The sequence below is a fragment of the Amblyomma mixtum genome, unplaced genomic scaffold (assembly GCF_055824585.1).
Source record: "Amblyomma mixtum isolate Tamu unplaced genomic scaffold, ASM5582458v1 scaffold_12, whole genome shotgun sequence".
Taxonomy (NCBI): Eukaryota; Metazoa; Arthropoda; class Arachnida; order Ixodida; family Ixodidae; genus Amblyomma; species Amblyomma mixtum.
Genome location: NW_028317651.1, coordinates 12,784,489 through 12,852,555, shown reverse-complemented (window position 1 = coordinate 12,852,555; position 68,067 = coordinate 12,784,489). Strand labels below are relative to the sequence as shown.

At 40.8% G+C, this 68,067-nt stretch overlaps 1 protein-coding gene and 1 long non-coding RNA gene across 6 annotated transcripts; both read left to right on the top strand.

Moving 5' to 3' along the window:
- Positions 1-26,046: 26,046 nt before the first annotated feature.
- LOC149324925 (uncharacterized) lies at positions 26,047-28,482 on the top strand. The gene is made up of 2 exons (XR_016286636.1): positions 26,047-26,168; positions 27,535-28,482. It is a non-coding gene; the product is annotated as an uncharacterized LOC149324925 (long non-coding RNA).
- Positions 28,483-29,295: 813 nt separating this feature from the next.
- On the top strand, positions 29,296-43,039 carry LOC149324924 (uncharacterized). Of its 5 annotated transcripts, none has more exons than XM_089565190.1 (7): positions 29,296-33,361; positions 33,445-33,486; positions 35,600-35,686; positions 39,614-39,862; positions 41,972-42,131; positions 42,684-42,715; positions 42,849-43,039. In XM_089565190.1, the coding sequence occupies exons 1-6, from the start codon at positions 33,253-33,255 to the stop codon at positions 42,694-42,696; spliced, it is 660 nt and encodes a 219-aa protein (XP_089421316.1). In that variant the 5' UTR covers positions 29,296-33,252; the 3' UTR covers positions 42,697-42,715; positions 42,849-43,039. The 5 variants fall into 5 exon arrangements, with proteins under 5 accessions (XP_089421316.1, XP_089421319.1, XP_089421318.1 ...); XM_089565193.1 differs by having other exon boundaries at positions 41,972-42,086; positions 42,849-42,921; XM_089565192.1 differs by lacking the exon at positions 42,849-43,039 and having other exon boundaries at positions 41,972-42,086; positions 42,684-42,772.
- Positions 43,040-68,067: the final 25,028 nt, after the last annotated feature.

Below are 68,067 nucleotides of genomic sequence, written 5' to 3'. Positions count from 1 at the left end.
GAGTTTTGGAGTTCTGGATTTTCGGAGTTTCGGAGTTTCGGAGTTTTGGAGTTTCCGAGTTTCGGAATTTTGGAGTTTTGGATTTTTGCAGTTTTGGAGTTTCGTAATTTTGTAGTTTTGGAGTTCTGGAGTTTTGGAGTTTTGGAGTTTCAGAGTTTTCGAGTTTTGGTGTTTTGGATTTTCGGAGTTTCGGAGTTTTGGAGCTTTGGAGTTTTGGATTTTTGGAGTTTCGGAGTTTTTGAGTTTTGGAGTTTTGTATTTTTGCACTTTTGGAGTTTTGGAGTTTCGGAGTTATGGATTTTTGGAGTTTTGGAGGTATGGATTTTTGGAGATTCGGAGTGTTCCAGAATTTTGTAGTTTTGTAGTTTTGGAGTTTTAGAAGTTTGGATTTGGAGGTATGGATTTTTGGATTTTCGGAGTTTTGGAGATTTGGGGTTGTGGAGTTTTGGAGATTTTGGAGGTTCGGAGTTTTGGAGTTTCCGAGTTTCGGAATTTTGGAGTTTTGGATTTTTCCAGTTTTGGAGTTTTCGAGTTTTGGATTTTTGGAGTTTTGGATTTTTGGAGTATTGGATTTTTGGAGTTTTGGACTTTCGGAGTTTCGGATTATTGGACATTTGGAGTTTTAGAGCTTTGGAGTTTTGGAGTTCTGTTTTTTGGAGTTTCGGAGTTTTGGAGTTTCAGAGTTTTGGAGATTCGGGGTTGCGGAGTTTCGGAATTTGTGAGTTTCGGAGTTTTGGAGTTTCGGATTTGTGGAGTTTTGGAGTTTTTAAGTTTTCGATTTTTGGAGTTTTGCATTTTTGGAGTTTTGGATTTTTAAAGCATTGGAGTTTTGGTGTTTTGGATTTTTGGAGGTTTTGAGTTTTGAGGGGTTGTGGAGTTTTGGAGGTGCGGAGTTTTGGAGTTTCCGAGTTTTGGAGTTTCCGAGTTTTGGAGTTTCCGAGTTTTGGATTTTTGAGTTTTGGAGTTTTGGATTTTTGCACTTTTGGAGTTTTGGAGTTTCGGAGTTTTGGAGGTATGGATTTTTGGAGATTCGGGGTTTTGTTGTTCCAGAATTTTGTAGTTTTGTAGTTTTGGACTTTTAGAAGTTTGGATTTTGGAGGTATGGAATTTTGGAGTTTTCGGAGTTTTGGAGATTCGGGGTTGTGGAGTTTTGGAGATTTTGGAGGTTCGGAGTTTTGGAGTTTCCGAGTTTTGGAGTTTCCGAGTTTCGGAATTTTTGGAGCTTCGGATTTTTCGATTTTTGGAGTTTTTAAGTTTTCTATTTTTGGAGTTTTAGAGCTTTGGAGTTTTGGATTTTTGCACTTTTGGAGTTTTGGAGTTTCGGAGTTTTGGATTCTTGGAGTTTTGGAGGTATGGATTTTTGGAGATTTGGGGTTTTGTTTTTCCAATATTTTGTAGTTTTGTAGTTTTGGAGTTTTAGAATTTTGGATTCTGGAGGTATGGATTTTTGGAGTTTCAGAGTTTTGGAGATTCGGGGTTGTGGAGCTTTGGAGATTTTGGAGGTTCGGAGTTTTGGAGTTTCTGAGTTTTGTGGTTTCCGAGTTTCGGAATTTTGGAGTTCCGGATTTTCGGAGTTTCGGAGTTTAGGAGTTTCGGAATTTTGGAGTTTCGGAGTTCTCGAGTTTTGCAGTTTCGGAGTTTTGGAGTTTGAATTTTAAGTTTTGGATTTTTGGAGTTTTGGATGTTTGGAGTTTTGGACTTTCGGAGTTTCGGATTATTGGACGTCTGGAGTTTTAGAGCTTTGGAGTTTTGGAGTTCTGGATTTTTGCAGTTTTGGAGTTTCGTAATTTTGTAGTTTTGGAGTTTTGGAGTTTCAGAGTTTTGGAGTTTTGGTGTTTTGGATTTTCGGAGTTTCGGAGTTTTGGAGTTTTGGAGTTTTGGATTTTTGGAGTTTTGGAGTTTTTGAGTTTTGGAGTTTTGGATTTTTGCACTTTTGGAGTTTTGGAGTTTCGGAGTTTTGGAGGTATGGATTTTTGGAGATTCGGATTTTGTTGTTCCAGAATTTTGTAGTTTTGTAGTTTTGGAGTTTGAGAAGTTTGGATTTTGGAGGTATGGAATTTTGGAGTTTTCGGAGTTTTGGAGATTCGGGGTTGTGGAGTTTTGGAGATTTTGGAGGTTCGGAGTTTTGGAGTTTCCGAGTTTTGGAGTTTCCGAGTTTTGGAGTTTCCGAGTTTTGGATTTGTGAGTTTTGGAGTTTTGGATTTTTGCACTTTTGGAGTTTTGGAGTTTCGGAGTTTTGGAGGTATGGATTTTTGGAGATTCGGATTTTGTTGTTCCAGAATTTTGTAGTTTTATAGTTTTGGACTTTTAGAAGTTTGGATTTTGGAGGTATGGAATTTTGGAGTTTTCGGAGTTTTGGAGATTCGGGGTTGTGGAGTTTTAGAGATTTTGGAGGTTCGGAGTTTTGGAGTTTCCGAGTTTTGGAGTTTCCGAGTTTCGGAATTTTGGAGTTTTGGACTTTTGCAGTTTTGGAGTTTTCGAGTTTTGAATTTTTGGAGTTCTGGATTTTTGGAGTCTTGGATTTTTGGAGTTTTGGACTTTCGAGTTTCGGATTATTGGACTTTTGGAGTTTTAGAGCTTTGGAGTTTTGGATTTTTGCACTTTTGGAGTTTTGGAGTTTCGGAGTTTTGGATTCTTGGAGTTTTGGAGGTATGGATTTTTGGAGATTTGGGGTTTTGTTTTTCCAATATTTTGTAGTTTTGTAGTTTTGGAGTTTTAGAATTTTGGATTTTGGAGGTATGGATTTTTGGAGTTTCAGAGTTTTGGAGATTCGGGGTTGTGGAGCTTTGGAGATTTTGGAGGTTCGGAGTTTTGGAGTTTCCGAGTTTTGGAGTTTCCGAGTTTCGGAATTTTTGGAGCTTCGGATTTTTCGATTTTTGGAGTTTTTAAGTTTTCTATGTTTGGAGTTTTAGAGCTTTGGAGTTTTGGATTTTTGCACTTTTGGAGTTTTGGAGTTTCGGAGTTTTGGATTCTTGGAGTTTTGGAGGTATGGATTTTTGGAGATTTGGGGTTTTATTTTTCCAATATTTTGTAGTTTTGTAGTTTTGGAGTTTTAGAATTTTGGATTCTGGAGGTATGGATTTTTGGAGTTTCAGAGTTTTGGAGATTCGGGGTTGTGGAGCTTTGGAGATTTTGGAGGTTCGGAGTTTTGGAGTTTCTGAGTTTTGTGGTTTCCGAGTTTCGGAATTTTGGAGTTTTGGATTTTTGGAGTTTTGGAGTTTTGGAGTTCCGGATTTTCGGAGTTTCGGAGTTTTGGAGTTTCGGAATTTTGGAGTTTCGGAGTTTTGGAGTTTTGCAGTTTCGGAGTTTTGGAGTTTTGGAGTTTCGAATTTTAAGTTTTGGATTTTTGGAGTTTTGGATGTTTGGAGTTTTTGACTTTCGGAGTTTCGGATTATTGGACGTCTGGAGTTTTAGAGCTTTGGAGTTTTGGAGTTCTGGATTTTCGGAGTTTCGGAGTTTCGGAGTTTTGGAGTTTCCGAGTTTCGGAATTTTGGAGTTTTGGATTTTTGCAGTTTTGGAGTTTCGTAATTTTGTAGTTTTGGAGTTTTGGAGTTTTGGAGTTTTGGAGTTTCAGAGTTTTCGAGTTTTGGTGTTTTGGATTTTCGGAGTTTCGGAGTTTTGGAGCTTTGGAGTTTTGGATTTTTGGAGTTTCGGAGTTTTTGAGTTTTGGAGTTTTGTATTTTTGCACTTTTGGAGTTTTGGAGTTTCGGAGTTATGGATTTTTGGAGTTTTGGAGGTATGGATTTTTTGAGATTCGGAGTGTTCCAGAATTTTGTAGTTTGTAGTTTTGGAGTTTTAGAAGTTTGGATTTGGAGGTATGGATTTTTGGATTTTCGGAGTTTTGGAGATTCGGGGTTGTGGAGTTTTGGAGATTTTGGAGGTTCGGAGTTTTGGAGTTTCCGAGTTTCGGAATTTTGGAGTTTTGGATTTTTGCAGTTTTGGAGTTTTCGAGTTTTGGATTTTTGGAGTTTTGGATTTTTGGAGTATTGGATTTTTGGAGTTTTGGACTTTCGGAGTTTCGGATTATTGGACATTTGGAGTTTTAGAGCTTTGGAGTTTTGGAGTTCTGTTTTTTGGAGTTTCGGAGTTTTGGAGTTTCAGAGTTTTGGAGATTCGGGGTTGCGGAGTTTCGGAATTTGTGAGTTTCGGAGTTTTGGAGTTTCGGATTTGTGGAGTTTTGGAGTTTTTAAGTTTTCGATTTTTGGAGTTTTGCATTTTTGGAGTTTTGGATTTTTAAAGCATTGGAGTTTTGGTGTTTTGGATTTTTGGAGGTTTTGAGTTTTGAGGGGTTGTGGAGTTTTGGAGGTGCGGAGTTTTGGAGTTTCCGAGTTTTGGAGTTTCCGAGTTTCGGAATTTTGGAGTTTTGGATTTTTGGAGATTTGGAGTTTTGGAGTTTTAGAGCTTTGGAGTTTTGGAGTTCCGGATTTTCGGAGTTTCGGAGTTTAGGAGTTTCGGAATTTTGGAGTTTCGGAGTTCTCGAGTTTTGCAGTTTCGGAGTTTTGGAGTTTCGAATTTTAAGTTTTGGATTTTTGGAGTTTTGGATGTTTGGAGTTTTGGACTTTCGGAGTTTCGGATTATTGGACGTCTGGAGTTTTAGAGCTTTGGAGTTTTGGAGTTCTGGATTTTTGCAGTTTTGGAGTTTCGTAATTTTGTAGTTTTGGAGTTTTGGAGTTTCAGAGTTTTGGAGTTTTGGTGTTTTGGATTTTCGGAGTTTCGGAGTTTTGGAGTTTTGGAGTTTTGGATTTTTGGAGTTTTGGAGTTTTTGAGTTTTGGAGTTTTGGATTTTTGCACTTTTGGAGTTTTGGAGTTTCGGAGTTTTGGAGGTATGGATTTTTGGTGATTCGGATTTTGTTGTTCCAGAATTTTGTAGTTTTGTAGTTTTGGAGTTCGAGAAGTTTGGATTTTGGAGGTGTGGAATTTTGGAGTTTTCAGAGTTTTGGAGATTCGGGGTTGTGGAGTTTTGGAGATTTTGGAGGTTCGGAGTTTTGGAGTTTCCGAGTTTTGGAGTTTCCGAGTTTTGGAGTTTCCGAGTTTTGGATTTTTGAGTTTTGGAGTTTTGGATTTTTGCACTTTTGGAGTTTTGGAGTTTCGGAGTTTTGGAGGTATGGATTTTTGGAGATTCGGGGTTTTGTTGTTCCAGAATTTTGTAGTTTTGTAGTTTTGGACTTTTAGAAGTTTGGATTTTGGAGGTATGGAATTTTGGAGTTTTCGGAGTTTTGGAGATTCGGGGTTGTGGAGTTTTGGAGATTTTGGAGGTTCGGAGTTTTGGAGTTTCCGAGTTTTGGAGTTTCCGAGTTTCGGAATTTTTGGAGCTTCGGATTTTTCGATTTTTGGAGTTTTTAAGTTTTCTATTTTTGGAGTTTTAGAGCTTTGGAGTTTTGGATTTTTGCACTTTTGGAGTTTTGGAGTTTCGGAGTTTTGGATTCTTGGAGTTTTGGAGGTATGGATTTTTGGAGATTTGGGGTTTTGTTTTTCCAATATTTTGTAGTTTTGTAGTTTTGGAGTTTTAGAATTTTGGATTCTGGAGGTATGGATTTTTGGAGTTTCAGAGTTTTGGAGATTCGGGGTTGTGGAGCTTTGGAGATTTTGGAGGTTCGGAGTTTTGGAGTTTCTGAGTTTTGTGGTTTCCGAGTTTCGGAATTTTGGAGTTCCGGATTTTCGGAGTTTCGGAGTTTAGGAGTTTCGGAATTTTGGAGTTTCGGAGTTCTCGAGTTTTGCAGTTTCGGAGTTTTGGAGTTTCGAATTTTAAGTTTTGGATTTTTGGAGTTTTGGATGTTTGGAGTTTTGGACTTTCGGAGTTTCGGATTATTGGACGTCTGGAGTTTTAGAGCTTTGGAGTTTTGGAGTTCTGGATTTTTGCAGTTTTGGAGTTTCGTAATTTTGTAGTTTTGGAGTTTTGGAGTTTCAGAGTTTTGGAGTTTTGGTGTTTTGGATTTTCGGAGTTTCGGAGTTTTGGAGTTTTGGAGTTTTGGATTTTTGGAGTTTTGGAGTTTTTGAGTTTTGGAGTTTTGGATTTTTGCACTTTTGGAGTTTTGGAGTTTCGGAGTTTTGGAGGTATGGATTTTTGGAGATTCGGATTTTGTTGTTCCAGAATTTTGTAGTTTTGTAGTTTTGGAGTTTGAGAAGTTTGGATTTTGGAGGTATGGAATTTTGGAGTTTTCGGAGTTTTGGAGATTCGGGGTTGTGGAGTTTTGGAGATTTTGGAGGTTCGGAGTTTTGGAGTTTCCGAGTTTTGGAGTTTCCGAGTTTTGGAGTTTCCGAGTTTTGGATTTGTGAGTTTTGGAGTTTTGGATTTTTGCACTTTTGGAGTTTTGGAGTTTCGGAGTTTTGGAGGTATGGATTTTTGGAGATTCGGGGTTTTGTTGTTCCAGAATTTTGTAGTTTTGTAGTTTTGGACTTTTAGAAGTTTGGATTTTGGAGGTATGGAATTTTGGAGTTTTCGGAGTTTTGGAGATTCGGGGTTGTGGAGTTTTAGAGATTTTGGAGGTTCGGAGTTTTGGAGTTTCCGAGTTTTGGAGTTTCCGAGTTTCGGAATTTTGGAGTTTTGGATTTTTGCAGTTTTGGAGTTTTCGAGTTTTGAATTTTTGGAGTTCTGGATTTTTGGAGTCTTGGATTTTTGGAGTTTTGGACTTTCGAGTTTCGGATTATTGGACTTTTGGAGTTTTAGAGCTTTGGAGTTTTGGATTTTTGCACTTTTGGAGTTTTGGAGTTTCGGAGTTTTGGATTCTTGGAGTTTTGGAGGTATGGATTTTTGGAGATTTGGGGTTTTGTTTTTCCAATATTTTGTAGTTTTGTAGTTTTGGAGTTTTAGAATTTTGGATTTTGGAGGTATGGATTTTTGGAGTTTCAGAGTTTTGGAGATTCGGGGTTGTGGAGCTTTGGAGATTTTGGAGGTTCGGAGTTTTGGAGTTTCCGAGTTTTGGAGTTTCCGAGTTTCGGAATTTTTGGAGCTTCGGATTTTTCGATTTTTGGAGTTTTTAAGTTTTTTATTTTTGGAGATTTAGAGCTTTGGAGTTTTGGATTTTTGCACTTTTGGAGTTTTGGAGTTTCGGAGTTTTGGATTCTTGGAGTTTTGGAGGTATGGATTTTTGGAGATTTGGGGTTTTGTTTTTCCAATATTTTGTAGTTTTGTAGTTTTGGAGTTTTAGAATTTTGGATTCTGGAGGTATGGATTTTTGGAGTTTCAGAGTTTTGGAGATTCGGGGTTGTGGAGCTTTGGAGATTTTGGAGGTTCGGAGTTTTGGAGTTTCTGAGTTTTGTGGTTTCCGAGTTTCGGAATTTTGGAGTTTCGGAGTTTTGGAGTTTCGGAATTTTGGAGTTTCGGAGTTTTGGAGTTTTGCAGTTTCGGAGTTTTGGAGTTTTGGAGTTTCGAATTTTAAGTTTTGGATTTTTGGAGTTTTGGATGTTTGGAGTTTTGGACTTTCGGAGTTTCGGATTATTGGACGTCTGGAGTTTTAGAGCTTTGGAGTTTTGGAGTTCTGGATTTTCGGAGTTTCGGAGTTTCGGAGTTTTGGAGTTTCCGAGTTTCGGAATTTTGGAGTTTTGGATTTTTGCAGTTTTGGAGTTTCGTAATTTTGTAGTTTTGGAGTTCTGGAGTTTTGGAGTTTTGGAGTTTCAGAGTTTTCGAGTTTTGGTGTTTTGGATTTTCGGAGTTTCGGAGTTTTGGAGCTTTGGAGTTTTGGATTTTTGGAGTTTCGGAGTTTTTGAGTTTTGGAGTTTTGTATTTTTGCACTTTTGGAGTTTTGGAGTTTCGGAGTTATGGATTTTTGGAGTTTTGGAGGTATGGATTTTTGGAGATTCGGAGTGTTCCAGAATTTTGTAGTTTTGTAGTTTTGGAGTTTTAGAAGTTTGGATTTGGAGGTATGGATTTTTGGATTTTCGGAGTTTTGGAGATTTGGGGTTGTGGAGTTTTGGAGATTTTGGAGGTTCGGAGTTTTGGAGTTTCCGAGTTTCGGAATTTTGGAGTTTTGGATTTTTCCAGTTTTGGAGTTTTCGAGTTTTGGATTTTTGGAGTTTTGGATTTTTGGAGTATTGGATTTTTGGAGTTTTGGACTTTCGGAGTTTCGGATTATTGGACATTTGGAGTTTTAGAGCTTTGGAGTTTTGGAGTTCTGTTTTTTGGAGTTTCGGAGTTTTGGAGTTTCAGAGTTTTGGAGATTCGGGGTTGCGGAGTTTCGGAATTTGTGAGTTTCGGAGTTTTGGAGTTTCGGATTTGTGGAGTTTTGGAGTTTTTAAGTTTTCGATTTTTGGAGTTTTGCATTTTTGGAGTTTTGGATTTTTAAAGCATTGGAGTTTTGGTGTTTTGGATTTTTGGAGGTTTTGAGTTTTGAGGGGTTGTGGAGTTTTGGAGGTGCGGAGTTTTGGAGTTTCCGAGTTTTGGAGTTTCCGAGTTTCGGAATTTTGGAGTTTTGGATTTTTGGAGATTTGGAGTTTTGGAGTTTTAGAGCTTTGGAGTTTTGGAGTTTTGGAGTTCCGGATTTTCGGAGTTTCGGAGTTTAGGAGTTTCGGAATTTTGGAGTTTCGGAGTTCTCGAGTTTTGCAGTTTCGGAGTTTTGGAGTTTCGAATTTTAAGTTTTGGATTTTTGGAGTTTTGGATGTTTGGAGTTTTGGACTTTCGGAGTTTCGGATTATTGGACGTCTGGAGTTTTAGAGCTTTGGAGTTTTGGAGTTCTGGATTTTTGCAGTTTTGGAGTTTCGTAATTTTGTAGTTTTGGAGTTTTGGAGTTTCAGAGTTTTGGAGTTTTGGTGTTTTGGATTTTCGGAGTTTCGGAGTTTTGGAGTTTTGGAGTTTTGGATTTTTGGAGTTTTGGAGTTTTTGAGTTTTGGAGTTTTGGATTTTTGCACTTTTGGAGTTTTGGAGTTTCGGAGTTTTGGAGGTATGGATTTTTGGAGATTCGGGGTTTTGTTGTTCCAGAATTTTGTAGTTTTGTAGTTTTGGACTTTTAGAAGTTTGGATTTTGGAGGTATGGAATTTTGGAGTTTTCGGAGTTTTGGAGATTCGGGGTTGTGGAGTTTTGGAGATTTTGGAGGTTCGGAGTTTTGGAGTTTCCGAGTTTTGGAGTTTCCGAGTTTCGGAATTTTTGGAGCTTCGGATTTTTCTATTTTTGAAGTTTTAGAGCTTTGGAGTTTTGGATTTTTGCACTTTTGGAGTTTTGGAGTTTCGGAGTTTTGGATTCTTGGAGTTTTGGAGGTATGGATTTTTGGAGATTTGGGGTTTTGTTTTTCCAATATTTTGTAGTTTTGTAGTTTTGGAGTTTTAGAATTTTGGATTCTGGAGGTATGGATTTTTGGAGTTTCAGAGTTTTGGAGATTCGGGGTTGTGGAGCTTTGGAGATTTTGGAGGTTCGGAGTTTTGGACATGTTTACGCAAAAGGCGTACTGGCGCTAAAAAACGAAGACAACATACACAACAGGACAGGACTGGCGCCAACTTCCAACTAGTTTATTCACAGAAAAAAAACCACTTAAGAACCACACTGCATGCAAAAAAATACAGACAAACCAGAAACAAGGGGTGACTTAACAAAGATGCACGTGCCAAACGGACCAAAGGAATGATTATAACGCTGCAAGAGACCCACTCAGAAACCTAATCTCTTCTTCTGACAATGACACAGATGGCTTGCTTATGCAGATATCGCCCCTCTGTTTGATGTAATAGGCTTCTATTATTTCACGCTCTAATCTGTCTTTTGATCTTGCAATGAATTTGGTGTTCTCAAAACCAGGACGGCATTTGCAGCTTTTGCAGTGAGTGGCCATGTGGCTGCCATAGCCATTTTTTACAGCAATCTTGTGCTGCCTCACTCTTTCATTGTAGCACTGACCTGTCTGGCCGATATATTCCTTGCCGCAGCTTAGAGGAACAACATACACAACATCAGCCGTGCATTCAGTGGCGCGAATTTGGTGTTTCTTTTTGCACTGCTTAACCTTTCTTACTCTGTTGAAAGTGCAAACGCGCGACAGCTTGCAGGGAGCAGAAAGCACCACGTTGATCTTATATCTGCTGGCCACTTTCTTCAGGTTGTGCGAAAGCTGGTGAATATAGGGAATCACCACCGTCGGTTGTTTTTCTTTATCCTTGTTTTTTTGACCCTGTTCTCCCATCAACATCCGCTTGCGCTTCTTAACCAGGTCCTCACTAATGCTAGTTATGAGGTGTTCTGGGTACCCGGCTTGATGAAAGCGTTCAATTTGCGCATCGAAGCTCTGTGCCATCTCATGCTCACACGATTTATCCAAGGCTGCATTCAAGCATGTCGCAACGATTCCGCGCTTAATTAGCTTGGAATGTGCACTACTAAAAGGCAGTAGCTCTTTGCACGATCTCGGGTTGTAGGACCAACAAACATGGCGGTCCTGCTTAAATTGAAGTTTCAAATCAAGAAACTGCAGGCTATTGTTGTGGGGAACTTCATGCGTGAAACGGAGCCCTTTTGATTCACTGGTGAAAATGGTGACTATGTCTTCAAGGATGGCGCTTGGTTTTGAACCTACATGATCGGTTAGCACAATTAGGTAGTCATCCACGTATCTAAATACCCTAACAACGTTAGAGGTCAATAAAAGCCGGTCACTAACACGTTTGTCAACACACGATAAATAAATGTCACTTAAAATAGGGGCAAGGGACGACCCAATACAAACACCATCACGCTGAATGTAAAACTGATCGCTGAAAAAAACTGCAGTAGATGAAAGGTAAAATTCTAAAAGTGTTAAGAAATCATCACAGCTAATACCTGTTTCGTCCTGAAATGACAGTTCGCCTATGCATGCAATCTTCTCTTTGATACAAATCAACATTTCGGTATGCGGTATGGAATAGTACAGGTCGGTAACATCAATTGAAAAAGCAGACAGTGCTCCAGGCAACCCATTGCTTAGTTCTTGAACAACCTCATTGGAGCTGCGGATAAGAAAGGGGTCGTCTAGCGGAAGGGACTTTAAGTGTCGCTGAAGAAAACGGCCAACGCACACCTGCCAGGATCCTTTCTCTGAAACAATCGTGCGTAGGGGGCACCCTGGCTTATGAGATTTGCCCGTAAAGAAAACCTCCAGGAACTCTCTGTCAGCATCCTTAACCAGTTTCTTCAGCGAATCCAAATTCATGTCAGTTAACAGCTTTACTGCGGTGTTCTTAGCCTTGGCGGGATTGAACTTCACTGCGACGAAGTGCTTCTGCAGAGCTTCAGCTGCTTTCTCTTTCAAAAGCTTCTCGGGAAGAACAATAAAGCCCCCTTCCTTGTCGCTTTGAAGTATCTCAAGGTTGTTTTTCCCCAGGTAGTCCTTGATCTTCTTAAAGGGAGGATAAGAAGTCCGACTGCGACTCACATGGTGCATCAGGCAATCCAAGGCATCCGAAGTCGCTCGGTCTTCATCCTTGTCCCCAGCTCTTTTGGCGACATTCCTGGTCATGGCAAGGAGCTCAGGTTTCTTCATCCGTGGCTCAAAGCTGAACTTGGGGCCCTTCACCTTGCCATGACCAGGAATGTCGCCAAAAGAGCTGGGGACAAGGATGAAGACCGAGCGACTTCGGATGCCTTGGATTGCCTGATGCACCATGTGAGTCGCAGTCGGACTTCTTATCCTCCCTTTAAGAAGATCAAGGACTACCTGGGGAAAAACAACCTTGAGATACTTCAAAGCGACAAGGAAGGGGGCTTTATTGTTCTTCCCGAGAAGCTTTTGAAAGAGAAAGCAGCTGAAGCTCTGCAGAAGCACTTCGTCGCAGTGAAGTTCAATCCCGCCAAGGCTAAGAACACCGCAGTAAAGCTGTTAACTGACATGAATTTGGATTCGCTGAAGAAACTGGTTAAGGATGCTGACAGAGAGTTCCTGGAGGTTTTCTTTACGGGCAAATCTCATAAGCCAGGGTGCCCCCTACGCACGATTGTTTCAGAGAAAGGATCCTGGCAGGTGTGCGTTGGCCGTTTTCTTCAGCGACACTTAAAGTCCCTTCCGCTAGACGACCCCTTTCTTATCCGCAGCTCCAATGAGGTTGTTCAAGAACTAAGCAATGGGTTGCCTGGAGCACTGTCTGCTTTTTCAATTGATGTTACCGACCTGTACTATTCCATACCGCATACCGAAATGTTGATTTGTATCAAAGAGAAGATTGCATGCATAGGCGAACTGTCATTTCAGGACGAAACAGGTATTAGCTGTGATGATTTCTTAACACTTTTAGAATTTTACCTTTCATCTACTGCAGTTTTTTTCAGCGATCAGTTTTACATTCAGCGTGATGGTGTTTGTATTGGGTCGTCCCTTGCCCCTATTTTAAGTGACATTTATTTATCGTGTGTTGACAAACGTGTTAGTGACCGGCTTTTATTGACCTCTAACGTTGTTAGGGTATTTAGATACGTGGATGACTACCTAATTGTGCTAACCGATCATGTAGGTTCAAAACCAAGCGCCATCCTTGAAGACATAGTCACCATTTTCACCAGTGAATCAAAAGGGCTCCGTTTCACGCATGAAGTTCCCCACAACAATAGCCTGCAGTTTCTTGATTTGAAACTTCAATTTAAGCAGGACCGCCATGTTTGTTGGTCCTACAACCCGAGATCGTGCAAAGAGCTACTGCCTTTTAGTAGTGCACATTCCAAGCTAATTAAGCGCGGAATCGTTGCGACATGCTTGAATGCAGCCTTGGATAAATCGTGTGAGCATGAGATGGCACAGAGCTTCGATGCGCAAATTGAACGCTTTCATCAAGCCGGGTACCCAGAACACCTCATAACTAGCATTAGTGAGGACCTGGTTAAGAAGCGCAAGCGGATGTTGATGGGAGAACAGGGTCAAAAAAACAAGGATAAAGAAAAACAACCGACGGTGGTGATTCCCTATATTCACCAGCTTTCGCACAACCTGAAGAAAGTGGCCAGCAGATATAAGATCAACGTGGTGCTTTCTGCTCCCTGCAAGCTGTCGCGCGTTTGCACTTTCAACAGAGTAAGAAAGGTTAAGCAGTGCAAAAAGAAACACCAAATTCGCGCCACTGAATGCACGGCTGATGTTGTGTATGTTGTTCCTCTAAGCTGCGGCAAGGAATATATCGGCCAGACAGGTCAGTGCTACAATGAAAGAGTGAGGCAGCACAAGATTGCTGTAAAAAATGGCTATGGCAGCCACATGGCCACTCACTGCAAAAGCTGCAAATGCCGTCCTGGTTTTGAGAACACCAAATTCATTGCAAGATCAAAAGACAGATTAGAGCGTGAAATAATAGAAGCCTATTACATCAAACAGAGGGGCGATATCTGCATAAGCAAGCCATCTGTGTCATTGTCAGAAGAAGAGATTAGGTTTCTGAGTGGGTCTCTTGCAGCGTTATAATCATTCCTTTGGTCCGTTTGGCACGTGCATCTTTGTTAAGTCACCCCTTGTTTCTGGTTTGTCTGTATTTTTTTGCATGCAGTGTGGTTCTTAAGTGGTTTTTTTCTGTGAATAAACTAGTTGGAAGTTGGCGCCAGTCCTGTCCTGTTGTGTATGTTGTCTTCGTTTTTTAGCGCCAGTACGCCTTTTGCGTAAACATGTCAAGCTACAACCAACTAGCTCAAATCAAAGTATTGCTGGGAGTTTTGGAGTTTCTGAGTTTTGTGGTTTCCGAGTTTCGGAATTTTGGAGTTTTGGATTTTTGGAGTTTTGGAGTTTTGGAGTTCCGGATTTTCGGAGTTTCGGAGTTTTGGAGTTTCGGAATTTTGGAGTTTCGGAGTTTTGGAGTTTTGCAGTTTCGGAGTTTTGGAGTTTTGGAGTTTCGAATTTTAAGTTTTGGATTTTTGGAGTTTTGGATGTTTGGAGTTTTGGACTTTCGGAGTTTCGGATTATTGGACGTCTGGAGTTTTAGAGCTTTGGAGTTTTGGAGTTCTGGATTTTCGGAGTTTCGGAGTTTCGGAATTTTGGAGTTTTGGATTTTTGCAGTTTTGGAGTTTCGTAATTTTGTAGTTTTGGAGTTTTGGAGTTTTGGAGTTTTGGAGTTTCAGAGTTTTGGAGTTTTGGTGTTTTGGATTTTCGGAGTTTCGGAGTTTTGGAGCTTTGGAGTTTGGGAGTTTTTGAGTTTTGGAGTTTTGTATTTTTGCACTTTTGGAGTTTTGGAGTTTCGGAGTTTTGGAGTTTTGGATTTTTAAAGCATTGGAGTTTTGGTGTTTTGGATTTTTGGAGGTTTTGTGTTTGGAGGGGTTGTGGAGTTTTGGAGTTTTGGAGGTTCGGAGTTTTGGAGTTTCCGAGTTTTGGAGTTTCCGAGTTTCGGAATTTTGGAGTTTTGGATTTTTGGAGTTTTGGATTTTTGGAGTTTTGGATTGTTTGAGTTTTGGACTTTCGGATTATTGGACATTTGGAGTTTTACAGCTTTGGAATTTTGGAGTTCTGGATTTTTGGAGTTTCGGAGTTTTGGAGTTTCAGAGTTTTGGAGATTCGGGGTTGCGGAGTTTCGGAGTTTGTGAGTTTCGGAGTTTTGGAGTTTCAGAGTTTCGGAGTTTCGGATTTGTGGAGTTTTCAATTTTTGGAGTTTTGGATTTTTGGAGTTTTGGATTTTTAAAGCATTGGAGTTTTGGTGTTTTGGATTTTTGGAGGTTTTGAGTTTTGAGGGGTTGTGGAGTTTTGGAGTTTTGGAGGTTCGGAGTTTTGGAGTTTCCGAGTTTTGGAGTTTCCGAGTTTCGGAATTTTGGAGTTTTGGATTTTTGGAGTTTTGGAGTTTTGGAGTTTTAGAGCTTTGGAGTTTCGGAGTTTTGGAGTTTCGGAATTTTGGAGTTTCGGAGTTTTGGAGTTCTGCAGTTTCGGAGTTTTGGAGTTTTGGAGTTTCGAATTTTAAGTTTTGGATTTTTGGAGTTTTGGATGTTTGGAGTTTTGGACTTTCGGAGTTTCGGATTATTGGACGTCTGGAGTTTTAGAGCTTTGGAGTTTTGGAGTTCTCGATTTTTGCAGTTTTGGAGTTTCGTAATTTTGTAGTTTTGGAGTTTTGGAGTTTTGGAGTTTCAGAGTTTTGGAGTTTTGGTGTTTTGGATTTTCGGAGTTTCGGAGTTTTGGAGTTTTGGAGTTTTGGATTTTTGGAGTTTTGGAGTTTTTGAGTTTTGGAGTTTTGGATTTTTGCACTTTTGGAGTTTTTTAGTTTCGGAGTTTTGGAGGTATGGATTTTTGGAGATTCGGGATTTTGTTGTTCCAGAATTTTGTAGTTTTGTAGTTTTGGAGTTTTAGAAGTTTGGATTTCGGAGGTATGGAATTTTGGAGTTTTCGGAGTTTTGGAGATTCGGTGTTGTGGAGTTTTGGAGATTTTGGAGGTTCGGAGTTTTGGAGTTTCCGAGTTTTGGAGTTTCTGAGTTTCGGAATTTTGGAGTTTTGGATTTTTGCAGTTTTGGAGTTTTCGAGTCTTGGATTTTTGGAGTTTTGGATTTTTGGAGTCTTGGATTTTTGGAGTTTTGGACTTTCAGAGTTTCGGATTATTGGACTTTTGGAGTTTTAGAGCTTTGGAGTTTTGGAGTTCTGGATTTTTGCAGTTTTGGAGTTTCGTAATTTTGTAGTTTGGGAGTTTTGGAGTTTTGGAGTTTTGGAGAGTTTTGGATTTTTGGAGTTTTGGATGTTTGGAGTTTTGGACTTTCGGAGTTTCGGATTATTGGACGTCTGGAGCTTTAGAGCTTTGGAGTTTTGGAGTTCTGGATTTTTGCAGTTTTGGAGTTTCGTAATTTTGTAGTTTTGGAGTTTTGGAGTTTTGGAGTTTTTGAGAGTTTTGGAGTTTTGGTGTTTTGGATTTTCGGAGTTTCGGAGTTTTGGAGTTTCGGAGTTTTGGAGGTATGGATTTTTGGAGATTCGGATTTTGTTGTTCCAGAATTTTGTAGTTTTATAGTTTTGGAGTTTTAGAAGTTTGGATTTTTGAGGTATGGAATTTTGGAGTTTTCGGAGTTTTGGAGATTCGGGGTTGTGGAGTTTTGGAGATTTTGGAGGTTCGGAGTTTTTGAGTTTCCGAGTTTTGGAGTTTCCGAGTTTTGGATTTTTGAGTTTTGGAGTTTTGGATTTTTGCACTTTTGGAGTTTTGGAGTTTCGGAGTTTTGGAGGTATGGATTTTTGGAGATTCGGGGTTTTGTTGTTCCAGAATTTTGTAGTTTTGTAGTTTTGGACTTTTAGAAGTTTGGATTTTGGAGGTATGGAATTTTGGAGTTTTCGGAGTTTTGGAGATTCGGGGTTGTGGAGTTTTGGAGATTTTGGAGGTTCGGAGTTTTGGAGTTTCCGAGTTTTGGAGTTTCCGAGTTTCGGAATTTTTGGAGCTTCGGATTTTTCGATTTTTGGAGTTTTTAAGTTTTCTATTTTTGGAGTTTTAGAGCTTTGGAGTTTTGGATTTTTGCACTTTTGGAGTTTTGGAGTTTCGGAGTTTTGGATTCTTGGAGTTTTGGAGGTATGGATTTTTGGAGATTTGGGGTTTTGTTTTTCCAATATTTTGTAGTTTTGTAGTTTTGGAGTTTTAGAATTTTGGATTCTGGAGGTATGGATTTTTGGAGTTTCAGAGTTTTGGAGATTCGGGGTTGGGGAGCTTTGGAGATTTTGGAGGTTCGGAGTTTTGGAGTTTCTGAGTTTTGTGGTTTCCGAGTTTCGGAATTTTGGAGTTCCGGATTTTCGGAGTTTCGGAGTTTAGGAGTTTCGGAATTTTGGAGTTTCGGAGTTCTCGAGTTTTGCAGTTTCGGAGTTTTGGAGTTTCGAATTTTAAGTTTTGGATTTTTGGAGTTTTGGATGTTTGGAGTTTTGGACTTTCGGAGTTTCGGATTATTGGACGTCTGGAGTTTTAGAGCTTTGGAGTTTTGGAGTTCTGGATTTTTGCAGTTTTGGAGTTTCGTAATTTTGTAGTTTTGGAGTTTTGGAGTTTTGGAGTTTTTGAGAGTTTTGGAGTTTTGGTGTTTTGGATTTTCGGAGTTTCGGAGTTTTGGAGTTTCGGAGTTTTGGATTTTTGCACTTTTGGAGTTTTGGAGTTTCGGAGTTTTGGAGGTATGGATTTTTGGAGATTCGGATTTTGTTGTTCCAGAATTTTGTAGTTTTATAGTTTTGGAGTTTTAGAAGTTTGGATTTTTGAGGTATGGAATTTTGGAGTTTTCGGAGTTTTGGAGATTCGGGGTTGTGGAGTTTTGGAGATTTTGGAGGTTCGGAGTTTTTGAGTTTCCGAGTTTTGGAGTTTCCGAGTTTTGGATTTTTGAGTTTTGGAGTTTTGGATTTTTGCACTTTTGGAGTTTTGGAGTTTCGGAGTTTTGGAGGTATGGATTTTTGGAGATTCGGGGTTTTGTTGTTCCAGAATTTTGTAGTTTTGTAGTTTTGGACTTTTAGAAGTTTGGATTTTGGAGGTATGGAATTTTGGAGTTTTCGGAGTTTTGGAGATTCGGGGTTGTGGAGTTTTGGAGATTTTGGAGGTTCGGAGTTTTGGAGTTTCCGAGTTTTGGAGTTTCCGAGTTTCGGAATTTTTGGAGCTTCGGATTTTTCGATTTTTGGAGTTTTAGAGCTTTGGAGTTTTGGATTTTTGCACTTTTGGAGTTTTGGAGTTTCGGAGTTTTGGATTCTTGGAGTTTTGGAGGTATGGATTTTTGGAGATTTGGGGTTTTGTTTTTCCAATATTTTGTAGTTTTGTAGTTTTGGAGTTTTAGAATTTTGGATTCTGGAGGTATGGATTTTTGGAGTTTCAGAGTTTTGGAGATTCGGGGTTGTGGAGCTTTGGAGATTTTGGAGGTTCGGAGTTTTGGAGTTTCTGAGTTTTGTGGTTTCCGAGTTTCGGAATTTTGGAGTTCCGGATTTTCGGAGTTTCGGAGTTTAGGAGTTTCGGAATTTTGGAGTTTCGGAGTTCTCGAGTTTTGCAGTTTCGGAGTTTTGGAGTTTCGAATTTTAAGTTTTGGATTTTTGGAGTTTTGGATGTTTGGAGTTTTGGACTTTCGGAGTTTCGGATTATTGGACATCTGGAGTTTTAGAGCTTTGGAGTTTTGGAGTTCTGGATTTTTGCAGTTTTGGAGTTTCGTAATTTTGTAGTTTTGGAGTTTTGGAGTTTCAGAGTTTTGGAGTTTTGGTGTTTTGGATTTTCGGAGTTTCGGAGTTTTGGAGTTTTGGAGTTTTGGATTTTTGGAGTTTGGGAGTTTTTGAGTTTTGGAGTTTTGGATTTTTGCACTTTTGGAGTTTTGGAGTTTCGGAGTTTTGGAGATTCGGGGTTGTGGAGTTTTGGAGATTTTGGAGGTTCGGAGTTTTGGAGTTTCCGAGTTTTGGAGTTTCCGAGTTTTGGAGTTTCCGAGTTTTGGATTTGTGAGTTTTGGAGTTTTGGATTTTTGCACTTTTGGAGTTTTGGAGTTTCGGAGTTTTGGAGGTATGGATTTTTGGAGATTCGGGGTTTTGTTGTTCCAGAATTTTGTAGTTTTGTAGTTTTGGACTTTTAGAAATTTGGATTTTGGAGGTATGGAATTTTGGAGTTTTCGGAGTTTTGGAGATTCGGGGTTGTGGAGTTTTAGAGATTTTGGAGGTTCGGAGTTTTGGAGTTTCCGAGTTTTGGAGTTTTCGAGTTTCGGAATTTTGGAGTTTTGGATGTTTGCAGTTTTGGAGTTTTCGAGTTTTGAATTTTTGGAGTTCTGGATTTTTGGAGTCTTGGATTTTTGGAGTTTTGGACTTTCGAGTTTCGGATTATTGGACTTTTGGAGTTTTAGAGCTTTGTAGTTATGGATTTTTGCACTTTTGGAGTTTTGGAGTTTCGGAGTTTTGGATTCTTGGAGTTTTGGAGGTATGGATTTTTGGAGATTTGGGGTTTGTTTTTCCAATATTTTGTAGTTTTGTAGTTTTGGAGTTTTAGAATTTTGGATTTTGGAGGTATGGATTTTTGGAGTTTCAGAGTTTTGGAGATTCGGGGTTGTGGAGCTTTGGAGATTTTGGAGGTTCGGAGTTTTGGAGTTTCCGAGTTCTGTGGTTTCCGAGTTTCGGAATTTTGGAGTTTTGGATTTTTGGAGTTTTGGAGTTTTGGAGTTCCGGATTTTCGGAGTTTCGGAGTTTTGGAGTTTCGGAATTTTGGAGTTTCGGAGTTTTGGAGTTTTGCAGTTTCGGAGTTTTGGAGTTTTGGAGTTTCGAATTTTAAGTTTTGGATTTTTGGAGTTTTGGATGTTTGGAGTTTTGGACTTTCGGAGTTTCGGATTATTGGACATCTGGAGTTTTAGAGCTTTGGAGTTTTGGAGTTCTGGATTTTCGGAGTTTCGGAGTTTCGGAGTTTTGGAGATTCCGAGTTTCGGAATTTTGGAGTTTTGGATTTTTGCAGTTTTGGAGTTTCGTAATTTTGTAGTTTTGGAGTTTTGGAGTATTGGAGTTTTGGAGTTTCAGAGTTTTGGAGTTTTGGTGTTTTGGATTTTCGGAGTTTCGGAGTTTTGGAGCTTTGGAGTTTTGGATTTTTGGAGTTTCGGAGTTTTTGAGTTTTGGAGTTTTGTATTTTTGCACTTTTGGAGTTTCGGAGTTATGGATTTTTGGAGTTTTGGAGGTATGGATTTTTGGAGATTCGGGGTGTTGTTGTTCCAGAATTTTGTAGTTTTGTAGTTTTGGAGTTTTAGAAGTTTGGATTTGGAGGTATGGATTTTTGGATTTTCGGAGTTTTGGAGATTCGGGGTTGTGGAGTTTTGGAGATTTTGGAGGTTCGGAGTTTTGGAGTTTCCGAGTTCCGGAATTTTGGAGTTTTGGATTTTTGCAGTTTTGGAGTTTTCGAGTTTTGGATTTTTGGAGTTTTGGATTTTTGTAGTATTGGATTTTTGGAGTTTTGGACTTTCGGAGTTTCGGATTATTGGACATTTGGAGTTTTAGAGCTTTGGAGTTTTGGAGTTCTGTTTTTTGGAGTTTCGGAGTTTTGGAGTTTCAGAGTTTTGGAGATTCGGGGTTGCGGAGTTTCGGAATTTGTGAGTTTCGGAGTTTTGGAGTTTCGGATTTGTGGAGCTTTGGAGTTTTTAAGTTTTCGATTTTTGGAGTTTTGCATTTTTGGAGTTTTGGATTTTTAAAGCATTGGAGTTTTGGTGTTTTGGATTTTTGGAGGTTTTGAGTTTTGAGGGGTTGTGGAGTTTTGGAGGTTCGGAGTTTTGGAGTTTCCGAGTTTTGGAGTTTCCGAGTTTCGGAATTTTGGAGTTTTGGATTTTTGGAGATTTGGAGTTTTGGAGTTTTAGAGCTTTGGAGTTTTGGAGTTTTGGAGTTCCGGATTTTCGGAGTTTCGGAGTTTAGGAGTTTCGGAATTTTGGAGTTTCGGAGTTCTCGAGCTTTGCAGTTTCGGAGTTTTGGAGTTTCGAATTTTAAGTTTTGGATTTTTGGAGTTTTGGATGTTTGGAGTTTTGGACTTTCGGAGTTTCGGATTATTGGACATCTGGAGTTTTAGAGCTTTGGAGTTTTGGAGTTCTGGATTTTTGCAGTTTTGGAGTTTCGTAATTTTGTAGTTTTGGAGTTTTGGAGTTTCAGAGTTCTGGAGTTTTGGTGTTTTGGATTTTCGGAGTTTCGGAGTTTTGGAGTTTTGGAGTTTTGGATTTTTGGAGTTTTGGAGTTTTTGAGTTTTGGAGTTTTGGATTTTTGCACTTTTGGAGTTTTGGAGTTTCGGAGTTTTGGAGGTATGGATTTTTGGAGATTCGGATTTTGTTGTTCCAGAATTTTGTAGTTTTGTTGTTTTGGAGTTTGAGAAGTTTGGATTTTGGAGGTATGGAATTTTGGAGTTTTCGGAGTTTTGGAGATTCGGGGTTGTGGAGTTTTGGAGATTTTGGAGGTTCGGAGTTTTGGACTTTCCCAGTTTTGGAGTTTCCGAGTTTTGGATTTGTGAGTTTTGGAGTTTTGGATTTTTGCACTTTTGGAGTTTTGGAGTTTCGGAGTTTTAGAGGTATGGATTTTTGGAGATTCGGGGTTTTGTTGTTCCAGAATTTTGTAGTTTTGTAGTTTTGGACTTTTAGAAGTTTGGATTTTGGAGGTATGGAATTTTGGAGTTTTCGGAGTTTTGGAGATTCGGGGTTGTGGAGTTTTGGAGATTTTGGAGGTTCGGAGTTTTGGAGTTTCCGAGTTTTGGAGTTTCCGAGTTTCGGAATTTTGGAGTTTTGGATTTTTGCAGTTTTGGAGTTTTCGAGTTTTGAATTTTTGGAGTTCTGGATTTTTGGAGTCTTGGATTTTTGGAGTTTTGGACTTTCGAGTTTCGGATTATTGGACTTTTGGAGTTTTAGAGCTTTGGAGTTTTGGATTTTTGCACTTTTGGAGTTTTGGAGTTTCGGAGTTTTGGATTCTTGGAGTTTTGGAGGTATGGATTTTTGGAGATTTGGGGTTTTGTTTTTCCAATATTTTGTAGTTTTGTAGTTTTGGAGTTTTAGAATTTTGGATTTTGGAGGTATGGATTTTTGGAGTTTCAGAGTTTTGGAGATTCGGGGTTGTGGAGCTTTGGAGATTTTGGAGGTTCGGAGTTTTGGAGTTTCCGAGTTTTGTGGTGTCCGAGTTTCGGAATTTTGGAGTTTTGGATTTTTGGAGTTTTGGAGTTTTGGAGTTCCGGATTTTCGGAGTTTCGGAGTTTTGGAGTTTCGGAGTTTTGGAGTTTTGCAGTTTCGGAGTTTTGGAGTTTTGGAGTTTCGAATTTTAAGTTTTGGATTTTTGGAGTTTTGGATGTTTGGAGTTTTGGACTTTCGGAGTTTCGGATTATTGGACGTCTGGAGTTTTAGAGCTTTGGAGTTTTGGAGTTCTGGATTTTCGGAGTTTCGGAGTTTCGGAGTTTTGGAGTTTCCGAGTTTCGGAATTTTGGAGTTCTGGATTTTTGCAGTTTTGGAGTTTCGTAATTTTGTAGTTTTGGAGTTTTGGAGTTTCAGAGTTTTGGAGTTTTGGTGTTTTGGATTTTCGGAGTTTCGGAGTTTTGGAGCTTTGGAGTTTTGGATTTTTGGAGTTTCGGAGTTTTTGAGTTTTGGAGTTTTGTATTTTTGCACTTTTGGAGTTTTGGAGTTTCGGAGTTATGGATTTTTGGAGTTTTGGAGGTATGGATTTTTGGAGATTCGGAGTGTTGTTGTTCCAGAATTTTGTAGTTTTGTAGTTTTGGAGTTTTAGAAGTTTGGATTTGGAGGTATGGATTTTTGGATTTTCGGAGTTTTGGAGATTCGGGGTTGTGGAGTTTTGGAGATTTTGGAGGTTCGGAGTTTTGGAGTTTCCGAGTTTCGGAATTTTGGAGTTTTGGATTTTTGCAGTTTTGGAGTTTTCGAGTTTTGGATTTTTGGAGTTTTGGATTTTTGGAGTATTGGATTTTTGGAGTTTTGGACTTTCGGAGTTTCGGATTATTGGACATTTGGAGTTTTAGAGCTTTGGAGTTTTGGAGTTCTGTTATTTGGAGTTTCGGAGTTTTGGAGTTTCAGAGTTTTGGAGATTCGGGGTTGCGGAGTTTCGGAATTTGTGAGTTTCGGAGTTTTGGAGTTTCGGATTTGTGGAGTTTTGGAGTTTTTAAGTTTTCGATTTTTGGAGTTTTGCATTTTTGGAGTTTTGGATTTTTAAAGCATTGGAGTTTTGGTGTTTTGGATTTTTGGAGGTTTTGAGTTTTGAGGGGTTGTGGAGTTTTGGAGTTTTGGAGGTTCGGAGTTTTGGAGTTTCCGAGTTTTGGAGTTTCCGAGTTTCGGAATTTTGGAGTTTTGGATTTTTGGAGATTTGGAGTTTTGGAGTTTTAGAGCTTTGGAGTTTTGGAGTTTTGGAGTTCCGGATTTTCGGAGTTTCGGAGTTTCGGAGTTTCGGAATTTTGGAGTTTCGGAGTTCTCGAGTTTTGCAGTTTCAGAGTTTTGGAGTTCCGAATTTTAAGTTTTGGATTTTTGGAGTTTTGGATGTTTGGAGTTTTGGACTTTCGGAGTTTCGGATTATTGGACGTCTGGAGTTTTAGAGCTTTGGAGTTTTGGAGTTCTGGATTTTTGCAGTTTTGGAGTCCCAAGCAGCACATGACATCGGTCCAATGTAGGATCTGAGTTGGCAAACGACAGCCCTGTGAAGGCCCCGCGTTGCCTCTGTTCTCCCAGCCTTGGCTCAGCCATTTTTAGAAGTTGGCAGTATTGGACCAATTTCTCAGACGTTCTCCCAGCCTTGGCTCAGCCATTTTTAGAAGTTGGCAGTATTGGACCAATTTCTCGGACGTTTTCCCCGCCTTGGCTCAGCCATTTTTAGAAGTTGGTAGTATTGGACCAATTTCTCGGACGTTTTCCCCGCCTTGGCTCAGCCATTTTTAGAAGTTGGTAGTATTGGACCAATTTCTCGGACGTTTCACCCGCCTTGGCTCAGCCATTTTTAGAAGTTGGCAGTATTGGACCACTTTGTCGAATGTTTCCCCTGCATTGACTTTGCCATACTTAGAAGCTGGCCAATTCCTGCAATAGGCAACGCAACTTGCCGACTGCTATGGAGCATCATGCAGTTGCTATTGTGACTTCTTAGTTTTCTCAATTGCGGCGATAGGCGCGATATATATATATATATATATAGCTCACACATTGTTAATTATTTATAAGCATATATAGTTCGGGGCGTAGATAATGATATCTTCGTAAAAACCCGCATAACCTCCTGTGAGATTTTTTAAATCTCAGTTTTTTAAACTAAAATATGCAAAGTTGCATGCATGCATGCGATTATTTCCCCCTTTAAGGTCTTCGTTCTGTGTAAATGTAAAAAGTCCAGTCGTGCAATGAAAGAATGCGAGTCGGAGAAACATATATGCAGCACCGATTTTCAGGCCTGAATTTCAAAAACTATAAATAGCATTTTATAAAAATAACTTCTCGATTCTAACGTTAAATCCGCTGTACCTTGATGTGCTTGGGCGTCGCAGTTAATGCGGTATACCTGCAGAACAGCACCAAAACTATATGCATGGCGCAACGTGTCGAGCACTCCATTAAAGCAGGAATGGGTAAACAGTAACGTGCGTTTGCTCCATGGTAGGACAGCGCTGACCATGCGCTTATATAAGAGATACATATAGCTTAAGAAAAAAACGTTACATCGTCTGCGGGAACTCGAATTGGAAGAATGCGAAGGCACTGCGCCTCCACGGTACTCGTTCTCTCCCTTTGCCTCGTATGCAGCCCATATGAGTTATATGTGTCAGTATATGTGCCTCATGTGAACACATATAGGCTTCATACGAGTTCATATGTGCCTCGTTTGACTCATATGGGCACCATATGAGCCATATGTGTCGACAAATGCGCCTCGTATCAGCACATATACTTCATACGAGTTCATGTGTGTCACAAATTAATGTGTCTCGTATGAACGCGTATAGGCTGCGTACGAGCTCATACGCGTCACAAATGTCACAGATGAACACATCTGCTGCATATATAGTAGTTCACGCGCTACGGAAAGGTGACTTGTATGGACTTATTACATATGTGGCATACTTTAACTGACACGCGACACTCGTGCGTACACAAGAGCTCCGATATGCACCGTATCAGCTTACATCAATCTCGTGCGAAACACATAGCCGCTGATGAGTGCCTCTTATAGAGTGGGCCTTGCTGTTTGAAACACGCGGAAAAGGGATGAACAAGCGATTAACAAGTGCCCAACCAACGCATAAAAAAAACTCTTGGCCTGTTTCAAATATTTTTCTCCTTGATTCTCTGCTTGTGACGTTAGGCGTTTCCAATGTGCTTGGACAAACGTTCAGCCAGAAGGCAAATGTTGCCTTCTGGGCTTAGTTGAGCTAATAACGCCAGGTATTTTCATGCAAGAGCTCCGACTGTAGTTAACAATATGTGCGCAATGAGAGTACTACGATCAATGGTGCAGGCGCTGTGAAAATTAAAATACATACAAATATCAGATCTTTCAATGCTTATCACAGAGCACATCAAGATCCACAATATCAGTGGAAGTACAATCGGCTGTAGTTCAGCTCCTTATACCTTAAAAATAAACATTTGTCCTCGCACCTAACCGTCGAATTCTATAGTATTGGGAAGCATAGCATAAGTCTTGTCATCGAAATGTAAACCATTTTTTTGCCATGCCAGCAGTGGTGTAGTGGGTAGTGTAGTGAGCTCTAAATCTCTAGGTCAGTGGTTCGAATCCGGAACGACGCGTAGTTTTTTTTTTCGCGTCCGATTTTTTTTTTTTACTTTCTTTAGTTTACTAACTTCAATGGAAGCTATTTTATTGTTAATTGCCTTAAAATTCCACCCCAGCCCTTCCCTTTCCTTTCCCAATAATTGTAAACCAGACACATATGTGTCATATGACACATACGAGATATTCCATAATCATACGAGATATTCCATATCTCGTATGAACCAGACACATATGACACATATATACGAGATTTTTCGATAGGGACGTATTAATCGCTATCGGTTAATCGTCTTCATATTGATTACGGTTATAGATTTCAATCACGCGTCTTCAGCGCGCACTTCGCTTCTGCGTCGCGTGGTTGCTTCGGACGGTAGCAAGAGTTGGGGGGTGCGATCGTTTCCTGCCGCCTTGATCCAAGCTTGAAGACGTAGATGCGACCGGCCGTTGTGAAATACCGAGATCTTGCAAGATCTCACGGTATTCTTTTTCAACGATACGGTACTTGCGTTGCTTTGCATTCATGGCGAAATGCAGAAGCTTTGCGGTGAAAGACGGGAACCGCAACAGCCGCACAAAGGGACAGCAGACAGGCAGTACGACCAACACCTCCACACCACAAAAGAAAAACAAGCGCGAGCACTCGCGGTACAGTGCCACTGTACTACAGTGCACTGTAACTGTACTCGCGGCATGACTCGCGGGCAGGGTTGCCGTTGGGAACATTTTAAAAGGAGCCAAAACTTGAGCTGAAAGTAGTCAAAAGTAGCCATGCCATTCCATCTTAGCTTTATACGCTGTCGCGTAAAATAAGATGTTTTGCTCATTAATAAATTGAAGTGTAAAAAAATTGATAAAAATTATTCTTGGCGGTGTTGTCAACACTAAGCTTCAAAGAAATTTTCCGAAACTAAACGTGTATTTATCCACCGCTTTACGCATAAACGTAGGCATCCGCTCTCGCTCCCACGTGCGTTCCAAGCCAATCCCAATCCATAGCTTGTGGTCATTTCGTTTGGACGTTTGGCAGCGAAGCGCGCGCTTGTGAATTTTTATTTCTTCAAGCTTTTTCAAGTTTGGTGGCGGCACGCGCGAGTCACCGAGGGGAACCAGAAGGCACTGCTTGCGTAAGTATACATTCTGTCCTTTTTTCCCTTTCATGTTAGTTGTCAGCTAATATTTACTTGTGAACTTGTCAAGAGTGAGGACAAGGAGCACGCCTCGTGTGTCGCCCCTTTATCTAACTTGTCAGCAGTTGTCTTTTGATTAACTCAGCGGCGCATTGCAAGGTGTAACTGCGTGTAAGGGTTGGGATAATATGAAGTAACACACGTACACGAAGGGAAGCGCTTCTAAATGTCGTGTGTGTTTGTGTGTTCCTTCATCAGGGTGAACGCACTATCCCGGCAAATCTTGTTGGCGCATTGCTTCTGAGAGGGTTTGTTTCTCACGGCACATCGTACATTTATGTACGTGTATAGATATTATGATCATGATCGCAATGACAGTCGTCACGTGGTTACGGCGCTCGGCTGCTGACTCGAAATACGCGGGTTCGATCCCGGCTGCGGCGGTCGAATTTCGATGGAGGCGAAATTCTGGAGACCCGTGTACTGTGCGCGATATCGGTGCACTCTAAAGAACCCCAGGTGGTCGAAATTTCCGGAGCCGTTCTCTGCGGCGCCCCCCATGACCAACCAGTTGCCACGTGCGATGCAGTTGAGTGTTTTTCATCGCCAATTTTTGCTTTTGTGAGGCTAATCGCTTGGTTCAGGCATGCATGTCGGACGTCACAGAGTCGCAGCCTGCATGCCTTGTGCTTGATTGACAAATGCTTCCTTGGCAGTGTTGACATTGTTGCGTTGCGAGTCTCCGTGCGATGAGAGAAATGTGACAGGATGAATGAACACAATTCTTCTGTACTGCCAGAAGTAATGCTGCTCCTGCCAGTGATCGGTTACAGAAAAAAAATTGAGTACTTTTTATTTATGTGTGACCCTTCCCGCTACTCAGAGCCTTGTATTACAAAGTCTAGATCAGTGTGACTCTACATATAGCGAGTGCTAGTTTCGAGCTCGCTAATTGAACGCGCTTGTTTTCTCTCTTCCTCATTTGGTCAATCTTGCGTTTTACTGGTTTCTTTTTCATCGCTGTGCTCCTGGTAGACTGCACTCAGTTTGATGTTCAATGCAGTGAAGTTGCACGCCACTATTGCTGGCTGTTATTTGGTTCACATGACAGCAGGCACAGAAATATTGTTTAAATAAGTCCCAAATTGCAGGCGCTCGTGACACTTGTAACTCTCAACTCATGAAAGTTCAGAAGTGCGTTGCAAAGTAGAACGAGATGGTTGTAAGAGTACCTGTCAGTTGTCATGGTAGTGTGAAGTTTTCGGCACCCAAACAGGCAAGTGCCAGTAGAGTATGGCACAGACAGTGTCTGGTAAAAATCCTTGTTTCCCCATTAATCTTTTGTCGTGTTTCCTCTGTGCAGCATGTCAAAACCATTCGCTGTGGTGAAGTTTCCTCTCGAGGACGACTGCCTTGCAGTCATTCCTGTCGGATGGCTCACAGAGACAAAAGAAGAGTGCTACTGGCCTGTGGCCAGGAGCTCGGAGGTGACGCCGCTCGCAAAAGCTGAGGCCGAGCCAGCTCTCGGAGGGGAGTGGATGCGTTGCCCAGCGGTCGTCGTTACCACTTGCCATAAGTAGTCTTATTGCAGACATATTGATGGTAGCTTCATCAGCGATTGTAAAGGCCTCTTTGCTAGCTTCTGTGAGTCTTCACCTCTGCATGGCTAAATTACGAGTAAGAAGTCATGTTGATAGCCACCGCTTAGCCAGCTGTCAAAAAGAGGAGCAGAATGAACTGTTAGCTATTGCACTTGTAAGCTGATGAACTACTTCTGAAACTCATTAGTGCCTTGTTTTTGAAGACCTGTAGTTCCCAGAATTAGTGCTGCACTCAGTATGCTTAATAATATTTAGTACAGAAAGGTTTAGTGTGGTAATTTTTTTTTTTTTGCATTATGAAACATTTTTTGGCACACAAAAAGCACAGACAAGGAAAGAGCACACAATACAAATGCCAGACATCAATTGATGCTTTGCGTTGTGTGCTCTTTCCTCATCCATGTTTGTTGTGCACTGAGACAGTGTTTCATAATGCAAATTCAGAACCAACTCATTCAGCTGTTTACATTTAGTTCAGTTTGAATTGTAAGCCTGTCGCAGTGGCTGAGTGGTCCATACTGCTGAGCCGAGGGCCCAGGTTACATCCTGTCTGTGGTGAAATGGAGCAGTGCAGAATGCGTTTGTGCTCTGTAATATCAGTGCATGTTAAACAACCCCATGTGGTCTAAATTAATCTGGAGTCTTCCGCTACGTCATTCTTCATAGCTTAAAGCTGTTAAATCCTAGAAATCAGAATCACACTTTTAATTGTAAATAATACCCCTGTCACACGGGCACTTTCGATCCTCATTGAGTCAATGCTCATCGAACTCAATGCAGATCGACGGTTGTCACACGGCCACTTTCAAGCGCAATCGAGCTCGATCCTGCTTGACTCGATGCCGGTCCCTCAAGCGTGCTTGAGGTTCCAAGCACAATCGAAAGCACTCTCGCACTCACGAAGCTATAAAAATAAACATTAGTTGACAAAACAAAACTACAACTGTTGTTGTTGTAATTGAATATAATGCAAGACAGAACATTTTCAGGCACTATGCCTGCTTATATGCAAACATATTTATAAATAATCTCGACACCCCGCTCCTAGCTTCGCCGTCATGTAAACAACAAAGATGGCGTCCTCCGTTCGTCGACGCTATAGTGAACTATAGTCGACGCGCAAACTATGGAGCGAGCGCGAGACAGCCGCTCTCATCGACTGCTGGCTAGACCGCCTAGATAATTTGCGGCGCCAGAAGAGAAACGCCGTAGGCTACGCAGAAATCGCGGAGGCCTTGCGGACCCTCGGCATCGCACAACAGCAGAGGTACAGAGGAGCGTCGCACGTCTGGCTACGGATTTGGCTGCCGCTGGCCCCGACTGCACAATGTTGCCGGACATCACCTTGTTATGGCTGTTAGAGGAACATTTGGCGCCACCTAACACACATGAGGGAAACTTCTCAAGGAGCATTGAAAATGCCCGTGTAGCACCGGATGCTTCAAGCGTGCTCGAAAATCTCGATGCCGATCGAGTTCAATGAGCATCGAAAGTGCCCGTGTGACAGGGGTATAAAACAATGCCTCTGCCACATGAGTGTTTCACAGGCTTTCAAACTGATGGTCTGTTGGCCTGAGTGTTGCTATACAGGCAGCTGAACGGGCATCAAGTCAGCAAAGCAGCCCAGAACAGTGTTTACATGCAGTAGTGCTGTGCACTCTCAAATGGCAGTGTTGTGGTTAGGTGCTGAGGAATGAAGCCACAGCAGTATTATTAGTGAAATTGGAAAAAAAATCCCGGTGCACTTGAAGGGGCTATGACAGGGTCATTCGACATATTGGTAAATTGGTTTTTGAGGAAAGGCAGTTTTGCGCTTCTGGGAATAATATGAAAGTCTGATTCCACTCCTGGAAGTATTAGTACGTGGGGCGCTTTATTTTTAAAAAAAAATGCGATAGAAATCGTGATCGGGAAGCTGTTCCCACTGAGAGTGGCCACCATATTGAACTGCTCATGTGATGTCACAATAGATGGCAGAGTGTCATCTGCAATGCAGGCTACACTGTCAAAGGACATGTCTCCTTCCTTTTGTGCATAAATGAAGTAGTGGTCCTCCCTCATGCGGGAGTGTCATGAACGTGTTACTCTGCTAAAATGATAAACTTAATCTATGTTTCTATTGGCATAGTTAAGGCATGGTTGCACTCGGTGGGCTGGGCGGTATAGGCCTTAGCTGATTGATGCACCAATCTTTCACATTATACCGGTGACGATACCAGCGCAACCAGTGATCGCCTAAAGCCTGCGACCGATGAAACCAACCGGCGGATGGTCACTCGATCTGTCTTCGGCAGACCAGAGGCTGAGTCGGCGCTGCTTGTGGGCAACAAATTTGGAGCCTTTATTTAATGCAAATGGTCACCAAGCATGCTTCTGGATTAAACAATTTAAAATTAAGTACTAGTCATATCGAATAAAGCATGCACATGTAATTAGCGGGAAGTGGAGATCCTCTAATATCCCAATGTTGGAAGTCACATCCTTGACGCTTCTTGCAGCACTGTTACAGTGTGTGAACAAATAAAGCTACAACTGGTGAGAAACAGAAGAGAACATTTTTGGTAATGTGAACTTACCTTGCGTCTCATCCTGTACAAATGAGCAATATACAGCCACTTGTACGCTAGCTTTGTAAACAAACACGCTGGGGTGTACATACTTGCAATTTACGAATCGGTGCATTCCTGCAGGAATCTTGAAGCACTCATTAATTGTATACACGAGTGATTTGCTTAACAAGCACTGAGAAAAGCGAGTGGAACTTCGGGATCCTGTCACTGCCGCACAATCGGCTGTGGGTGAAGTGAAATGGAGACAGCAGTGGCTGTTGGTCAGTGTGGGCAGTGAAGCTTTTGGATCACTTCGGGATCTACCGTGGCAGGACTGGGGTGGCAGCGCCGCGTGCTTTCGTGTGCCGGCCATCATTTCCCATGCTCTGGTAATGGTCACACTGACCATGGTTTTACAAAAGGGCTTTACCAGCCGAAAAAAATTAGTGTGTTTGACTAACATGTGCGCACACACATGCAGCTTCTCGAGCATCGGCACAGAAACAGCCTTATTTGGGATCGTAGGAGGTTTTGAGTTATTATTGCAGGTCAGTTGCCTTGTCTTGAAAGGCACTGCCGTTTTAGGTGATTTGCTGTCGCAGTTTGTAGTGCTCTGGGAATACTAATACCGCTGGTGTTTCAGTCTTCTGCTATGCCGAGTATGAAAGTAATGCACTTTAAACCAGACTGACACAATCTTTAAATCTTTGTAGAAGCTAAAGTTTGGTACTTGCATTAAAATTTGGGAGGGTAATCTTTGTTCACGTTTTTCTACTGTGAACATATCATGCATGAGAGCATGCTTTGGTGCCGCTCGAAACAATGCTAACAACCTTGTACAATGCTCGAGGGCCCTTGAAATCTCGCTAAAGAGTTGCACACTGCTTTGACTCGATAGACTATATACTCAATGGCCATTAAAACTGCCTTTGTAGCAGCACTCAGCGTGAGGTGATAGACTATCAGTTTGAGAGCCTTCGAAATGCCCGTCTGACAGGGATGTAAGATGCCTGTGTCATTGCCACACTGTACCTTGGCCTTATATATGCTGTTTGCTACCTGGAAATTACAAATGCCAGAAAGCAAGCATATTTAAACTACGTGCATAATGGCGTGACTTGCAGTGTGAACTGGTTGTCCTGAAATGTGCCAAATAATTGGTTGGAATATAAAACACAGTAAACTGCGATATAAAATGAGCTGGAGCATTTCCTTGTCTATTCTAACAATCAGGCTGCTCTAAGATGTTCATCCTGAAATACCAGCATGATACACTCACATTATTTTTTTGTGTGTGTGTAGTGTGGTGTCAATGGATCCCAGCAATGTGAGAAATGTTGCTTTATTTCATATGAAGTAGAATTTTCATGTAGATTGCTCAAGAGTTTGGTTTTTGATTTGTAATTTTTCATTTTCATTTATTGGTTTTGTTTGGCCAGTACAGAGACTGCAAACAAGGGAGAGCAAGCTAAAGGCGCCTAGTAGCGCCTGACAGAGGCCTGCCCTCCCCATGTAAAAAACAAAAAAACATAGTGGCACTTGGCAATGGTACAAAGTTTCCATAAGTAACAGAAACTAGAAAAGCAGCGGATATATTGACAACGAAACAGAGATCAGGCATGCATAGAGCTAAGCACAACAAAACTAAGATCAAAACATAACAGACAAAAACTGATTAGGTAAAAACACACCACAACTAGCTATAACAAAAATATTCATGAACAGTTTTCCTAAATCTGACCTCGGACATATTTTGTAGTGACAATTCTGTTAAATATGGATAGGTGTTTAATGTATGAGGAATTATGTGAGTTAGTTTTTGGAACCCATATGAGGAATTATGTGAGTTAGTTTTTGGAACCCATAGTTTGTACGGGATTTTGATGCATGGTATTGAGGGTGCCTAAGACTGTATGATGTTTGGGCAATTAAATATGTGCTCTCGAAAGTCTGCCAGTTTCCTTTCATAAGGTTTCTGATATAAACAGCAAGCTTCTTGTGGTAAGCGGCCGTGATGGTTAGCAGTCTATGGTTGAGGAAGGAAGGACCTGTGCTCTCACTGTAATGTAAGTTATCAATCGCTCGTACAGCTCTTTTTTGTAAAGTAAGTACTTTCACAAGATTGGTTGAGGTAGTTGTTCCCCAGATCAACAAACAATATTGTACATGCGAAAAGACTAGAGAGAAATAAATTTGTAGTTTGAATTTTCGAGGCAGTATTGTGCGAAATTTATTTAGGATACCAACAGAGCGAGCCATTTTAGTGCTAACGTAGTTTACATGATCTGTCCAGAGTAAATGTTCTTCAAAAATGACTCCAAGGAACATTGTAGAGCTGACACGAGTTATAGGAGCTTGCTCGAAGTGAATTTGGAAGTTGTTCGGAACTTCATTATTTTTGGCTCTAAACAGTATGTACTTTGTTTTCCTGACATTAAGTTCTAACCTATTTGATTTTAACCAAACAGACAATTGGGATAACCAACTATTGGAGGCTGCTTGCAAAATATTACTATCTTGCCCTGAAAAAAATACGTTAGTATCGTCTGCATAGATTATAATGTTGTCTGCTGGACGAAGGTTGACGATATCATTAATATATAATAAGAACAATGTTGGTTCTAGAACGGAGCCCTGTGGCACACCAGACACAATCTGACCGATCCCAGATGAAATACCGTTAATGATAGTTGTTTAAGATCGGTTGTCAAGGTAGCTAGCAAATAAGGTTAAAGGAACGCCGCGTATTCCATAACACTGCATTTTTTCAAGCAATATCTTATGGTTAACCGAGTCAAACGCTTTCCTCATATCAAGGAATATGCCAACTGTTAGCAGTTTATTTTCTATGTTTTCAATTAGCTTTTCTTTGATTAAGGCGGCCTCAGTTGTTTTGTTTTTTTGAAATCCGTACTGTTGCTTGGAGATGACATGGTTTTTGTCGAGATATTGAGAATGTTTGCAGGATCCTACAAGAGCGCCGAAAAAAAGGTGCGGCGCTACGAGTTCACTTCAGCCCTAGAAAGCTCGGCAGTTTCTGGTAATTGAAATTCTCATATTTCTTTATTGATGAGAAATTATTTTGCATACTCAACAAGACGTTCATGTGCAATTATTTTTTAGGAAATGAGGGCCACAACGATGTTGTACAGCTGCCGTCACCACGTACGACATGAATTCTCATTTGTTAAGCCGCCGCGGTGGCTCAGTGGTTACGGCGCTCGGCTGCTGACCCGAAAGACGCGGGTTCGATCCCGGCCAAGGCGGTCGAATTTTGATGGAGGCGAAATTCTAGAGGCCCGTGTACTGTGCGATGTCAGTGCACGTTGAAGAACCCCAGGTGGCCGAAATTTCCGGAGCCCTTCACTACGGCGTCCCTCATAGCCTGAGTCGTCTTTGGATGTTAACCGCCTTAAAACTAAAACACCATTTCTCATTTCTATTTAATGTAAGGTCGACATTGTGTTAGTTTTGATTGGGAATTTATGGTAGTATGCTTGCAAAATCTGGGAAAAAAAACTCCACCGTAGCTAATTGCACTTGCAGAGAAATAGAACGTGCTCAGACTTGGCATCAGCTTTTTACATTTGCCATGCTCTCAGATCAGCAGTGAATCTGCCAGTAACCATTTCGTGGCAAACTCTCTTACCCACGTTAACAGTACTGTGAACAGGTTTCTATTCACATGACATATATTCCGCTCTCTGTTTTTGGTTTCGCCATGACAGTTTCTTTTGTGTCCTTAAATGTACCGTATTTTCCGGTGTATAACACGCACCCGCCATATATGCAGGCTGTAATTGAAAAAGTTGCTATATAAGACGCACCCTTATATAAGACGCACCCCAGTTTACCCAGTTGGGCTAGTGAGGATCAATTAAACACGCTTACGCGACCATCACGAAATTCACCGTACTTGTGAGAAATTCTTAAGCAACGCTAAGTGGTCGAAAAAGGCAACACTCACGCCATTCCTGCCCACGTTTTAGAAAAAAGAAAGAAAAACGAAAAAACTCTCCCATATGTCCATAAGAACATTTTATTTCTACTTAAAACCTTGGAAGTCTTCACCTTCGGATGCGCTATCAAAAAGTTCGCCCATTTCTGGTGGCAACACGACTGAAATATTCTCTTCGCATACGTACATGGAGCAAACAAAGTGGGAAAGGGTGGCTAAAATAAGAACGCCGGCTTGTCCTGGCTTGTCTTGACAATGGTGAGAAGCGTGATTGTTGTCATCTTTTGGCATTTCACATTACTTTTGCTTGGGGCCTCCGAAACGGTGTGTTTGTGATCCCGGAAGTCGTCATCCCCGTTGTTTCATGATAAAGTTCACCTAAAAAAAGTTGCGCACGGTGGTCCCCGTATTGAAGTATTAACCGTGTTACAACCGCATCATTGCTAGTGATATTTTTTCGGTAAAAAAAGCTTGAAAATGAACCTGAGTAATTTCTGAACTCTCTAAAAAAAAACGAAAAATTCGCATATAAGACGCACCCTTGTATAGGACGCACCAGCAAGATTTTTGAAAAAAAGCCGCGTCTTATACACCGGAAAATACGGTACCAATGCACCATGCTGGTGCATGAGAAATGTAATTATTGAAGTACTATAGACACATATTTAAAAAATTGAAAACTGATTTTTCAGGAAACAAAGTGGTGCAGTAATTCTCTCGCATTTCGGTGGACATTCATAAGGGAAGGGATAAAGGAGGGAGTGTGAGAAGAAAGGAAGAAAGAGGTGCCGCAGCGCCCTGGGGTAATTTCAGCCGACTGGGGATCTTTAACATGTACTGACATCGCACAGCACACGGGCGCCTTTTTTCGCCTCCATCGAAACGCGCCGCCGCAGTCGGATCACAACGTTCTTTTATGTGTCATAGGTATCTGCATGATGTGACATTGTTTGTCACGTCAACTACTTGTCATGGAGGTGTCGGTTTTGGTGGGTTTTGAATTATGAAGTCTTTGTACAGCCTGTGATTGAAACCAAATTAAAATATCTTTTCGGCCAAAGGAAGTGTTACTATTGCCTGGGGGGCATCTCTATATAACCAGGAATTTGTTTCTGAACTTTGTAATTTTGTGTCTATTGTGTTTTAAGATCACCTGTATGCAAAACAGCCTGGCCATGCAACTGTTCTGTCCCTTCTCCAAAAATATCCTGAAGTAGCATTTCTGCATTCAATTAGGATAGAAATGTGACATTGTGGTTGTACACAGTAGTGTGTTCTGTACTTCCTGGATTGCCATCAATGACACATGTTCATCTTCAGCCCCACTGAATCACGCTGGGGAGAGCGTGAGCGAAAACAGTGCGCCACCCAGCGAGCTGGAGGAGTCGACAGCTGGGACTGTTGATGGTGAGATTTTCACTTTGTTTACTTTTGTGCAAAAAGAGAAATGCAAGTCAAACATGGGGACACAGTGAGAGGAGAGGACAAATGCTGCTTGTCCCGTCTTTTCACTGTGTTCCTTTCTTTTAATTACACTCCTATTTTGTCTAGTATCAAGTGACACGACAAGATGTAGAAGCTAGATCTGCTTTGCCTTATAGAAAAACAGAGCAAATTTTAAATTTCTCATTGTACCTGCTGCTGCCGAGCAGCAGTCAACAGGCCCAGAAAGATCTAGAGAATATACTTATTCAGGAAGATATTTGCATGGAGTTCTCGTCAGTGGCTCTTGCAATGGTGCTAGGAGCACATTTCTAGTTTCAAACTATGTGCTTTGAAAGGGGTCACTCTGAAAATCATCACATGTATTTCTCAAAAACGATTGTATTGAACTGAAGTGGTACTGGAATTTACAACCTAGTACTTCCATTGCTTTCTCCTCTTGTGATTCATAGTGGACTGGTTGTTGTGTGCCCTTCCCAAGAGCTGTATGTTGTGCTTTTGTTGGGTTCTTTTGGATCCTGGCATTTCTGTTGCCTCTCTCTGCCTACATCACCACCAGGAAGCCACTCCTACAAATTGCACTCTACACAGTAGTCCCATGTTCTGTGCATTTGTTTCCTTACCAGCATAATTTGGTCGCTTCCAGAGGCACACAGGTCAGCAAGGCCCATATTGTAATTTTTCATTGTTTTCAAACTATTTTAAAAGTTTATTGGTTGGAAGTGAGTGCAGTGCCTTGGATGCAGCGAAATGTGCTGAAAAAAATTAATTGCAATATCACAAAGCTCCCATAAAGGGTGCTGAAGGAGATAAGCAGCCAATAATAGTGGCATGCTCTGAAGGAGGACCTCTTGCTTAGGAAAGAACTGAACAGCCTAACTGCCTTGTGGAGCACATCAGCTGGCTCCTAGTCTTGTCTTGGCTGCAGCAAAATGGATGCGTGGTAAGAGATAAATGTGACCTTGTTTTATTTCTCAACGGTTTGGCACCTCCTGTGCCTAGCAAGAAACGTTTGGTCCACCTCTTTGTTGCATTTCGCTTGTCAGCTAAGGGCTATGATTCCATAAGGGCTATCTTTGTTGCAGTTTTAATGCATTGATCCCTGCCGGCACTTGCAGTTAGAACAGATGTCTACCTCCAGCATTTTGGCCAATGTGGGTGTTGCCGTAAGCAATACTTTCCAAATGGTGCAATGCTATATTAAAGGGCCACGGACCACCCCAGCTCAGCAGACACTCTCTACCTCTCTTTCAGCGAGCCTCCTCTCCTTCCATTCCCTCCTCGAAATTCTTCTCTCCCGCTCCTCGTCGAGTAGGCTCGGCAAGGCAAAATCACCCCTTCCTTCTCCGACGTAAGCCGGAGGCGTGGTGTCTGTGGAGTGCGTCACGGGGTTACGTCATGGCCCCGCCTTCAATAGAATTCTTTTCTTGGTTTTTGCTGCTGGGGCGCTGTTCGAGGGGAGAGGGGGCGCTGCGGGCTTCCTAACACCCTCTCTGTTTTGCTCTTTGGGTCTCCTCGCGGTGTTTCGCCGCGTTCTCCGCACACTGAACGATCGAGAGGCGCGATCGGCTCGACCACCTAGACTTGTTAGCGAGCGCACCCTTTCATACATCTGTTTGTCATTCCCAGTTAGCGAGCCACCTTTTCATTTTTTTTTTTAGGCCTCCCCACCGTTTCACGAGCGGATGGGCGGAAGTCGTTTCTGTTCGAAACACACGGCGAAGTGCGGACCCGGCAACCGCCCGTTTGCTTTTCTTCATGTGTGTTTGTGTTCTGTGTGTTTGTGTCTTTTCTCCGCTCCGAAGCCCATGTCGTTCATTGGAGTCAGGGAGTACGCAAGATGCATGGAGGATAAGCGGTGTCTGTGCGGAGCGCTCAAGTGGACGAGCGAGGGAAAGGCTCTGCTGCACTACTAATTAAAACCTTGTTTTGGGGGGCTCGCATAGAAGAAAAGAAACTGAGAAGGGAGCGCGCACGCAGAGCGTCTCGTGACGTGATCACGGCGGGGGGGGAGGGGGGGGCGAACCAACTCCCTCAGTTTTACTATTTTTTACTTTTTATGGCAAGGGTTCAAGGCTGTCGCCGCACGCTCCCTCCGCAGTTTTTTTTTTTTTTTCCTTCATGCGGGTTTGGAGGCATGAGCCAGAACAGAAGGCGCTGCGGAAAGCCTTGTGCAGACGACGCGACGCCAAGGCTACGCCCAACCTTCTCCCGTCAGTCAGAACGATGCACCAATGGAGTGCCTTTAGCGAAAGTAGCCACCCTTGACGTCAGCGGGGTGCAGAGTAGTGGGCGGGGCCCGTTTTTGAAGGAAGGAAAGAACGAACGGGCTTTGATTTGAATTTTCGCAGCTTTTCGGGGCGCGCATGGCTCTAGTATTTTGCAGAGGTTATCTTCGATGCCTCATCTATGCAGTGGGCTTGTTTTTCAAAAATGTCCGGACCCTGGTCAGTGGCCCTTTAAGGGCACAGGCCTGCTCTCCTTTCTGGCTTCTATTAGCACATGCTTCTCATGACACTGGAAGAATCCATTTGCGACTAACTGCTGCCATCTCTGCCATGGTGCAATAGCAGTGGAAATGCCCATGAAGCAATGTAAAAATTGGCGAAGCTCATACGAGGGGGTACCCAAAAGAAACCGGACTAAATTTTTTGGTCGGCAAAGCTTCTGTGGTACCGCGTTTTGCCACTAGGAGCGCATAGAACGAACATTCCAGAGTCAGTAAGCCGAGTGCCGTCGTTGAAGGAGGTTAGACTAGTTTAGGCAGAGTTTTAGAGTGACGACTGTTTTGCCTGAACGTCGTTATTGCAATGGCTGATTTTCGTGAACAGCGTGCGCCGGTGAAATTCTGATTTTTGCTTGGAAAAAGTTGAATGGAAACTTGAAATATTAAGAAAGACGTACAAGGACGATGCTATGGGGACAACTCAAGTGTTCCTGAATCGAATCCTGAATCAAAGCAACAATCATGCCAATGGAAAACTTCAAATTCACCTCGCCTCAAGAAAGCTCGTCAGGTGAAACCAAACCTCAAAACAATGCTGATTTGTTTTTTCGACGTGAGAGGAGTCGTCCATTGAGAATTTGTTCCGCAGGGTCAGACAGTTAGCCAGGCTTTCTACTTGGATGTTTTGAAAAGATTGGGCAAGAGTGTGCGGTGGAAGCGGCCAGATTTGTGGCGGTCGGGTGACTGCTTTTTCCATCATGGCAATGCCCCTGCTCACATAGCCCTGTCTCTACGACAATTTTGGACCAAAAATGGCATGACCCCTATTCCTCAACCCTCATACTCTCCCGACCTTGCCCCGTGCTACTTTCTTTGTTTCCTGGAATGAAAAAATAGGTGAATGGAAAGCGTTTCGCTGATGTTGCTGAGGTGGAGAAAAAAACGACGGAGGCGCTGTCAAGCATCACAAAAGATGAATTTAAAAAATGTTTTGAAAAATGGAATGAAAGATTCGACAAGCGTATCATTGCAAGTGGGGAATACTTTGAAGGAGATTTGAAGGTCTTTGCTTAAAATGTGAACAAATAAGTTCAAACAAAAATAAGTCCGGTTTCTTTTGGGTACCCCCTCGTAGACTGAGAAGTCCTTTACACAACAAGGCTGCAGGTTCTGTGCTAGCTATCACACATAGAGCAGCTCCATTTTACCTAGGTGTTTGTCAGTGCATGGTGACATTTATGGCATTTAAATTAGGCTAGCAAGGAATAGAACATGAATTAGAAGTGTCCTGGAGGATAAAAACTGGTGGAAGTTTAGGAGCATAGTACAGAGTGTGTTGCTGCCTACTGTTAGCCTCATACTGTTCTTTATTGTACCTCAGTGTGCAAATGACATTATTGCGCCCAGGTTAACCCTGCTCTCACTGAAATTGTTGATTGCTTCAGTTTCAGCTACCCTGCTGAAGCTGATGCGCCTGGTGCTGGAGGTCCGACAACAGCAGCGCGACTTAATGCAGCGGTTACAAAGGCTGGAGGATCACGTGCTGCTGCGGTCGGACCGGCAGCTGGAGCAGATGACTCGGCCAGTGTCCCCCCTCGCCACCGCCTCCCACCCTTGCACTGCCCGCATTCTCCCCCGAGGAGTTGGACACTGTGGAAGCTGCCGTCCAGGACGACAGCGTGGCTGCTGGACTGGTGATTTAATGTTTCTGATAATTCGTGTCTGGAAAAAATGAATGCCTACTAACGAATTGCATGCATAATGTAATTCCGAGGTTTGTGAAGAAATCTTGAGCTCCAAGAGTATTTGCATGCCGTGCTGTGTGAATAACATGCTCTTCATAGATATAATTCCTACTGTTGTGCTGGAGTGTGCTGTCACAGTGTGTTTTGTTAATGTAAATGTCTTGTTCATGAAAGTTGCTTGCTGATATACACACTGGCTGTTTCAGTGAACATTTTCAGGAATTCCTAAGAATAGGGAGTTCAAAATAGAAGAAATATTTGCAGGTACACACGCACAGTTATGCAGTAAATTATGTCCACCACTGCTGAGAGATCGTTCCTCCAAAAAAAAAAATGTTTTCCCATATCGAACTTGCGCTTCTTTAGGAATTTTTGAGAGTGTTCACTGGAACGCCTGTCGATTCCTTGTGTGGTGAGATTTACTGTTGGAAGCAAAAGTGGTACGCAATGCCCAGCCGGTAGCAGAGCTTGCAAAAACTGCATCACGTGTCGGGACAGCTGTTAGGGGACTCTCTTTATCTGCTCTTTGGCTCCTATCAATTTGTTGGGCTCAGTAGCAGTGCTGAACATGTGGTGCTCGCAATATTGCTTACGGCAAGTGCCAGTTGTCACATCATGTTTCAGCCACGCAATGCAAAGAAAATGCCACCTGCGAGACTGCTGTCGCATCAGAGCGTTTTGGCGAGAAGGAGCGCTAAACAGCAAACCAAGCTACTGATGCTGGTTCTGTGTGAAGCATTGCACCTGTCACATCTTGTAGTAGCTTGGTATTTGGCGGTGCAGTCACAGGCTTTTTTGGGGCAGTTGCTCTCAGATGGTGTCACTCAATGTCATTCGATGTAGTTTTCCAGAGCTCTGCCGGTGGCCGGTCGTTGCATAACAGACTTGGTTCCAACAAATTTTTTTCTCAGTCACATATTTCTGTGATTACATTATTGTTTTACATAGATCAACAGCAAAAAAAAATCCCCTATGCTTTTGTTGCCTGTGGCTGCCTTTCTTCGTATGTGTCTCATAACGAGCCCCTCATTTTCCTTACATTTGTCATTTATTGTTGTGCTGTTTTAATTTAGTTCAGCAGTGGACTTTGTAGCTAACATTAAGGATGTTGTAAGGTCTGTTTTACAGGAAGCTGAGCTTTCGGTTAATATACTGTTGCATGAACTGCTGTGAACACAGCTGGAAGTTGGTCCTCTCTCAGCGCGTCTTTAATTTCGGCTAGGTTTCCCAAATAATGGGGCAGCTTTAACCCACCTCTTCCCTGTCTTTTGCTCACATTATGCACATTTCATTACTTAATCTGCTGCCAAAAACAAGCAACATCGTTTAATTAAATGTGGTTGCTAAGCACGCAGCTTTACTCAGGTGCTTGGGGATTTAAATAAGCGCCCTTTGTATAGCATTAATTAGACTGCTCAATTTCAGGGTAGTGAGCCCCGCCATGGTGGCTCAGTGGTTAGGGCACTCGACTGCTGAACCCAAAGACTCAGGTTCAAACCCAGCCGTGATGGCCAGTTTTCCATGGAGGCGAAAAGCAAGGCGCCCGTGTGCAGTGTGATGTCAGTGGCGCATGTTAAAGACCCCACGTGGTCGAAACTTCCGGAGCCATCCACTATGGTGTCCCTCATCATAGCCTGAGTCACTTTGGAACTTTAAGTTCTACAAACCAAATCAATTTTAGCGTAACGGCTGTGCAGAGAAAACACATCCAGCACATAGATATCTGCAAAAAGCATTATAGTTATAATATAATAATGTCCAAGATGCAAAGCATAATGGGTAGGAGTTGGCCACCTTTGCTTAATCGCTAAAGTTTCCCTGCTCTTAGTAAACTGGGAAAAAAAAGAATGTCCATATTGGTGGCGGTGCTTTCTGCTGGTAGCAACTAGTCAAGCTATTGTATCATACAGAAATTATGCATTATGATTGTAGGTACTCGCATGGGCTGTTGACAGGTAGTCACACAATTGTCTTAGCTATTTGATTCTGCTAAACTAAATGAAATTATAATTGATGTTTGTGCCTAATAGCTTGTGCACCTGTGGTGTTTCTTTTCAGCGAAAGCAGCTGGTCTGCCTGGGGGGCAAGGGCCTGAGGGAGGTGGGCTCCAACATAATGACCGCCATCATGGGGGTGGCTGTACAGAGGATGTACAGCCTCCATGGCCGCAAGGGCAAGTGGTCATTTATTGCCCTGAAGTTATGCAAGGTGGCAACAGGTATGTTGTTGCAGTAGCTTTTAACTGAATTTTAAAAGATGAGTGGAAGAACATGCACCAGGTTCTGCTGCGCTTTGTTTTCTTTTCTTCTTTTCAGTTGATACTTTACCAGTTTTCTTTTTCATTACAGGTGAATATTTTGTTACTGTTTTTATGGGGGTAGTCATTTGCAGTTTTCTTCCATGTGCATCTGAAGATATATGAGTCAGCAGATGCCTTTCAAAGAAAGCCCTCCCATCAGTCACATCCATCTCTTGTCATGGATCGTAGTCGTGCCTTGTATCTGCCAGCCATTTGTGCTCCCATATGTTAGTAGTGCAAAGTGGTCGACCGTGATGTCGCAGCAGCTTTATACAGTTGGTTAGAAGAGCTTTCAGGTGGATTTTCTCCTCAAGTTGTATTTGGATACTGTAGTCCTTTCATTCTGGCACGCACTTTGAGTTTACATGTACTTGTGGCCTTTTCTGTTTTCTCTGTTGCTGAAATAATCTTGATTTCTGTTAACGAGCAAACTTTTTCTGCTGGCCTAAAATGAACGCTTATCTTATGCAGATGCCATCTGTGAGAAGACGGGGGCGGATGTGGTGGAAGCGCAGGGGTTTATTAGGAAGTGGTTGCCAGGTTCGGTGGACCGTGGCGGCGGACGCAAAAGGCGTTTTGCCGAAGCGTTTCTGCCAAGTACCGCTGCCGGCCTGGCAACCACTGCGAGCCCCTGTGCTTCAGCCCCCAGCACAGTGCCCTCCCTTCCCCAAGCGGCCCCCACCTCCCAGAAATCCTCCTCCTGCGCGGCCCTGGCTCCTTCCCAAGGTCCCGCCTCCTGCGCGGCCCTCGCTGCCTCGCAGGACTCGCGCAACCGCGCGTCCCCAGCCACGGTGCCTAATTATTTAATAAATTGTTTCTCAGTTGGATTCTTTCGTTGCCTCATTTTGTTGTGCATGTGTATAGAAGAGATGATTGCAGCTTTGCAATGCCAAAACCCATGGCTTTCCCAATGCGAACATTAACTGGAATGTGAATATTCGCTGAACTGGAAATGCAATGGCATAAACTTCGGGCAAGCGTTAGCAGAAAGGCTGAACAGTGGCCTAATTGTGGTATGTCAAGCTGGTGTTGGTAGAGCGGCTGAACAGTGGTCTGATAGTGGCATGAATGTCGGTTCAGTGTTGGTAGAGCGGCTGAAAGTGGGTACAATAGCGGCGTGAATGTCGGTTCAGTGTTGGTAGAGCGGCTGAACAGTGGTCTGAGAGTGGCATGAATGTCGGTTCAGTGTTGGTAGAGCGGCTGAACAGTGGTCTGAGAGTGGCATGAATGTCGGTTCAGTGTTGGTAGAGCGGCTGAACAGTGGTCTGAGAGTGGCATGAATGTCGGTTCAGTGTTGGCAGAGCGGCTGAACAGTGGTCTGATAGTGGCATGAATGTCGGTTCAGTGTTGGTCCGAACATCAGGCCAAGGTTGGAAAAAGTAACTTTTTGCCCCAATGCCGACGTCGGTACGACTTTCGAGCCGGTTTTGACCAGCATTATGCCAGCGTCGGTCCATTGTTGGTGTGCTGCTTGGGGTTTCGTAATTTTGTAGTTTTGGAGTTTTGGAGTTTTGGAGTTTCAGAGTTTTGGAGTTTTGGTGTTTTGGATTTTCGGAGTTTCGGAGATTTGGATTTTTGGATTTTTGGAGTTTTGGAGTTTTTGAGTTTTGGAGTTTTGGATTTTTGCACTTTTGGAGTTTTGGAGTTTCGGAGTTTTGGAGGTATCGATTTTTGGAGATTCGGGGTTTTGTTGTTCCAGAATTTTGTAGTTTTGTAGTTTTGGAGTTTTAGAAGTTTGGATTTTGGAGGTATGGAATTTTGGAGTTTTCGGAGTTTTGGAGATTCGGTGTTGTGGAGTTTTGGAGATTTTGGAGGTTCGGAGTTTTGGAGTTTCCGAGTTTCAGAATTTTGGAGTTTTGGATTTTTGCAGTTTTGGAGTTTTCGAGTTTTGGATTTTTGGAGTTTTGGATTTTTGGAGTTTTGGATTTTTGGATTTTTGGAGTTTTGGACTTTCGGAGTTTCGGATTATTGGACATTTGGAGTTTTAGAGCTTTGGAGTTTTGGAGTTCTGTTTTTTGGAGTTTCGGAGTTTTGGAGTTTCAGAGTTTTGGAGATTCGGGGTTGCGGAGTTTCGGAATTTGTGAGTTTCGGAGTTTTGGAGTTTCAGAGTTTTGGAGTTTCGGATTTGTGGAGTTTTGGAGTTTTTAAGTTTTCGATTTTTGGAGTTTTGCATTTTTGGAGTTTTGGATTTTTAAAGCATTGGAGTTTTGGTGTTTTGGATTTTTGGAGGTTTTGAGTTTTGAGGGGTTGTGGAGTTTTGGAGGTTCGGAGTTTTGGAGTTTCCGAGTTTTGGAGTTTCCGAGTTTCGGAATTTTGGAGTTTTGGATTTTTGGAGATTTGGAGTTTTGGAGTTTTAGAGCTTTGGAGTTTTGGAGTTTTGGAGTTCCAGATTTTCGGAGTTTCGGAGTTTAGGAGTTTCGGAATTTTGGAGTTTCGGAGTTCTCGAGTTTTGCAGTTTCGGAGTTTTGGAGTTTCGAATTTTAAGTTTTGGATTTTTGGAGTTTTGGATGTTTGGAGTTTTGGACTTTCGGAGTTTCGGATTATTGGACGTCTGGAGTTTTAGAGCTTTGGAGTTTTGGAGTTCTGGATTTTTGCAGTTTTGGAGTTTCGTAATTTTGTAGTTTTGGAGTTTTGGAGTTTTGGAGTTTCAGAGTTTTGGAGTTTTGTTGTTCTGGATTTTCGGAGTTTCGGAGTTTTGGAGTTTTGGAGTTTTGGATTTTTGGAGTTTTGGAGTTTTTGAGTTTTGGAGTTTTGGATTTTTGCACTTTTGGAGTTTTGGAGTTTCGGAGTTTTGGAGGTATGGATTTTTGGAGATTCGGGGTTTTGTTGTTCCAGAATTTTGTAGTTTTGTAGTTTTGGAGGTTTAGTAGTTTGGATTTTGGAGGTATGGAATTTTGGAGTTTTTGGAGTTTTGGAGATTCGGTGTTGTGGAGTTTTGGAGATTTTGGAGGTTCGGAGTTTTGGAGTTTCCGAGTTTTGGAGTTTCCGAGTTTCGGAATTTTGGAGTTTTGGATTTTTGCAGTTTTGGAGTTTTCGAGTTTTGGATTTTTGGAGTTTTGGATTTTTGGAGTCTTGGATTTTTGGAGTTTTGGACTTTCGGAGTTTCGTATTATTGGACTTTTGGAGTTTTAGAGCTTTGGAGTTTTGGATTTTTGCACTTTTGGAGTTTTGGAGTTCCGGATTTTCGGAGTTTCGGAGTTTAGGAGTTTCGGAATTTCGGAGTTTCGGAGTTCTCGAGTTTTGCAGTTTCGGAGTTTTGGAGATTCGGGGTTGTGGAGTTTTGGAGATTTTGGAGGTTCGGAGTTTTGGAGTTTCCGAGTTTTGGAGTTTCCGAGTTTCGGAATTTTTGGAGCTTCGGATTTTTCGATTTTTGGAGTTTTTAAGTTTTCGATTTTTGGAGTTTTGGATATTTGGAGTTTTGGATTTTTGGAGCATTGGAGTTTTTGTGTTTTGCATTTTTGGAGCTTTGGATTTTCAGAGTTGCAGATTATTGGAGTTTTGGAGTTTCGGAGTTTTGGAGTTTTTGATTTTTGGACTTTCGGGGTTTCGGAGTTTTGGAGTTTTCGAGTTTCGCAGTTTTGGAGTTTCGGAGTTTTGGAGTTTTGGAGCTTTGGAGTTTTGGAGTTTCAGAGTTTTGGAGTTTTGGTGTTCTGGATTTTCGGAGTTTCGGAGTTTTGGAGTTTTGGAGTTTTGGATTTTTGGAGTTTTGGAGTTTTTGAGTTTTGGAGTTTTGGATTTTTGCACTTTTGGAGTTTTGGAGTTTCGGAGTTTTGGAGGTATGGATTTTTGGAGATTCGGGGTTTTGTTGTTCCAGAATTTTGTAGTTTTGTAGTTTTGGAGGTTTAGTAGTTTGGATTTTGGAGGTATGGAATTTTGGAGTTTTTGGAGTTTTGGAGATTCAATGTTGTGGAGTTTTGGAGATTTTGGAGGTTCGGAGTTTTGGAGTTTCCGAGTTTTGGAGTTTCCGAGTTTCGGAATTTTGGAGTTTTGGATTTTTGCAGTTTTGGAGTTTTCGAGTTTTGGATTTTTGGAGTTTTGGATTTTTGGAGTCTTGGATTTTTGGAGTTTTGGACTTTCGGAGTTTCGTATTATTGGACTTTTGGAGTTTTAGAGCTTTGGAGTTTTGGATTATTGCACTTTTGGAGTTTTGGAGTTCCGGATTTTCGGAGTTTCGGAGTTTAGGAGTTTCGGAATTTCGGAGTTTCGGAGTTCTCGAGTTTTGCAGTTTCGGAGTTTTGGAGATTCGGGGTTGTGGAGTTTTGGAGATTTTGGAGGTTCGGAGTTTTGGAGTTTCCGAGTTTTGGAGTTTCCGAGTTTCGGAATTTTTGGAGCTTCGGATTTTTCGATTTTTGGAGTTTTTAAGTTTTCGATTTTTGGAGTTTTGGATATTTCGAGTTTTGGATTTTTGGAGCATTGGAGTTTTTGTGTTTTGCATTTTTGGAGCTTTGGATTTTCAGAGTTGCAGATTATTGGAGTTTTGGAGTTTCGGAGTTTTGGAGTTTTTGATTTTTGGACTTTCGGGGTTTCGGAGTTTTGGAGTTTTCGAGTTTCGCAGTTTTGGAGTTTCGGAGTTTTGGAGTTTTGGAGCTTTGGAGTTTTGGAGTTTCGGAGTTTTGGAGGTTCAGGTTTGTGGATTTTCGGAATTTTTGAGTTTTGGAGTTCCGGAGTTTTGGAGTTTTGGAGGTATGGATTTTTGGAGATTCAGAATTTTGGAGTTCCAGAATTTTGTAGTTTTGGAGTTTTGGAGTTTCCGAGTTTCGGTGTTTTGGAGTTTCGGAGTTTTTTAGTTTGGGAGTTGCGCCGTATGGAGAATCGGGGTTGTGGAGTTCCGGATTTTTGGATTTTCGGATTATTGAATTTTCAGAGTTTCGGATTTTTGGAGTTTTAGAGTTTCGGACTATTGCAGTTTCGGAGTTTTGGAAATTCGGGGTTTTGGAGTTTCCGAATTCTGTAGTTTTGGAATTTTGGAGGTATTGATTGTTGGAGTTTCGGAGTTTTGGAGTTTCGGAGTTTCGGAATTTCGGAGTTCTGGAGTTTCGGAGTTTCGGAGTTTTGGAGTTTTGCAGTTTCGGAGTTTTGGAGTTTTGGAGTTTCGGAATGTCGAAGTTTTGGAGTTTCGGAGTTTTTGAGGTTCAGGGTTGTGGAGTTTCGGAATTTGAGTTTTGGAGTTTCGGATTTTTAAATTTTTGGAGATTCAGGGTTTTGTTGTTCCAGAATTTTGCAGTTTTGGAGTTTTGGAGTTTCGGAGTTTTGGAGTTTCGGAGTTTCAAGTTTTGTAGTTTTGGAGGTTCAGAGTTTTGGAGTTTCAGAGTTTTGGAGTTTCGGAGTTTTGGAGCTTTGGAGTTTCGGATTTGTGGAGTTTTGGAGTTTTTAAGTTTTCGATTTTTGGAGTTTTGGATTTTTAAAGCATTGGAGTTTTGGTGTTTTGGATTTTTGGAGGTTTTGAGTTTGGAGGGGTTGTGGAGTTTTGGAGGTTCGGAGTTTTGGAGTTTCCGAGTTTTGGAGTTTCCGAGTTTCGGAATTTTGGAGTTTTGGATTTTTGGAGTTTTGGATTTTTGGAGTTTTGGATTGTTTGAGTTTTGGACTTTCGGAGTTTCGGATTATTGGACATTTGGAGTTTTACAGCTTTGGAGTTTTGGAGTTCTGGATTTTTGGAGTTTCGGAGTTTTGGAGTTTCAGAGTTTTGGAGATTCGGAGTTGCGGAGTTTCGGAGTTTGTGAGTTTCGGAGTTTTGGAGTTGCAGAGTTTTGGAGTTTCGGAGTTTTGGAGTTTCGGATTTGTGGAGTTTTCGATTTTTGGAGTTTTGGATTTTTGGAGTTTTGGATTTTTAAAGCATTGGAGTTTTGGTGTTTTGGATTTTTGGAGGTTTTGAGTTTTGAGGGGTTGTGGAGTTTTGGAGGTTCGGAGTTTTGGAGTTTCCGAGTTTCGGAGTTTCCGAGTTTCGGAATTTTGGAGTTTTGGATTTTTGGAGTGTTGGAGTTTTGGAGTTTTAGAGCTTTGGAGATTTTGGAGGTTCGGAGTTTTGGAGCTTCCGAGTTTCGGAATTTTGGAGTTTTGGATTTTTGCAGTTTTGGAGTTTTGGAGTTTTCGATTTTTGGAGTTTTGGATTTTTGGAGTTTTGGACTTTCGGAGTTTCGGATTATTGGACTTTTGGAGTTTTATAGCTTTGGAGTTATGGAGTTCCAGATTTTCGGAGTTTCGGAGTTTTGGAGTTTCGGAATTTTGGAGTTTTGGAGTTTCGAATTTTAAGTTTTGGATTTTTGGAGTTTTGGATGTTTGGAGTTTTGGACTTTCGGAGTTTCGGATTATTGGACGTCTGGAGTTTTAGAGCTTTGGAGTTTTGGAGTTCTGGATTTTTGCAGTTTTGGAGTTTCGTAATTTTGTAGTTTTGGAGTTTTGGAGTTTTGGAGTTTCAGAGTTTTGGAGTTTTGGTGTTTTGGATTTTCGGAGTTTCGGAGATTTGGAGTTTTGGATTTTTGGAGTTTTGGAGTTTTTGAGTTTTGGAGTTTTGGATTTTTGCACTTTTGGAGTTTTGGAGTTTCGGAGTTTTGGAGGTATCGATTTTTGGAGATTCGGGGTTTTGTTGTTCCAGAATTTTGTAGTTTTGTAGTTTTGGAGTTTTAGAAGTTTGGATTTTGGAGGTATGGAATTTTGGAGTTTTCGGAGTTTTGGAGATTCGGTGTTGTGGAGTTTTGGAGATTTTGGAGGTTCGGAGTTTTGGAGTTTCCGAGTTTCAGAATTTTGGAGTTTTGGATTTTTGCAGTTTTGGAGTTTTCGAGTTTTGGATTTTTGGAGTTTTGGATTTTTGGAGTTTTGGATTTTTGGATTTTTGGAGTTTTGGACTTTCGGAGTTTCGGATTATTGGACATTTGGAGTTTTAGAGCTTTGGAGTTTTGGAGTTCTGTTTTTTGGAGTTTCGGAGTTTTGGAGTTTCAGAGTTTTGGAGATTCGGGGTTGCGGAGTTTCGGAATTTGTGAGTTTCGGAGTTTTGGAGTTTCAGAGTTTTGGAGTTTCGGATTTGTGGAGTTTTGGAGTTTTTAAGTTTTCGATTTTTGGAGTTTTGCATTTTTGGAGTTTTGGATTTTTAAAGCATTGGAGTTTTGGTGTTTTGGATTTTTGGAGGTTTTGAGTTTTGAGGGGTTGTGGAGTTTTGGAGGTTCGGAGTTTTGGAGTTTCCGAGTTTTGGAGTTTCCGAGTTTCGGAATTTTGGAGTTTTGGATTTTTGGAGATTTGGAGTTTTGGAGTTTTAGAGCTTTGGAGTTTTGGAGTTTTGGAGTTCCAGATTTTCGGAGTTTCGGAGTTTAGGAGTTTCGGAATTTTGGAGTTTCGGAGTTCTCGAGTTTTGCAGTTTCGGAGTTTTGGAGTTTCGAATTTTAAGTTTTGGATTTTTGGAGTTTTGGATGTTTGGAGTTTTGGACTTTCGGAGTTTCGGATTATTGGACGTCTGGAGTTTTAGAGCTTTGGAGTTTTGGAGTTCTGGATTTTTGCAGTTTTGGAGTTTCGTAATTTTGTAGTTTTGGAGTTTTGGAGTTTTGGAGTTTCAGAGTTTTGGAGTTTTGGTGTTCTGGATTTTCGGAGTTTCGGAGTTTTGGAGTTTTGGAGTTTTGGATTTTTGGAGTTTTGGAGTTTTTGAGTTTTGGAGTTTTGGATTTTTGCACTTTTGGAGTTTTGGAGTTTCGGAGTTTTGGAGGTATGGATTTTTGGAGATTCGGGGTTTTGTTGTTCCAGAATTTTGTAGTTTTGTAGTTTTGGAGGTTTAGTAGTTTGGATTTTGGAGGTATGGAATTTTGGAGTTTTTGGAGTTTTGGAGATTCGGTGTTGTGGAGTTTTGGAGATTTTGGAGGTTCGGAGTTTTGGAGTTTCCGAGTTTTGGAGTTTCCGAGTTTCGGAATTTTGGAGTTTTGGATTTTTGCAGTTTTGGAGTTTTCGAGTTTTGGATTTTTGGAGTTTTGGATTTTTGGAGTCTTGGATTTTTGGAGTTTTGGACTTTCGGAGTTTCGTATTATTGGACTTTTGGAGTTTTAGAGCTTTGGAGTTTTGGATTTTTGCACTTTTGGAGTTTTGGAGTTCCGGATTTTCGGAGTTTCGGAGTTTAGGAGTTTCGGAATTTCGGAGTTTCGGAGTTCTCGAGTTTGGCAGTTTCGGAGTTTTGGAGATTCGGGGTTGTGGAGTTTTGGAGATTTTGGAGGTTCGGAGTTTTGGAGTTTCCGAGTTTTGGAGTTTCCGAGTTTCGGAATTTTTGGAGCTTCGGATTTTTCGATTTTTGGAGTTTTTAAGTTTTCGATTTTTGGAGTTTTGGATATTTGGAGTTTTGGATTTTTGGAGCATTGGAGTTTTTGTGTTTTGCATTTTTGGAGCTTTGGATTTTCAGAGTTGCAGATTATTGGAGTTTTGGAGTTTCGGAGTTTTGGAGTTTTTGATTTTTGGACTTTCGGGGTTTCGGAGTTTTGGAGTTTTCGAGTTTCGCAGTTTTGGAGTTTCGGAGTTTTGGAGTTTTGGAGCTTTGGAGTTTTGGAGTTTCAGAGTTTTGGAGTTTTGGTGTTCTGGATTTTCGGAGTTTCGGAGTTTTGGAGTTTTGGAGTTTTGGATTTTTGGAGTTTTGGAGTTTTTGAGTTTTGGAGTTTTGGATTTTTGCACTTTTGGAGTTTTGGAGTTTCGGAGTTTTGGAGGTATGGATTTTTGGAGATTCGGGGTTTTGTTGTTCCAGAATTTTGTAGTTTTGTAGTTTTGGAGGTTTAGTAGTTTGGATTTTGGAGGTATGGAATTTTGGAGTTTTTGGAGTTTTGGAGATTCAATGTTGTGGAGTTTTGGAGATTTTGGAGGTTCGGAGTTTTGGAGTTTCCGAGTTTTGGAGTTTCCGAGTTTCGGAATTTTGGAGTTTTGGATTTTTGCAGTTTTGGAGTTTTCGAGTTTTGGATTTTTGGAGTTTTGGATTTTTGGAGTCTTGGATTTTTGGAGTTTTGGACTTTCGGAGTTTCGTATTATTGGACTTTTGGAGTTTTAGAGCTTTGGAGTTTTGGATTTTTGCACTTTTGGAGTTTTGGAGTTCCGGATTTTCGGAGTTTCGGAGTTTAGGAGTTTCGGAATTTCGGAGTTTCGGAGTTCTCGAGTTTTGCAGTTTCGGAGTTTTGGAGATTCGGGGTTGTGGAGTTTTGGAGATTTTGGAGGTTCGGAGTTTTGGAGTTTCCGAGTTTTGGAGTTTCCGAGTTTCGGAATTTTTGGAGCTTCGGATTTTTCGATTTTTGGAGTTTTTAAGTTTTCGATTTTTGGAGTTTTGGATATTTCGAGTTTTGGATTTTTGGAGCATTGGAGTTTTTGTGTTTTGCATTTTTGGAGCTTTGGATTTTCAGAGTTGCAGATTATTGGAGTTTTGGAGTTTCGGAGTTTTGGAGTTTTTGATTTTTGGACTTTCGGGGTTTCGGAGTTTTGGAGTTTTCGAGTTTCGCAGTTTTGGAGTTTCGGAGTTTTGGAGTTTTGGAGCTTTGGAGTTTTGGAGTTTCGGAGTTTTGGAGGTTCAGGTTTGTGGATTTTCGGAATTTTTGAGTTTTGGAGTTCCGGAGTTTTGGAGTTTTGGAGGTATGGATTTTTGGAGATTCAGAATTTTGGAGTTCCAGAATTTTGTAGTTTTGGAGTTTTGGAGTTTCCGAGTTTCGGTGTTTTGGAGTTTCGGAGTTTTTTAGTTTGGGAGTTGCGCCGTATGGAGAATCGGGGTTGTGGAGTTCCGGATTTTTGGATTTTCGGATTATTGAATTTTCAGAGTTTCGGATTTTTGGAGTTTTAGAGTTTCGGACTATTGCAGTTTCGGAGTTTTGGAAATTCGGGGTTTTGGAGTTTCCGAATTCTGTAGTTTTGGAATTTTGGAGGTATTGATTGTTGGAGTTTCGGAGTTTTGGAGTTTCGGAGTTTCGGAATTTCGGAGTTCTGGAGTTTCGGAGTTTCGGAGTTTTGGAGTTTTGCAGTTTCGGAGTTTTGGAGTTTTGGAGTTTCGGAATGTCGAAGTTTTGGAGTTTCGGAGTTTTTGAGGTTCAGGGTTGTGGAGTTTCGGAATTTGAGTTTTGGAGTTTCGGATTTTTAAATTTTTGGAGATTCAGGGTTTTGTTGTTCCAGAATTTTGCAGTTTTGGAGTTTTGGAGTTTCGGAGTTTTGGAGTTTCGGAGTTTCAAGTTTTGTAGTTTTGGAGGTTCAGAGTTTTGGAGTTTCAGAGTTTTGGAGTTTCGGAGTTTTGGAGCTTTGGAGTTTCGGATTTGTGGAGTTTTGGAGTTTTTAAGTTTTCGATTTTTGGAGTTTTGGATTTTTAAAGCATTGGAGTTTTGGTGTTTTGGATTTTTGGAGGTTTTGAGTTTGGAGGGGTTGTGGAGTTTTGGAGGTTCGGAGTTTTGGAGTTTCCGAGTTTTGGAGTTTCCGAGTTTCGGAATTTTGGAGTTTTGGATTTTTGGAGTTTTGGATTTTTGGAGTTTTGGATTGTTTGAGTTTTGGACTTTCGGAGTTTCGGATTATTGGACATTTTGAGTTTTACAGCTTTGGAGTTTTGGAGTTCTGGATTTTTGGAGTTTCGGAGTTTTGGAGTTTCAGAGTTTTGGAGATTCGGGGTTGCGGAGTTTCGGAGTTTGTGAGTTTCGGAGTTTTGGAGTTGCAGAGTTTTGGAGTTTCGGAGTTTTGGAGTTTCGGATTTGTGGAGTTTTCGATTTTTGGAGTTTTGGATTTTTGGAGTTTTGGATTTTTAAAGCATTGGAGTTTTGGTGTTTTGGATTTTTGGAGGTTTTGAGTTTTGAGGGGTTGTGGAGTTTTGGAGGTTCGGAGTTTTGGAGTTTCCGAGTTTCGGAGTTTCCGAGTTTCGGAATTTTGGAGTTTTGGATTTTTGGAGTGTTGGAGTTTTGGAGTTTTAGAGCTTTGGAGATTTTGGAGGTTCGGAGTTTTGGAGCTTCCGAGTTTCGGAATTTTGGAGTTTTGGATTTTTGCAGTTTTGGAGTTTTGGAGTTTTCGATTTTTGGAGTTTTGGATTTTTGGAGTTTTGGACTTTCGGAGTTTCGGATTATTGGACTTTTGGAGTTTTATAGCTTTGGAGTTATGGAGTTCCAGATTTTCGGAGTTTCGGAGTTTTGGAGTTTCGGAATTTTGGAGTTTTGGAGTTTCGAATTTTAAGTTTTGGATTTTTGGAGTTTTGGATGTTTGGAGTTTTGGACTTTCGGAGTTTCGGATTATTGGACGTCTGGAGTTTTAGAGCTTTGGAGTTTTGGAGTTCTGGATTTTTGCAGTTTTGGAGTTTCGTAATTTTGTAGTTTTGGAGTTTTGGAGTTTTGGAGTTTCAGAGTTTTGGAGTTTTGGTGTTTTGGATTTTCGGAGTTTCGGAGATTTGGAGTTTTGGATTTTTGGAGTTTTGGAGTTTTTGAGTTTTGGAGTTTTGGATTTTTGCACTTTTGGAGTTTTGGAGTTTCGGAGTTTTGGAGGTATCGATTTTTGGAGATTCGGGGTTTTGTTGTTCCAGAATTTTGTAGTTTTGTAGTTTTGGAGTTTTAGAAGTTTGGATTTTGGAGGTATGGAATTTTGGAGTTTTCGGAGTTTTGGAGATTCGGTGTTGTGGAGTTTTGGAGATTTTGGAGGTTCGGAGTTTTGGAGTTTCCGAGTTTCAGAATTTTGGAGTTTTGGATTTTTGCAGTTTTGGAGTTTTCGAGTTTTGGATTTTTGGAGTTTTGGATTTTTGGAGTTTTGGATTTTTGGATTTTTGGAGTTTTGGACTTTCGGAGTTTCGGATTATTGGACATTTGGAGTTTTAGAGCTTTGGAGTTTTGGAGTTCTGTTTTTTGGAGTTTCGGAGTTTTGGAGTTTCAGAGTTTTGGAGATTCGGGGTTGCGGAGTTTCGGAATTTGTGAGTTTCGGAGTTTTGGAGTTTCAGAGTTTTGGAGTTTCGGATTTGTGGAGTTTTGGAGTTTTTAAGTTTTCGATTTTTGGAGTTTTGCATTTTTGGAGTTTTGGATTTTTAAAGCATTGGAGTTTTGGTGTTTTGGATTTTTGGAGGTTTTGAGTTTTGAGGGGTTGTGGAGTTTTGGAGGTTCGGAGTTTTGGAGTTTCCGAGTTTTGGAGTTTCCGAGTTTCGGAATTTTGGAGTTTTGGATTTTTGGAGATTTGGAGTTTTGGAGTTTTAGAGCTTTGGAGTTTTGGAGTTTTGGAGTTCCAGATTTTCGGAGTTTCGGAGTTTAGGAGTTTCGGAATTTTGGAGTTTCGGAGTTCTCGAGTTTTGCAGTTTCGGAGTTTTGGAGTTTCGAATTTTAAGTTTTGGATTTTTGGAGTTTTGGATGTTTGGAGTTTTGGACTTTCGGAGTTTCGGATTATTGGACGTCTGGAGTTTTAGAGCTTTGGAGTTTTGGAGTTCTGGATTTTTGCAGTTTTGGAGTTTCGTAATTTTGTAGTTTTGGAGTTTTGGAGTTTTGGAGTTTCAGAGTTTTGGAGTTTTGGTGTTCTGGATTTTCGGAGTTTCGGAGTTTTGGAGTTTTGGAGTTTTGGATTTTTGGAGTTTTGGAGTTTTTGAGTTTTGGAGTTTTGGATTTTTGCACTTTTGGAGTTTTGGAGTTTCGGAGTTTTGGAGGTATGGATTTTTGGAGATTCGGGGTTTTGTTGTTCCAGAATTTTGTAGTTTTGTAGTTTTGGAGGTTTAGTAGTTTGGATTTTGGAGGTATGGAATTTTGGAGTTTTTGGAGTTTTGGAGATTCGGTGTTGTGGAGTTTTGGAGATTTTGGAGGTTCGGAGTTTTGGAGTTTCCGAGTTTTGGAGTTTCCGAGTTTCGGAATTTTGGAGTTTTGGATTTTTGCAGTTTTGGAGTTTTCGAGTTTTGGATTTTTGGAGTTTTGGATTTTTGGAGTCTTGGATTTTTGGAGTTTTGGACTTTCGGAGTTTCGTATTATTGGACTTTTGGAGTTTTAGAGCTTTGGAGTTTTGGATTTTTGCACTTTTGGAGTTTTGGAGTTCCGGATTTTCGGAGTTTCGGAGTTTAGGAGTTTCGGAATTTCGGAGTTTCGGAGTTCTCGAGTTTGGCAGTTTCGGAGTTTTGGAGATTCGGGGTTGTGGAGTTTTGGAGATTTTGGAGGTTCGGAGTTTTGGAGTTTCCGAGTTTTGGAGTTTCCGAGTTTCGGAATTTTTGGAGCTTCGGATTTTTCGATTTTTGGAGTTTTTAAGTTTTCGATTTTTGGAGTTTTGGATATTTGGAGTTTTGGATTTTTGGAGCATTGGAGTTTTTGTGTTTTGCATTTTTGGAGCTTTGGATTTTCAGAGTTGCAGATTATTGGAGTTTTGGAGTTTCGGAGTTTTGGAGTTTTTGATTTTTGGACTTTCGGGGTTTCGGAGTTTTGGAGTTTTCGAGTTTCGCAGTTTTGGAGTTTCGGAGTTTTGGAGTTTTGGAGCTTTGGAGTTTTGGAGTTTCGGAGTTTTGGAGGTTCAGGGTTGTGGATTTTCGGAATTTTTGAGTTTTGGAGTTCCGGAGTTTTGGAGTTTTGGAGGTATGGATTTTTGGAGATTCAGAATTTTGGAGTTCCAGAATTTTGTAGTTTTGGAGTTTTGGAGTTTCCGAGTTTCGGTGTTTTGGAGTTTCGGAGTTTTTTAGTTTGGGAGTTGCGCCGTATGGAGAATCGGGGTTGTGGAGTTCCGGATTTTTGGAGTTTCGGATTATTGAATTTTCAGAGTTTCGGATTTTTGGAGTTTTAGAGTTTCGGACTATTGCAGTTTCGGAGTTTTGGAAATTCGGGGTTTTGGAGTTTCCGAATTCTGTAGTTTTGGAATTTTGGAGGTATTGATTGTTGGAGTTTCGGAGTTTTGGAGTTTCGGAGTTTCGGAATTTCGGAGTTCTGGAGTTTCGGAGTTTTTGAGGTTCAGGGTTGTGGAGTTTCGGAATTTGAGTTTTGGAGTTTCGGATTTTTAAATTTTTGGAGATTCAGGGTTTTGTTGTTCCAGAATTTTGCAGTTTTGGAGTTTTGGAGTTTCGGAGTTTTGGAGTTTCGGAGTTTCAAGTTTTGTAGTTTTGGAGGTTCAGAGTTTTGGAGTTTCAGAGTTTTGGAGTTTCGGAGTTTTGGAGCTTTGGAGTTTCGGATTTGTGGAGTTTTGGAGTTTTTAAGTTTTCGATTTTTGGAGTTTTGGATTTTTAAAGCATTGGAGTTTTGGTGTTTTGGATTTTTGGAGGTTTTGAGTTTGGAGGGGTTGTGGAGTTTTGGAGGTTCGGAGTTTTGGAGTTTCCGAGTTTTGGAGTTTCCGAGTTTCGGAATTTTGGAGTTTTGGATTTTTGGAGTTTTGGATTTTTGGAGTTTTGGATTGTTTGAGTTTTGGACTTTCGGAGTTTCGGATTATTGGACATTTGGAGTTTTACAGCTTTGGAGTTTTGGAGTTCTGGATTTTTGGAGTTTCGGAGTTTTGGAGTTTCAGAGTTTTGGAGATTCGGGGTTGCGGAGTTTCGGAGTTTGTGAGTTTCGGAGTTTTGGAGTTGCAGAGTTTTGGAGTTTCGGAGTTTTGGAGTTTCGGATTTGTGGAGTTTTCGATTTTTGGAGTTTTGGATTTTTGGAGTTTTGGATTTTTAAAGCATTGGAGTTTTGGTGTTTTGGATTTTTGGAGGTTTTGAGTTTTGAGGGGTTGTGGAGTTTTGGAGGTTCGGAGTTTTGGAGTTTCCGAGTTTCGGAGTTTCCGAGTTTCGGAATTTTGGAGTTTTGGATTTTTGGAGTGTTGGAGTTTTGGAGCTTCCGAGTTTCGGAATTTTGGAGTTTTGGATTTTTGCAGTTTTGGAGTTTTGGAGTTTTCGATTTTTGGAGTTTTGGATTTTTGGAGTTTTGGACTTTCGGAGTTTCGGATTATTGGACTTTTGGAGTTTTATAGCTTTGGAGTTATGGAGTTCCAGATTTTCGGAGTTTCGGAGTTTTGGAGTTTCGGAATTTTGGAGTTTTGGAGTTTCGAATTTTAAGTTTTGGATTTTTGGAGTTTTGGATGTTTGGAGTTTTGGACTTTCGGAGTTTCGGATTATTGGACGTCTGGAGTTTTAGAGCTTTGGAGTTTTGGAGTTCTGGATTTTTGCAGATTTGGAGTTTCGTAATTTTGTAGTTTTGGAGTTTTGGAGTTTCAGAGTTTTGGAGTTTTGGTGTTTTGGATTTTCGGAGTTTCGGAGTTTTGGAGTTTTGGATTTTTGGAGTTTTGGAGTTTTTGAGTTTTGGAGTTTTGGATTTTTGCACTTTTGGAGTTTTGGAGTTTCGGAGTTTTGGAGGTATCGATTTTTGGAGATTCGGGGTTTTGTTGTTCCAGAATTTTGTAGTTTTGTAGTTTTGGAGTTTTAGAAGTTTGGATTTTGGAGGTATGGAATTTTGGAGTTTTCGGAGTTTTGGAGATTCGGTGTTGTGGAGTTTTGGAGATTTTGGAGGTTCGGAGTTTTGGAGTTTCCGAGTTTCAGAATTTTGGAGTTTTGGATTTTTGCAGTTTTGGAGTTTTCGAGTTTTGGATTTTTGGAGTTTTGGATTTTTGGAGTTTTGGATTTTTGGATTTTTGGAGTTTTGGACTTTCGGAGTTTCGGATTATTGGACATTTGGAGTTTTAGAGCTTTGGAGTTTTGGAGTTCTCTTTTTTGGAGTTTCGGAGTTTTGGAGTTTCAGAGTTTTGGAGATTCGGGGTTGCGGAGTTTCGGAATCTGTGAGTTTCGGAGTTTTGGAGTTTCGGATTTGTGGAGTTTTGGAGTTTTTAAGTTTTCGATTTTTGGAGTTTTGCATTTTTGGAGTTTTGGATTTTTAAAGCATTGGAGTTTTGGTGTTTTGGATTTTTGGAGGTTTTGAGTTTTGAGGGGTTGTGGAGTTTTGGAGGTTCGGAGTTTTGGAGTTTCCGAGTTTTGGAGTTTCCGAGTTTCGGAATTTTGGAGTTTTGGATTTTTGGAGATTTGGAGTTTTGGAGTTTTAGAGCTTTGGAGTTTTGGAGTTTTGGAGTTCCAGATTTTCGGAGTTTCGGAGTTTAGGAGTTTCGGAATTTTGGAGTTTCGGAGTTCTCGAGTTTTGCAGTTTCGGAGTTTTGGAGTTTCGAATTTTAAGTTTTGGATTTTTGGAGTTTTGGATGTTTGGAGTTTTGGACTTTCGGAGTTTCGGATTATTGGACGTCTGGAGTTTTAGAGCTTTGGAGTTTTGGAGTTCTGGATTTTTGCAGTTTTGGAGTTTCGTAATTTTGTAGTTTTGGAGTTTTGGAGTTTTGGAGTTTCAGAGTTTTGGAGTTTTGGTGTTCTGGATTTTCGGAGTTTCGGAGTTTTGGAGTTTTGGAGTTTTGGATTTTTGGAGTTTTGGAGTTTTTGAGTTTTGGAGTTTTGGATTTTTGCACTTTTGGAGTTTTGGAGTTTCGGAGTTTTGGAGGTATGGATTTTTGGAGATTCGGGGTTTTGTTGTTCCAGAATTTTGTAGTTTTGTAGTTTTGGAGTTTTAGAAGTTTGGATTTTGGAGGTATGGAATTTTGGAGTTTTTGGAGTTTTGGAGATTCGGTGTTGTGGAGTTTTGGAGATTTTGGAGGTTCGGAGTTTTGGAGTTTCCGAGTTTTGGAGTTTCCGAGTTTCGGAGTTTTGGAGTTTTGCAGTTTCGGAGTTTTGGAGTTTTGGAGTTTCGGAATGTCGAAGTTTTGGAGTTTCGGAGTTTTTGAGGTTCAGGGTTGTGGAGTTTCGGAATTTGAGTTTTGGAGTTTCGGATTTTTAAATTTTTAGAGATTCAGGGTTTTGTTGTTCCAGAATTTTGCAGTTTTGGAGTTTTGGAGTTTCGGAGTTTTGGAGTTTCGGAGTTTCAAGTTTTGTAGTTTTGGAGGTTCAGAGTTTTGGAGTTTCAGAGTTTTGGAGTTTCGGAGTTTTGGAGCTTTGGAGTTTCGGATTTGTGGAGTTTTGGAGTTTTTAAGTTTTCGATTTTTGGAGTTTTGGATTTTTAAAGCATTGGAGTTTTGGTGTTTTGGATTTTTGGAGGTTTTGAGTTTGGAGGGGTTGTGGAGTTTTGGAGGTTCGGAGTTTTGGAGTTTCCGAGTTTTGGAGTTTCCGAGTTTCGGAATTTTGGAGTTTTGGATTTTTGGAGTTTTGGATTTTTGGAGTTTTGGATTGTTTGAGTTTTGGACTTTCGGAGTTTCGGATTATTGGACATTTGGAGTTTTACAGCTTTGGAGTTTTGGAGTTCTGGATTTTTGGAGTTTCGGAGTTTTGGAGTTTCAGAGTTTTGGAGATTCGGGGTTGCGGAGTTTCGGAGTTTGTGAGTTTCGGAGTTTTGGAGTTGCAGAGTTTTGGAGTTTCGGAGTTTTGGAGTTTCGGATTTGTGGAGTTTTCGATTTTTGGAGTTTTTGATTTTTGGAGTTTTGGATTTTTAAAGCATTGGAGTTTTGGTGTTTTGGATTTTTGGAGGTTTTGAGTTTTGAGGGGTTGTGGAGTTTTGGAGGTTCAGAGTTTTGGAGTTTCCGAGTTTCGGAGTTTCCGAGTTTCGGAATTTTGGAGTTTTGGATTTTTGGAGTGTTGGAGTTTTGGAGTTTTAGAGCTTTGGAGATTTTGGAGGTTCGGAGTTTTGGAGCTTCCGAGTTTCGGAATTTTGGAGTTTTGGATTTTTGCAGTTTTGGAGTTTTCGATTTTTGGAGTTTTGGATTTTTGGAGTTTTGGACTTTCGGAGTTTCGGATTATTGGACTTTTGGAGTTTTATAGCTTTGGAGTTATGGAGTTCCAGATTTTCGGAGTTTCGGAGTTTTGGAGTTTCGGAATTTTGGAGTTTTGGAGTTTCGAATTTTAAGTTTTGGATTTTTGGAGTTTTGGATGTTTGGAGTTTTGGACTTTCGGAGTTTCGGATTATTGGACGTCTGGAGTTTTAGAGCTTTGGAGTTTTGGAGTTCTGGATTTTTGTAGATTTGGAGTTTCGTAATTTTGTAGTTTTGGAGTTTTGGAGTTTCAGAGTTTTGGAGTTTTGGTGTTTTGGATTTTCGGAGTTTCGGAGTTTTGGAGTTTTGGATTTTTGGAGTTTTGGAGTTTTTGAGTTTTGGAGTTTTGGATTTTTGCACTTTTGGAGTTTTGGAGTTTCGGAGTTTTGGAGGTATCGATTTTTGGAGATTCGGGGTTTTGTTGTTCCAGAATTTTGTAGTTTTGTAGTTTTGGAGTTTTAGAAGTTTGGATTTTGGAGGTATGGAATTTTGGAGTTTTCGGAGTTTTGGAGATTCGGTGTTGTGGAGTTTTGGAGATTTTGGAGGTTCGGAGTTTTGGAGTTTCCGAGTTTCAGAATTTTGGAGTTTTGGATTTTTGCAGTTTTGGAGTTTTCGAGTTTTGGATTTTTGGAGTTTTGGATTTTTGGAGTTTTGGATTTTTGGATTTTTGGAGTTTTGGACTTTCGGAGTTTCGGATTATTGGACATTTGGAGTTTTAGAGCTTTGGAGTTTTAGTTCTCTTTTTTGGAGTTTCGGAGTTTTGGAGTTTCAGAGTTTTGGAGATTCGGGGTTGCGGAGTTTCGGAATTTGTGAGTTTCGGAGTTTTGGAGTTTCAGAGTTTTGGAGTTTCGGATTTGTGGAGTTTTGGAGTTTTTAAGTTTTCGATTTTTGGAGTTTTGCATTTTTGGAGTTTTGGATTTTTAAAGCATTGGAGTTTTGGTGTTTTGGATTTTTGGAGGTTTTGAGTTTTGAGGGGTTGTGGAGTTTTGGAGGTTCGGAGTTTTGGAGTTTCCGAGTTTTGGAGTTTCCGAGTTTCGGAATTTTGGAGTTTTGGATTTTTGGAGATTTGGAGTTTTGGAGTTTTAGAGCTTTGGAGTTTTGGAGTTTTGGAGTTCCAGATTTTCGGAGTTTCGGAGTTTAGGAGTTTCGGAATTTTGGAGTTTCGGAGTTCTCGAGTTTTGCAGTTTCGGAGTTTTGGAGTTTCGAATTTTAAGTTTTGGATTTTTGGAGTTTTGGATGTTTGGAGTTTTGGACTTTCGGAGTTTCGGATTATTGGACGTCTGGAGTTTTAGAGCTTTGGAGTTTTGGAGTTCTGGATTTTTGCAGTTTTGGAGTTTCGTAATTTTGTAGTTTTGGAGTTTTGGAGTTTTGGAGTTTCAGTTTTGGAGTTTTGGTGTTCTGGATTTTCGGAGTTTCGGAGTTTTGGAGTTTTGGAGTTTTGGATTTTTGGAGTTTTGGTAGTTTTTGAGTTTTGGAGTTTTGGATTTTTGCACTTTTGGAGTTTTGGAGTTTCGGAGTTTTGGAGGTATGGATTTTTGGAGATTCGGGGTTTTGTTGTTCCAGAATTTTGTAGTTTTGTAGTTTTGGAGTTTTAGAAGTTTGGATTTTGGAGGTATGGAATTTTGGAGTTTTTGGAGTTTTGGAGATTCGGTGTTGTGGAGTTTTGGAGATTTTGGAGGTTCGGAGTTTTGGAGTTTCCGAGTTTTGGAGTTTCCGAGTTTCGGAATTTTGGAGTTTTGGATTTTTGCAGTTTTGGAGTTTTCGAGTTTTGGATTTTTGGAGTTTTGGATTTTTGGAGTCTTGGATTTTTGGAGTTTTGGACTTTCGGAGTTCCGTATTATTGGACTTTTGGAGTTTTAGAGCTTTGGAGTTTTGGATTTTTGCACTTTTGGAGTTTTGGAGTTCCGGATTTTCGGAGTTTCGGAGTTTAGGAGTTTCGGAATTTCGGAGTTTCGGAGTTCTCGAGTTTTGCAGTTTCGGAGTTTTGGAGTTTTGGAGTTTTGGATGTTTGGAGTTTTGGACTTTCGGAGTTTCGGATTATTGGACGTCTGGAGTTTTAGAGCTTTGGAATTTTGGAGTTCTGGATTTTTGCAGTTTTGGAGTTTCGTAATTTTGTAGTTTTGGAGTTTTGGAGTTTTGGAGTTTCAGAGCTTTGGAGTTTTGGTGTTTTGGATTTTTGGAATTTCGGAGTTTTGGAGTTTCGGAGTTTTGGATTTTTGCACTTTTGGAGTTTTGGAGTTTCGGAGTTTTGGAGGTATGGATTTTTGGAGATTCGGGGTTTTGTTGTTCCAGAATTTTGTAGTTTTGTAGTTTTGGACTTTTAGACGTTTGGATTTTGGAGGTATAGAATTTTGGAGTTTTCGGAGTTTTGGAGATTCGGGGTTGTGGAGTTTTGGAGATTTTGGAGGTTCGGAGTTTTGGAGTTTCCGAGTTTTGGAGTTTCCGAGTTTCGGAATTTTTGGAGCTTCGGATTTTTCGATTTTTGGAGTTTTTAAGTTTTCGATTTTTGGAGTTTTGGATATTTGGAGTTTTGTATTTTTGGAGCATTGGAGTTTTTGTGTTTTGCATTTTTGGAGCTTTGGATTTTCAGAGTTGCAGATTATTGGAGTTTTGGAGTTTCGGAGTTTTGGAGTTTTTAATTTTTGGACTTTCGGGGTTTCGGAGTTTTGGAGTTTTCGAGTTTCGCAGTTTTGGAGTTTCGGAGTTTTGGAGTTTTGGAGCTTTGGAGTTTTGGAGTTTCGGAGTTTTTGAGGTTCAGGGTTGTGGATTTTCGGAATTTTTGAGTTTTGGAGTTCCGGAGTTTTGGAGTTTTGGAGGTATGGATTTTTGGAGATTCAGAATTTTGGAGTTCCAGAATTTTGTAGTTTTGGAGTTTTGGAGTTTCCGAGTTTCGGAGTTTTGGAGTTTCGGAGTTTTTTAGTTTGGGAGTTGCGCCGTATGGAGAATCGGGGTTGTGGAGTTCCGGATTTTTGGAGTTTCGGATTATTGAATTTTCAGAGTTTCGGATTTTTGGAGTTTTGGATTTTTGGAGTTTTGGATTTTTGGAGTTTTGGATTGTTTGAGTTTTGGACTTTCGGAGTTTCGGATTATTGGACATTTGGAGTTTTACAGCTTTGGAGTTTTGGAGTTCTGGATTTTTGGAGTTTCGGAGTTTTGGAGTTTCAGAGTTTTGGAGATTCGGGGTTGCGGAGTTTCGGAGTTTGTGAGTTTCGGAGTTTTGGAGTTGCAGAGTTTTGGAGTTTCGGAGTTTTGGAGTTTCGGATTTGTGGAGTTTTCGATTTTTGGAGTTTTGGATTTTTGGAGTTTTGGATTTTTAAAGCATTGGAGTTTTGGTGTTTTGGATTTTTGGAGGTTTTGAGTTTTGAGGGGTTGTGGAGTTTTGGAGGTTCGGAGTTTTGGAGTTTCCGAGTTTCGGAGTTTCCGAGTTTCGGAATTTTGGAGTTTTGGATTTTTGGAGTGTTGGAGTTTTGGAGTTTTAGAGCTTTGGAGATTTTGGAGGTTCGGAGTTTTGGAGCTTCCGAGTTTCGAAATTTTGGAGTTTTGGATTTTTGCAGTTTTGGAGTTTTGGAGTTTTCGATTTTTGGAGTTTTGGATTTTTGGAGTTTTGGACTTTCGGAGTTTCGGATTATTGGACTTTTGGAGTTTTATAGCTTTGGAGTTTTGGAGTTCCAGATTTTCGGAGTTTCGGAGTTTTGGAGTTTCGGAATTTTGGAGTTTTGGAGTTTCGAATTTTAAGGTTTGGATTTTTGGAGTTTTGGATGTTTGGAGTTTTGGACTTTCGGAGTTTCGGATTATTGGACGTCTGGAGTTTTAGAGCTTTGGAGTTTTGGAGTTCTGGATTTTTGCAGATTTGGAGTTTCGTAATTTTGTAGTTTTGGAGTTTTGGAGTTTCAGAGTTTTGGAGTTTTGGTGTTTTGGATTTTCGGAGTTTCGGAGATTTGGAGTTTTGGATTTTTGGAGTTTTGGAGTTTTTGAGTTTTGGAGTTTTGGATTTTTGCACTTTTGGAGTTTTGGAGTTTCGGAGTTTTGGAGGTATGGATTTTTGGAGATTCGGATTTTGTTGTTCCAGAATTTTGTAGTTTTGTAGTTTTGGAGTTTTAGAAGTTTGGATTTTGGAGGTATGGAATTTTGGAGTTTTCGGAGTTTTGGAGATTCGGGGTTGTGGATTTTTGGAGATTTTGGAGGTTCGGAGATTTGGAGTTTCCGAGTTTTGGAGTTTCCCAGTTTTGGATTTGTGAGTTTTGGAGTTTTGGATTTTTGCACTTTTGGAGTTTTGGAGTTTCGGAGTTTTGGAGGTATGGATTTTTGGAGATTCGGGGTTTTGTTGTTCCAGAATTTTGTAGTTTTGTAGTTTTGGACTTTTAGAAGTTTGGATTTTGGAGGTATGGAATTTTGGAGTTTTCGGAGTTTTGGAGATTCGGGGTTGTGGAGTTTTGGAGATTTTGGAGGTTCGGAGTTTTGGAGTTTCCGAGTTTTGGAGTTTCCGAGTTTCGGAATTTTTGGAGCTTCGGATTTTTCGATTTTTGGAGTTTTTAAGTTTTCGATTTTTGGAGTTTTGGATATTTGGAGTTTTGAATTTTGGAGCATTGGAGTTTTTGTGTTTTGGATTTTTGGAGCTTTGGATTTTCAGAGTTGCAGATTATTGGAGTTTTGGAGTTTCGGAGTTTTGGAGTTTTTGATTTTTGGACTTTCGGGGTTTCGGAGTTTTGGAGTTTTCGAGTTTCGCAGTTTTGGAGTTTCGGAGTTTTGGAGTTTCGTAATTTTGTAGTTTTGGAGTTTTGGAGTTTTGGAGTTTTGGAGTTTCAGAGTTTTGGAGTTTTGGTGTTTTGGATTTTCGGAGTTTCGGAGCTTTGGAGTTTTGGAGTTTTGGATTTTTGGAGTTTTGGAGTTTTTGAGTTTTGGAGTTTTGGATTTTTGCACTTTTGGAGTTTTTTAGTTTCGGAGTTTTGGAGGTATGGATTTTTGGAGATTCGGGATTTTGTTGTTCCAGAATTTTGTAGTTTTGTAGTTTTGGAGTTTTAGAAGTTTGGATTTCGGAGGTATGGAATTTTAGTTTTCGGAGTTTTGGAGATTCGGTGTTGTGGAGTGTTGGAGATTTTGGAGGTTCGGAGTTTTGGAGTTTCCGAGTTTTGGAGTTTCTGAGTTTCGGAATTTTGGAGTTTTGGATTTTTGCAGTTTTGGAGTTTTCGAGTCTTGGATTTTTGGAGTTTTGGATTTTTGGAGTCTTGGATTTTTGGAGTTTTGGACTTTCGGAGTTTCGGATTATTGGACTTTTGGAGTTTTAGAGCTTTGGAGTTTTGGATTTTTGCACTTTTGGAGTTTTGGAGTTCCGGATTTTCGGAGTTTCGGAGTTTAGGAGTTTCGGAATTTTGGAGTTTCGGAGTTCTCAAGTTTTGCAGTTTCGGAGTTTTGGAGTTTCGAATTTTAAGTATTGGATTTTTGGAGTTTTGGATGTTTGGAGTTTTGGACTTTCGGAGTTTCGGATTATTGGACGTCTGGAGTTTTAGAGCTTTGGAGTTTTGGAGTTCTGGATTTTTGCAGTTTTGGAGTTTCGTAATTTTGTAGTTTTGGAGTTTTGGAGTTTTGGAGTTTTTGAGAGTTTTGGAGTTTTGGTGTTTTGGATTTTCGGAGTTTCGGAGTTTTGGAGTTTCGGAGTTTTGGATTTTTGCACTTTTGGAGTTTTGGAGTTTCGGAGTTTTGGAGGTATGGATTTTTGGAGATTCGGATTTTGTTGTTCCAGAATTTTGTAGTTTTATAGTTTTGGAGTTTTAGAAGTTTGGATTTTGGAGGTATGGAATTTTGGAGTTTTCGGAGTTTTGGAGATTCGGGGTTGTGGAGTTTTGGAGATTTTGGAGGTTCGGAGTTTTTGAGTTTCCGAGTTTTGGAGTTTCCGAGTTTTGGATTTTTGAGTTTTGGAGTTTTGGATTTTTGCACTTTTGGAGTTTTGGAGTTTCGGAGTTTTGGAGGTATGGATTTTTGGAGATTCGGGGTTTTGTTGTTCCAGAATTTTGTAGTTTTGTAGTTTTGGACTTTTAGAAGTTTGGATTTTGGAGGTATGGAATTTTGGAGTTTTCGGAGTTTTGGAGATTCGGGGTTGTGGAGTTTTGGAGATTTTGGAGGTTCGGAGTTTTGGAGTTTCCGAGTTTTGGAGTTTCCGAGTTTCGGAATTTTTGGAGCTTCGGATTTTTCGATTTTTGGAGTTTTTAAGTTTTCTATTTTTGGAGTTTTGGATATTTGGAGTTTTGTATTTTTGGAGCATTGGAGTTTTTGTGTTTTGCATTTTTGGAGCTTTGGATTTTCAGAGTTGCAGATTATTGGAGTTTTGGAGTTTCGGAGTTTTGGAGTTTTTAATTTTTGGACTTTCGGGGTTTCGGAGTTTTGGAGTTTTCGAGTTTCGCAGTTTTGGAGTTTCGGAGTTTTGGAGTTTTGGAGCTTTGGAGTTTTGGAGTTTCGGAGTTTTTGAGGTTCAGGGTTGTGGATTTTCGGAATTTTTGAGTTTTGGAGTTCCGGAGTTTTGGAGTTTTGGAGGTATGGATTTTTGGAGATTCAGAATTTTGGAGTTCCAGAATTTTGTAGTTTTGGAGTTTTGGAGTTTCCGAGTTTCGGAGTTTTGGAGTTTCGGAGTTTTTTAGTTTGGGAGTTGCGCCGTATGGAGAATCGGGGTTGTGGAGTTCCGGATTTTTGGAGTTTCGGATTATTGAATTTTCAGAGTTTCGGATTTTTGGAGTTTTGGATTTTTGGAGTTTTGGATTTTTGGAGTTTTGGATTGTTTGAGTTTTGGACTTTCGGAGTTTCGGATTATTGGACATTTGGAGTTTTACAGCTTTGGAGTTTTGGAGTTCTGGATTTTTGGAGTTTCGGAGTTTTGGAGTTTCAGAGTTTTGGAGATTCGGGGTTGCGGAGTTTCGGAGTTTGTGAGTTTCGGAGTTTTGGAGTTGCAGAGTTTTGGAGTTTCGGAGTTTTGGAGTTTCGGATTTGTGGAGTTTTCGATTTTTGGAGTTTTGGATTTTTGGAGTTTTGGATTTTTAAAGCATTGGAGTTTTGGTGTTTTGGATTTTTGGAGGTTTTGAGTTTTGAGGGGTTGTGGAGTTTTGGAGGTTCGGAGTTTTGGAGTTTCCGAGTTTCGGAGTTTCCGAGTTTCGGAATTTTGGAGTTTTGGATTTTTGGAGTGTTGGAGTTTTGGAGTTTTAGAGCTTTGGAGATTTTGGAGGTTCGGAGTTTTGGAGCTTCCGAGTTTCGAAATTTTGGAGTTTTGGATTTTTGCAGTTTTGGAGTTTTGGAGTTTTCGATTTTTGGAGTTTTGGATTTTTGGAGTTTTGGACTTTCGGAGTTTCGGATTATTGGACTTTTGGAGTTTTATAGCTTTGGAGTTTTGGAGTTCCAGATTTTCGGAGTTTCGGAGTTTTGGAGTTTCGGAATTTTGGAGTTTTGGAGTTTCGAATTTTAAGGTTTGGATTTTTGGAGTTTTGGATGTTTGGAGTTTTGGACTTTCGGAGTTTCGGATTATTGGACGTCTGGAGTTTTAGAGCTTTGGAGTTTTGGAGTTCTGGATTTTTGCAGATTTGGAGTTTCGTAATTTTGTAGTTTTGGAGTTTTGGAGTTTCAGAGTTTTGGAGTTTTGGTGTTTTGGATTTTCGGAGTTTCGGAGATTTGGAGTTTTGGATTTTTGGAGTTTTGGAGTTTTTGAGTTTTGGAGTTTTGGATTTTTGCACTTTTGGAGTTTTGGAGTTTCGGAGTTTTGGAGGTATGGATTTTTGGAGATTCGGATTTTGTTGTTCCAGAATTTTGTAGTTTTGTAGTTTTGGAGTTTTAGAAGTTTGGATTTTGGAGGTATGGAATTTTGGAGTTTTCGGAGTTTTGGAGATTCGGGGTTGTGGATTTTTGGAGATTTTGGAGGTTCGGAGATTTGGAGTTTCCGAGTTTTGGAGTTTCCCAGTTTTGGATTTGTGAGTTTTGGAGTTTTGGATTTTTGCACTTTTGGAGTTTTGGAGTTTCGGAGTTTTGGAGGTATGGATTTTTGGAGATTCGGGGTTTTGTTGTTCCAGAATTTTGTAGTTTTGTAGTTTTGGACTTTTAGAAGTTTGGATTTTGGAGGTATGGAATTTTGGAGTTTTCGGAGTTTTGGAGATTCGGGGTTGTGGAGTTTTGGAGATTTTGGAGGTTCGGAGTTTTGGAGTTTCCGAGTTTTGGAGTTTCCGAGTTTCGG

Bases quoted from the DNA above. Each gene is read 5' to 3' on its own strand.
- LOC149324924 (XM_089565189.1), top strand. From the start codon at position 33,253: ATGGTTTTTGTCGAGATATTGAGAATGTTTGCAGGATCCTACAAGAGC. The intron at 33,487-35,599 runs GTACGACATGAA...GTTCATCTTCAG, and splicing joins TGTACAGCTGCCGTCACCAC to CCCCACTGAATCACGCTGGG. The intron at 35,687-39,613 runs GTGAGATTTTCA...TGATTGCTTCAG, and splicing joins GACAGCTGGGACTGTTGATG to TTTCAGCTACCCTGCTGAAG.